The sequence below is a fragment of the Sphaerodactylus townsendi genome, linkage group LG03, assembly GCF_021028975.2.
Source record: "Sphaerodactylus townsendi isolate TG3544 linkage group LG03, MPM_Stown_v2.3, whole genome shotgun sequence".
In the NCBI taxonomy this organism is placed as follows: Eukaryota; Metazoa; Chordata; class Lepidosauria; order Squamata; family Sphaerodactylidae; genus Sphaerodactylus; species Sphaerodactylus townsendi.
The window spans coordinates 70,620,685-70,681,632 of record NC_059427.1 but is presented as its reverse complement, the minus strand read 5'-3'; the positions used below and the strand labels follow the sequence as shown (position 1 = coordinate 70,681,632).

Genomic DNA, 60,948 nt, shown 5'->3' with positions numbered 1-60,948 from the left:
TCCGGTTCGCCCCCTCCACTCCCCTTTCCTTCCAGCGCTGGGAGATGGAGGCACCGGGCAGGAAACCCTCTCTGCTCCATGGAGCAGGCAGTCGCCTGCTCGGTGGAGCAGAGGAGGGATGGCGGCTGCAGCCTGCCTGGTGCCGCTGCCTCTTGTGCTGCGGGAGGCAGCAGCGCCAGGTAGGGAAACCTCCTCTGCCCAATGGAGAAGGCACTCGCGGGGATAGCAGAGGGGGGATGGCGGCTGCTCTGGAGGGACACGCCCACGCTACCCTCCGACCTCCAGAGCAGTGCTGGAAGAAGAGGGGAGGGGAGGGGACGCGAAAAGCAGCGCCCTCACGCACGGAACCACCTCTGCTTCGGCCCCTCGACTCACCTTTCCTTCCAGCGCTGTTCTGGAGGGCTGGAGGGACACGCCCACACTACCCTCCAACCTCCAGGCCATGTGAAGCCACAGTATAAGGCTGAAAGCCGCTTGCAGCTCCGGAGCCACAGGTTGCAGACTCCTGCCATAGACTAAGTCTTCCCTGAAAAGTGCCACAGAAAACTTGCACTGCCACTCAGGACCTCCTGAGAATCTCTGGACCAGGGGTCTCCAACCTATGGCCTTCCAGATATTCATGGACTATTATTCCCATCAGCCCCTGTCAGTATGGCCAATTGGCAGAGCTGATGGGGATCATAGTCCATGAACATCTGGAGGGCCATAGGTTGGAGACCCCTGCTCTAGACTAGCCCACTGAGAAGGCACATTTGCAGTGCAGTATTAGAGCAGTAACTAACTTATAAGCAACCTGGTAGAACTCATGCAGTCCAGCACATGGGGAACAAATTAAGAGACATGTCGTCGTCGTCCCCATATATTGTACTGTGAAGCCACAAACAATGCCTTCATAAGAAGGTTTACTGTAAAAATGGGGGGGGGGGGAGGAGGAATGGGTGGTTAGATTTAAAAAAGGAGAGGGAAACCAAATAAACAAAAAAGCACACAGCAATAACAGCTATTCAAATGAAATTCTGGCTGCTGTTTGTAAAACTTCATTTAAACCTCACCTTTAAGTCCAGAGGAGACCCAAAGAAGCTTACATCATTCTCCCAACCCGCATTTTATCCTCACAACAGTCCTATGAGGTAGGTTAGTCTGAGTACGCGATTGGCTTGCCTTAAAGGTAATCCAGCAAACTTCCCTGTCGGACTGGGGAGTTTGTATCTGCGTCTCCCAGATCCAAGCCTGACGCTCTAGCTGTATTGTTGTTATAGGACGCTGCAAACGCGAGATCTCCCAAATCACAACACTTCCACTGGAAAAATCTGGTTTGCTTTACCTTGTATTAAGGATCTGTGGGCTGTCGAATTTGTTTTATACCAGAACAGATCCTATGTAATAGACCATTTTGTACAATTCTCTTGTTTAGTTGCTGACTTGTCACTGCTTCCCTGCGAGGTCGTACCACTTTGCTTTGCTGAATGTTCATCTGAAAGGCGCACGTTTCTTGCGATTAAGCAAGCATATATTCTGCCCCCCCCCCCATCCCACCCCCAACGAGGATTGCATTACAGTTCTATAGCTCTGAAATCCGTTTGTGTCTATGCCTGGTCGTGAGACTCAAAATGGGTCTGGAACTACGTGCTATACTGTTGAAAAAGATGTAGATTTCCACGAAGATTTTATAGCCGAGCCGTGTCATCAGACTTACGTTCAAGTATTATGTATATATTAAGGTATAATGTATACCTTATGCGAGCTTTATGAAATGGCCGTAGAGGCTAGCGACAGACCACCAGCAAGATGGTCGAACTCCCAGCGGGACATAGTGGACCTAGTGAATCTTCCATTGGACAGACTCCACAGTCCAGCGCAGAAAGAAATCGGAGTGTGAGTTTAGAAGTGTCACAATGGTTATATCGCCATGTTGGGGAGCAGGGCTTGGAAGACGGTGCAAAAATCCACCCCCAAACCCCTCACCCTAATCCCAACTAATTCCATGCAACAAAAGAGGGCGCCACTCAAACTAAGCACGCGACGGTACCCAGAAAGCAGTGCGAGAAGAGGAGCCCCATCCCCGTCGGCTGGTGCTGGAAGCTTCCAAACAGGTGGCGCTGCGCATTGTGGGTAGAAGACGGGGAGGTTTGCCTCGGCGCCATTTTGTGGTGCTGGAGAAAGGCTGCGGTGGCTGTTGCTGTGGCTGCTGCTGTGGCGGCGCGAATCTTTCCCGCTTTCCCCTATCCTGTAAGTTCTGATTCCTGGGAATTTAGAGGCGAAGTCATTTATTTCAGACGGAGAAGGTAAAAAGCCCTGACCGTGGCGTACGTCAACACTACGGTAATCGGTTACCTTTCAAGAGACCGTCGTAGAAGAGGGAAATCTCTACCTGTAACGACTCTAGGATTAGTGTAGAGGGTGTTGTGGTCGCGTTGTTCCCTTTTGGGGCCATAGAGGACCCAGTAATTAGCAGTTTTAGGTACCCTTAAGGATAAAGTGGATCGGGGTGGGTGGATGTTGTAGTTGGCATCTCCAGATAATCCTTGCTTGCTCCCCATTTCCTGTGGTTCTTTCCCTTCGATAAAAGTTAATGGGGCTGAAAATCGCAGTTGTTAATAAAACTGTCGATTGCAGACGTGCTACGTCTTCCCTGGACGCTACGGTGTATCAGACACCATTTTGTTGCCTTCCCAACAGCAGCTTCTCATACATAGCTATAGGAGGTGCTGCGTTTCACCTCCCTCCCCCCCCTTTTGTGGTACAGTGAATCGCCACTCCTTAGCGGGCTGTATTTTGGGGTGTTTTACTGTGAGCGTTTCGATATGCTCATTACGCAGCTTTCTGATCACAAAGGCGATTTCTTTTAGGTAACTGCGTTTAGACTAAGGCATTGGAGGTTGTTTTCAGGTTTAAGTATGGTGTTGGTGAGATTTCTTTAATGTGCACTCTAAAAAAAAGCGGAGGGTGGGGTTCAGTAGAGCCACGAATTTCTGTAGTCTGTATTTAAGAAAAATCATGCCTGCTTCATGGATTTTTCCCTTTTGTTGGTTTCTAGACTCTTCTCCTGATCTGTTCAAAGTGGTTTACCTAAGAGCAAAAGGCAAGCCATGGGTTCTGACAAACGGTATGCAGTGTTGATTTCTGTGTAGTTTTGTGTGTGGTTGTAATGCTTAATACAAGGTCACTTACTGTTATAAAGTGTAAATGTCTGGTTTGAGATGTAGGAATGTTGTGCCTTTTGTCTCTGTGGGAAGAAAATGAATTATTTGGTGAACTTGACAGATGCTTCTATTCAAAGGAAATGTTATGCATACTAAAACTGGTAACTAGTGTCAGGTTAACAGATACTGTTGTCGTTATCCTGTTTTGTAGATATAAATGTGGAACCTGGCTTACATCAGTGGAGCCACATTAGGTGAAGGGAGACTTCTCTGCCTGCCCTTCCCTCTGCAGTGCATTCCTTCTTAAACAGCATGGGCAGTGGGTTGTCTGCAGTGGGGGGGGGGAATAATGAAATATATTTCTCCCCCCCCCCCATTCCTCAGATGGAAAAGGAGGTCAAGAACAAGCCATGATTTGTATTGTAGTTAAGTAAAAAGCCAAATTAGATAAAAATATTCTTTATGTTCGGGGGAGGGGCGGTATATAAAATTGATTATAAATAAAAATAAATAAATAAATAAATGTTCCTTTATTTTTTTTTAAAGAGAGCAAATTGGTTACAGTGTACACCAACCAACAAGCCACCATACCCTGGCTGTTTCCAATATCCAAATGAGATCAATATACTAGTGCAAGTGATTTAATAAAGCCAAAAAGTACAGATAAGTGCAGTAAAGTGCTGATTACACAACATATATTATGTATTCTGCACAAAATGTATTATACACAATACTTTTGCACTATTTGTCCTTTACTGCACTTACTTGCTTCTTTATTAAGCCCTTAGACTGCACAGCACGCTTTTATGTTTGAAAATCCCTTTTATAAACTGGCGAGTTGCCCTTAAATGTATCACATTGTATATATTCAGCTGCCCTGACCTGGATCGTCCAGGCTAGCTTGATCTCAGAAGCTGGGCAGCACAGCCCTGGTTAATACTTTTGACAGGAGAACACCAAGGAATAGTAGAGTCATTGTGCAGAGGAAGGCAATGACAAGCCACCTCTGTTAATCTCTTGCCTTGGAAACTACTGGGTTGCCATAAGTCGGCTGTGACTTGACCGCACATTAAACACTTGTTCTGAGTCAGATTTGCACTAATAAGCCACCCTGAGAGGCACCATTGCAACCTTCAAGTTGTTTCTTTTTCCAATCTTTGTTTCTGCAGTGTGAGCAGGACTGAACGTAGTGGAAGATATGGTTCTATTTTAGATCGAGATGATCGTGATGATCGAGATTCCAGAAGCCGGCGACGTGATTCTGACTATAAAAGATCCAGCGAGGAGCGCAGAAGTGATAGATATGATGATTACAGAGACTATGATGGAAGAGATTATGATGGCCGAGATTATGATGGAAGAGATTATGACGGCAGAGATTATGATGGCAGAGATTATGATAGTCCTGAGGTAAGTAAGAGATGTGCATAATTTGGTAGGCTGTGAATAAACTATGGAGCTAACTTATCATATTGAGTGGATTTGTACTCATCCATATTTATCAGTGGGATGCTTTCTGGCTGAGATTAATCATATATTATGGCCAATAACCTTATTCTGTTGGATGTCTTTTACCTGGCATTGATAAAACCGTCCAATCTTAAAATCAACAAACACAATTAGCATTTGCAGAAAATAATAAAAATTGTTTGTGGAATGAACAAATACACTAGTGCACAGGGAAGCATTAAAGAGTAGTTTTTATTACTCTTAAAATGGTCTATTTAGTGGATAAATTTTTATACAATTGTCTTGTTATCTGGCACTGTATACACTTGCTGAAGTGCTTTTTTATTTGGCAGAGGGAGCGTGAACGACGTAATAGTGATAAATCTGAAGATGGATATCATTCTGATGGAGACTATGGAGAACATGACTATCGAAACGACATTAATGATGAGAAAGAAAGCAAGACCATCATGTTACGTGGGCTTCCTATCACTGTTACAGACTATGATGTAAGTAAATTCACTTTCTTAAGGAGTATGTAGTCTTAGCTTTTTAGTTCTAAATTTGTGTTAAGAATTTTTCCTCTTCTATTTAAGTGAATGTTTAGTGGTTTTGAATCTCAATTTCTCTGGCTTGGATACAGAGATCTCTCTGGACAAGTGAAAGGCACTATTCTTGTGGGCTCACTAACTTCCCTTCTGCCTACTTGGAGAGTCCTTTAACTTTCTGGTTCCAGTGTTTGGGGAACACGGGGATCAAGGGGAGGATGTCAGCTAGCCTGTGTGTGCATATGTTAGAAGTTCATTGTGAGGTCTTCGTATCCAAACTTTTAAATCGTGGAAATACTGTGCATATATCTTCTAAAAGTCTTATTATTTCTATGTCTTTATATTTAATGTGTCAAAGGCCCCTTCCGCACACGCAAAATAATGCGTTTTCAAACCACTTTCACAACTGTTTGCGAGTGGATTTTGCCATTCCGCACAGCTTCAAAGAGCACTGAAAGCAGTTTGAAAGTGCATTAATCTGCATGTGCGGAATGAGCCAAAGTGTATTAAAATTAACTCTAAAAATAGATTAGGTTCAAATATTAGAGATTTCTGGTTCAAACTGTATACCTGTTCATATGAATTACTAATAAATGCAGTCCTAACATAAAATGATGAGCTGCTAACAGATGCAGTCCAAAAGGAAGGTATAAATATGTTGTTAATGCTTGTACAGTGAATTGAACTCTCTTGCTTTGCTAGAAGTTGAGCATCTTGTTATGAATGTACTATTTTTCTTAAGTTATTCTGTATTTTAGAACAACTGAACTGAATCTGTGATAGTTAAAGTGTAATCATTAATAGTCTGTTGATGTTAGTGGGTGTTAATGACTGATTATAATTGTACAAAAGTCAGCCATTTACAAGGTGCATGTGATTAATTTGAAAATCTCTGGCATTTTTATTTGTTTTATTTATTATTGGATTTTTATACCACCCTCCCCTGAAGGGCTCAGGGCGGTGTACAAATAAACACAGACAGGCATCTTACCATAGCAAAAGTTTGTAATTATTATAATGCTCATCTCATTGAACTACTTCTGTTTCTGGAGAATAATCAGAAGGAAGAAATGATCTCAAGTAGGGTGGAGGAGACACCAACCCGCAGAGCTTATGGAATTGTATCCAGTGATATGAGACATCTTAGGTCAAAGAGTTTAGGATTTGAATGTCAATATCATGCAGCGTACATGACTAGAGGCTGGAGTTCTCATCCTTTTTAAACCCAGCTATCTTGTGATTTGTTTGGTTTTTTTTGGGGGGGGGGGAGTTCCTGTGATGTAGAAAGAAACTAATTTTTGTAGAATCTTAAGGTGGATCTTGTATTTTGTTTGCGTTGGGTCTGTTGTAGTAAAGTTAAGACCTAATTAAAGTTTGAAATTGGTTGAACATTATCTATGCAGCCCAGTATTTTTTTAATACTGACAATATTTTGTCAAACTTGGAAATAGATCCGAGAGATCATTGAATCCTGTGAAGGCCCTCGGCCTGCCGATGTGAGGCTGATGAAAAGAAAGACAGGTGAGAATTCTACTTTTTTTTCCTTTTTGGCTCCATCTTCCTCTTCCCCAGGCCTAAAACAGTTTTCAAAACTGTCCCACATCTGCAAGTACAAAGCAAAATGAAAGGTTTGCCATGGTTAAGGAATTTGGCCTTTTGAAAGGCTATAGGTAGTGGAAGAAGCCATCAGTTTTTATATATATATTAAAAGATATTGGTAAGTAAATCTACTGTAAATCAGTTTTTAAATTACTAGTCTGTTGCATGATCTTTAAACATGAACCCCATTCAGGTGGAATGTAGCCTACTGAGGCAGCTTCATTTCCTTGCCATGGCAAAACAAGAAGCAAATTCAGAGTTGACGTCACATTTATAAAACTGCTTTGTCATGAAGTAATGAAGCAGTTGGAGAGAGATTCACCTGTTTTTAAGGAACTGACTAACACAAGTATCCCGTCTATATCTGAATGCTGTCTCTAGGTGTAAGCCGTGGTTTCGCCTTCGTGGAGTTTTATCACTTTCAAGATGCTACCAGCTGGATGGAAGCCAATCAGGTTGCTCCACTCACCAAGTCTAGATATTCCTGAAATGGAACAAGTCTGTACAGTTTTTAAAAAGGAATAACTAAAAAGCTGAAGGAGTTGTTTGTTCCAAAACCGTGACTTCCGAAAGATACCAAGCTTTGTGTATATTAAATTTTTTAAAGTGAATAACATAGATTTTTTAAAAATTTGAATAATGTAGAAAACCTGGATTATCTGTTGGCAGTCTTATGAGACCAGCATAAATCTGTGTTTAACTGTTCACTAGTAACAGTGCTTTAACACATATACTAATAAGTTTTGAAACATTTAACCAGACTTTTAAATAATTATTTCTACAATAGTTCCTTGTTAAATTCCCACCAAAATTAATTCTTTAAATATCCAACCAATTCTGGCTATTCCAGATTTTGTAAGTATGCTTTATGGTAGTACAAATTGCAAAGATACAATATTTGAAACTTAAAAATGAAAACATTTGCAATTTTAGCAAAAGTTGCGACTTAAGTAAAAATATATTCAATTTGCGAAAGCAGTTAATATATAGAACGGGAAAGAATAAGAATACTCTTAAATGAAACTAATTATTTTGCTTCATAATTCCAGCACGTTGATATTTTATTGATTTTAATTACATCACTTCCTCTTAATGAAATTATTGGACTGATGAATTGTTATAAAGCTAGAACCACGTAGCTTTATATGGATGATACGAAAATACAAAGAGCAAAGATATAACTCATTGCTTTGAAAAAGCATGTTGTAATCTATAATCTTATTGTTTAATGACTGTTTGAACTTATTATTTTGGGCAGCTATATGTAATTAATAGTTAAAATCTTTGCATGCTTTATGTGGCCTATACAGTGGCCATAGAATGCAATGGGACCACAAAATCTGGTAAACACATTAACTTGCTAGTAAACTGGAATCACAGTTTTAATGTATACAAAGCTGTATCAATGTTCATGGATCAATTTCAAACTCCAAAATAATCACACATCCTTTAGTAATAGGGAAAAAGTAGCTGAGCCTCCCTAATGGCCCTGTTGCCATTGAACTGTCAGACAAACATGATACAATTGTAAATATGCCAGCATCTTTTGTTTGTGTGTGCATACTCCAGTTATTTCTGAGCCTTCAGCCTTACCCTCTTCTTTCATGGGGGTACTGAATTATCTACTCCAGCAATAGAGGACAAGGTCTGCACTCTATCTTTGCCAGATCCTTTAACACTCTTGGAGCCAATACTTCTAGAACTCAGTGTCTAAAGTTACTTTCAGATAAATTTTGAGCCACATTAACTCAACATTCACATCCCCTGGACATACTTAAAGGTGCATCTCTCTGAAAGAAAGATTATAACAGAACTTGCAAAAAGTTTGGGGGGATTACAGGATTTTATATAGAATTCGAGTTAGTTTGAGATTCAGAAACTTGGCATCTTTTTAAAGTAGCTAATCCTTTATAACATTCACTAATTTGAAGGGGCACTTGGGCACCAATTGGCGAAACTTCCGTATCAGTCTAGTTATTTGAAGAAAGCTGTTTTCTGAAGGACACAAACCTATTGTGCAAGCTTTCATGTGTAATGGTAAAATTATCTAGAGGAATTTATGCTGAACGTGTGTTCAGTATAAGCTTTGAAGTGTACTCAGGGTCCTTGCACAAAATACTGTACTTTCAAAGAGCCACATGAAGAAAGCAACTGAGAAGTCCATTTGTTTGAAGTTTTAAAGATCTAGGGCTGTTGGAGTTGGGGAAGAAGTGAAGCAGTCACTTAACAGTACTTTTAAAAGCTGTATGTTGCTATGCCATTACGATTCGGTCTCCTTTGAGACACTTCCTGGTTCCATGTCAGCGCTTAGTTTTGGCAGCTTGATCAACATTCCCTGATCCTGTTTACTTTTACTGCACATCCCATTTTCTTGCTGCCCATGTCCTCCTGCAGGACTGGATGGGCAAAGTGTAGGTGGCGGTGGTTGGTCCTGTACGTTCTCCCCATATGTTGGTCCATTTAATTCATGAGCACTGAATCCTCCGAAGTGTGCTCTGCCATGGGAAAATGGACACCTGCGCTGTGATTCTGAAATAACTAGATCTTCTTTTTTTGCAGAAAAAACTGGTGATTCAGGGGAAACAAATTGCCATGCACTACAGCAATCCCAGGCCTAAATTTGAAGACTGGCTTTGTAACAAGGTAAGGCATTTTCTGCAAAGAAGCAGACTTCTCAGTTGCTGTTTAGTTATATTTACATAACTATATTTTTTACGTGAATGTTATTTTTACAATCTCCTTTCTTGCTGCATTAGCTGCCAAAACAGTTTAAGTTCAAACAGTAGGCAGTACAAACAGTAGCACCAGTTAGCTTGTGGCAGGAGTATTGGAGTTCTGTTTTTGGTGAGAAAAGAAACCTTGTACTGGATGATCAGCTGATGTGTCAGACATGGAGAACAGATGACTACTGATGGTGCCTTGGCTCTTACTCTAAAATCTATTTCAATCTAATACTGTTACCCTACTTCCTTGTGATCTGGTTGCAATGCTTTCTCTTTTTTACTGTCCTAAGAAAAAATATATCACTCAAATTGACTGAGGTGGGGCTTCTTCCTTCTTCAGACCAAGCTGTTACAGGATTGAGTTGTAATGTGATGATACACAACCATTGTGATTTCAAATTCATGTGGAGTTGAGATAGTATATTCAGAAATACTGATCACCTGGCTAGGGCATCCTCTGATCATTTCCACTTTTGTCCATATTGAGAACCACCCAGATCTGTTATACTACATAAGACTCTAGACCCGTGGTGGTGAACCTTTGGCACTCCAGATGTTATGGACTACAATTCCCATCAGCCCCTGCCAGCATGGCCAATTGTAGGGGCTGATGGGAAGTGTAGTCCATAACATCTGGAGTGCCAAAGGTTCGCCACCACTGCTCTAGACACAAGTCAAAGCGCGCTTGGTCTCTAGGCCTCATAGTGGATATTCTTAATCTGTTGTCCCAAGATTGAATTGATTCTTCTTCGAAATTGAGTGGGCATTTCTAAGGGTGAAGTGTTTTAACAAAGTACTGTTACATCTGCATACTCCTAGATGCTACATCCTCTGTACATTGAAGCTGACTGATGTCTGGCATACCTTGGCCTTGACAGTTTACCATTTGCACCACTGTCTGCTGGATAATTTATTTATTTTATTTTTGTTTTTATACCCTACCTTCCCCATAAGGGCTCAGGGCAGCGAACAACCACAATTATACATAGTAAACCCCATAAAACATTTAAGTCAGTTAATTTAGATCAGATAAAAACAGTAACAATGAAAATGAATGTGTAGTTAGAGTTGATAATTGGTTTACTTAAAAATATTTTTTGTAGATGTAGTTTGTTCTTTAGTAATATGATTTTTAGCTGTCAAGTTGCAGCTGACACGGTAACCCCGTATAATAAATAAAACATACTACTTAAAATAGTGGTGTAATAAAATGTGATACATTGATTTTACATTTTAGTGCTGCCTTTACAACTTCAGGAGGCGATTAAAATGTTTTCGATGTGGAGCAGATAAGTTTGGTAAGTTCAAATAACAGTACAATTTAATATAAACTCTACCGAACTAGACTAGCGTAACTTAGGTGTCATTTTATAGAGGTCTGTGACATCAAGTAATTTATTCCTACTGTGTTACTAAATACAATTTTCTCTCTTTTACAATGGAGATTCAGAACAGGAGGTACCACCTGGAGGATCAGAGGCTGTTCAGTCTGTGGATTACTATTGTGACAGTGAGTCTTCTCGAAGTTTCTTTCACACTGGGGTGCAGAGGGTCCTGAGAGTATTGAAGGAGTAATCTGATATTTAGGCAACTGTAATTGGGTGTTTCTGTCTCACAAGCTATTATAAGGTAAAAACCAAAATCCCAAGCTGCTGAAGCACTCTAATGACACATAGGAGCTGGGTAAACCTTTTCTGGCTAAGGGCACTTGTGATCTAAGTCTTGAGCCTGCAACAGCTGTGAGGATGCACTCTCCATACTCACTTTCCCTATCCAATGTCAGTATCACTTTTGTTCCTCTTTTCTGACTGCTTCTGCTGCAGTCTTGCAACATACATACCCTGTTTTTTCCTCCTTTTAGGACTACTCTTCATCCTCCAGAGTGGCTCCTTGCCCTTCCAGTCAGACCCACTGATTTCCCTCATTGTCTCTTAGTGATTCCCCTCCTGTGACCATGCCCTTTCACATTTTTTCTCTTGATCTGGGTGATCCTTTAGTTACTCTCTGTTTCACTCACACATGCGAAGAAAGGGTTTAGTAGAAAAATAAAGTCACGAAATTGGTTTAGCTTTAAAACCAATCCATGAAAAGTATACTGAAATAGTCAACAAGGAGAATGTGAATATATCTTGGTTTGTCTCGTTCCTCCCAGGATGCAGTGAGAGGGTAAGTATTGGAGGCAACAGTTTGGCTACGCGGTCTCTGGATTGTGGGGTTCTGCAGAGTTCAATCTTGTTAGAGGGTGTTATTTAATATCTACACGTGTCCTCTGTCTAAGATTGTCATAACGTTTGTAATTGGGTGCCACCAATATACTGATGACATACACTTTTTTCTCTTGCTGAAAAAACAGCCTGTGGTTGGCCCTGAGCTAGTACCTTGATGCCATGGTTCAGGCAGAGCTGGATGAAGTTATATCTAGCTGAGTCTGAAATCCTGTTGGCTGTGAAAGGCTGGATCACAGGGGATTTGCAGGTCTCTGCTCTGGATAGGGTCCAGCATGCATCAGTGGACTCCATAAGGAGGCTAGCGGTCTGGCTAAACACTTCACTTACCTTGGACAAACTAGTGTCCTCTGGCGAAATTATAATTTTTCTGACTCCACCATGCTTCATTCTGTCCCCCTGTTTGTCCTGGTCAGACTTAACCCCAGTCATGGAACTTGTCACCTCCAGATTGGACTATTGCAGTTCACCCTATGCAGGGCTGTCCCTGAAGTTGCTTTGGAAACTTGTCAGTCTGTTGGCTGATACTTTGTGCTGTGCACATATTCGGCCTATTTTGAATCAGCTGCACTGGCTTCTAATTGGTTTTCTGGTAAAATTCAAGATGCTAGTTTAAAACTTTTAAAGCCCTAGATGGTCTGGGGCCATCATACCTTAAGAATCACCTCTCCTGTTATGACACCCCCCCCCCCCCAATTCCACTTTAAGGACTTCTGGTTGTGGTTCGCCCTTTGGTAGTTCAATACCCTCAGCAAGAACAAGGGCTTTTTCAGTTGTGGTCCTAGCCTTGTGCAATTCTTTGACTAAAAATATGTGTCTAGGTTCACAGGGCCAGTAAGACGGAATAATTCCTTCAGGTGTTCCATTGAGGCAGTCTTACTGGGTTACTTTCAACTCTGGAAGTCATGGCAGAGTACCAGGATGTTAAATTGTTTTATAGAATGTTTGCATTCTATTTATGTTTTGTATCTGTGTTGTTAACTGCCCTGAACCCTGATAGCTGGGGAGGGGGCAGGATAAAAATAAATATGGTTAAAGTTCTGGAGGGTGTTTAAATATTCATATTAACATCCAAGCGGTTTTGAGATAATCAGTAGTTAGTGGGATTAATGTAGTGGTTATAACAATAATTTTCTCTCTCTCCAGCTCTTATTCTCCGCAATATAGCTCCTCATACTGTAGTGGAATCTATCATGACTGCTCTGTCACCCTATGCTTCCCTGGCAGTAAATAATATCCGACTTATCAAAGATAAACAGACCCAGCAAAATAGAGGCTTTGCTTTTGTACAGTTATCTTCCGCAATGGTAAGGATGCATTTTATTTCACTTTGACATTAGATTTTGGGTTAAACCTGGAGAAAGATCTGTTTCTCCAGAATATTCCGGTTGATTTAGTTGTACAACACCTGGCTGTTTTGTTAGTTTCTCTAGAGAGGCAGTAGGATTGAAAGCCCTTGGAACTGGTTCTTTTGAGAAGCATCATGGGCATGGCTTACACTCTACTGAGTGATCACTTGGATATTAATGCCGAGTTTAGCACACCCTTGTAAATGTGACAGATTTACAGTCATCAGTCTGTCATTGTTAAGTGAGGCTGTGAATTTCTTTTATGAACTATGTTATGTTACTATAGTCAACAGATGGACACCATTTGTAAATCTTTGTGTTGATACTTTTAACATTTTGATAATTTGAGTGATAATAACAATAGTACTCTTTTTAGGATGCTTCTCAGCTGTTGCAGATTTTGCAGAGTCTTCAGCCTCCTCTGAAAATAGATGGCAAAACAATTGGTGTGGATTTTGCAAAGAGTGCCAGGAAGTGAGTTACAAATCGTTGGGTTTTTTCTAAAGGTTTCCTAAGAATCTGTCAGTGGTACAGAACTTAAAGCATTACAGTTTGTTGTGTGGTTTTTAGTCTTAAATAAAGTCTTAAGGAAGGAAATCTTACCACCCAGTGTCATCTTGGTAGCTGATGTCTAGGGGTGAAAACATATTTAGTTGCTTGTTCTTTGTTTCAGGGATTTACTTCTTCCAGATGGTAACCGAGTCAGTGCTTTCTCTGTGGCTAGTACAGCAATTGCAGCAGCCCAGTGGTCATCCACCCAGGTAGAGTATCTGTAAAATAGATTGCTAGTGGAAGGACTCTTAGTGATTTAAATAACCTAGTTGTTTTGAACAGTATGTGATGCTTACTCGTGGCTTTCAATTTGTAGCCTCAGAGTGGAGAAGGCAGCTCAGTTGACTTCAACTACCTCCAGCTAGGACAGGATGGTTACTCCCAATATGCTCAGGTAAGATAAATGTTGATATAACAAAGAGCGTGCATATATCTATTCCAAGGGTTCTTGACACCATATAACTTTATTGTGTACTTCTTTACATCATTTCACAGGATTATCAGCAGTTCTACCAGAATCAAGCAGGGGCATTGGATGCAGATGCAGCCACAATATCAGGTAACACCGCTTTCTCTTTGTAGTACAAGTAGTTGTATAAATGCCACGTAATTGAACCAGTCTGACTTTAGAGCCGTTGTCAACCCACCCCCAAATCAGTTCTCCTAATCTTGGCTGTGGCGACTATGAATAAAGTAGTGGTTTAAGTTGGGAGTATCTTTGGCTGATTCTGAATGGGCCAAAAACAGCGGTGTGAAAATGGTGTGAAAACAGTTTAAACCCTTTTACACCCTTTTAAACCCTTTTACACCATTTTCACACTGCTGTTTTTGGCCCATGCAGAATCAGCCAAAGTGAAGTGTAGTGGCAAATAATCAAGGACTTAGAAATAATAAACCATTTTAGTGCACAGGATGGTCTCCAAGACCATATTGATAGAGTTATCAGATGAGGTGGTAGAACTGGATTGTGTAACCAGAATGTCTGTGAGCATACTTTCTTCATGGGGGGTGGGTTTCAGATGCACTTTGGCAAATTGAGTTGTAGTTCAAATAATGAAGTACTATATTTCATGACTCTTCCTCCTTGAATTCTAAACATTCTATTTGTTGGTAGGTACTTCAGTTGCAGCAACAACTACAGCAGCTGTTGTTTCCCAGAGTCCTCAGTTGTATAATCAACAAACTAACTCACCTGAATCCCCGGTAAATACCAAATGTCTTCTGTTTCAGAATGATCCTCTTGCACACAGAGCTTGGCTTAGCTTGGAATTCTTACTCATTTCACATAAATTTACTTACATATGAATTCAGATTCCATAGCACTTTTATTTTTATTGTTTGTAATGATTCTGTATGATAGTATTAGGCAGATGTTTACCTCACAGCCCAAGACAGCCAGGGTCTGAGCCTGTTCCTTGCAACCTGCTATGAAGTATTGGGTAGTAGGCTCATGAGGATTGCTTTTTGTGCATACATCAAAGAAATACATCTCTATGTGTGAATGTATCTTGTAAGAAAAAATACACTACATTTAAGCTACTCTGCAGTAATGGATGTTCTCTTTCCCCCCAGGGGCAGGCACAGCCAAGCACTAGTTCCCAAGTGCCATCAACATCTCCAATTGGTATAGTTCCTGGGACCAAATATGGTAAGCAGAATTAATTGCTACTAATTTTTAAATAATATGTCTTATTTTACTCTGGAAGCTTGTATAATAGCTTTATTGGAGAAGTGGCCTTAGAGGGAGCAGAATGCAGAATATTTATTAGCATATTCTTATACGAGCAAGGCAATGCCTGCTCTCTCAACCTCTTAGAAAACAGCATTCTTAATTAGCTGCCACTTGACACCCAAACTCAAGGTATGTATTGGGCTGTGCTGGCTGCTTTTTCCCAGACTAGTATATTCATCCTGCAAGATGATGATGGACTGAGAACAACTGTTATAATGGTTTTCACTACTGTGATCCCAGATTTCTTAATTGTTACTAAATCTTTACATAATATGAGTACCTTGGTAATAGGACACAATGTCATTTTACAGCCATCCCAGACACTTCTACATATCAATATGATGAATCATCAGGTTTCTATTACGATCCTGTGACAGGGCTGTATTATGATCCAAACTCCCAGGTAAACAGAATTCTCTTGGCTACTGGAATTTTAAAAAATAAAAGGCAACTTGGGTCATCAAAGAGACTTTTGCAGTAGCGGGGTGGGGTGAGATATTTAAGAGACTAAATGAAAGAAAAAGCTGTGGCTGGAAGAGGAGGGAGGGAGGTGCATGGAAAAAGTAGCAGGGATTATTGTTAGCTCTTACATGAACAAGGTAGCTGTGACTGTTTTGCCTTACATGAAGCAACATTGTTCTGTTATAGCTCAAAATCTGAGGCAGACAGAAATTTTGTGGCTATCCTAAGTGGAAAATATTTTTGTCAGAGTCGACCTGGCAATTGGGAAAGCTTTCTTATCTAAAGTTTTGGACAACACCAAACAATGCTAGTAGACAGACCTGCAGTTTGTGATATATTAGTATTTGCATAGGTCCATGTGGTATGAGGCTACCATGCAAGTTTTTGATTTACATGCTTCTGGCATCTGTTTACCTTGTTAGATTTAGCATTCTTTGAGATGCCCTTTGCTGCACATTTTGAAACGGTGCAAGCAATGACATAAAATATTTTGAACCTATTGTAGTCTTGAGATATAGAGGCTGTAATTCCAAAAATCCTGTCTCAGTTTGCTAAAACAGTAGTAGTTTTATTTCTCGTAGGCTGTTTATGAATATCTAAGAGGTCTTTGTTCTTTTTAGTACTACTACAATGCAGTAACACAACAGTATCTGTACTGGGATGGTGAAAAAGAGACCTACCTACCTGCTGCAGAGGGAACATCCTACCAACAAAATGCACCTCCAGCCAAAGAAGGGAAAGAAAAGAAAGAGAAACCCAAGAGCAAAACAGCCCAGCAGGTGACATTAAAGTGGCATCTTTGAAGAATTACATTTTTTTTGTGACTGGAAAACTGGGTATTTTAAACTACCTAACAATGGGAAGGTGTCACGGGAAATGGGACACTGTAGAGAAGCAGGGACATCAGAACGCTATGACTTGCATGTTTAGAGCATAACTGGTTCTGGAGCTCTGTCCTAGAGCTAAGGAATATTCCAGGTCAGCCTTCAAATGGCCGAGCGTTGAGAGTTGGCTCTGCAGATTTCCAAAACAGATATTTTCTCACTAGAGTTCCATTTCATATGAAATAAGCAGTCACGGGTGAGTAACATTGAAAGAAAAGAAAATAGAAAAGGATTTGTGTATAGATGTGACAATTAATTACTATGTAATTGTAGTCCTAGAAGGTATCTGTGATACTATGCAGAAAAATAGCTGAACTCTTTTTTTTTCTTGCTCAGATTGCTAAAGATATGGAACGTTGGGCTAAAAGTCTAAACAAACAGAAGGAGAATTTCAAGAATAGTTTCCAGCCTCTAAATGTGAGGGAGGAAGAAAGACGGGAGTCTGCAGCTGCAGATGCTGGTTTTGCTCTCTTTGAGAAAAAGGTAATAGTGATTGACTAGTAGGGTTTGATATGAAAGAGAAGGTCCAGCATATACAGTGTTTGGGCTCATAATGTGTTTTCTTATTGCAGGGCACTTTATCTGAGAGACAACAGATAATGACAGAGGTGATAAAGAATGGGGAAGATGACAACCCACTCAATGTAAGTGTAAAGTGACCTGTATGGCAGAGACGCATCTAGGGGAAATGGAGCCAGAGGCAATGAGTTTTCCGCCCACCCACCCCCACTCCATTTTCCCTAGATATGCCCCAGCCCCCTGCCCAGCTCCCCACCCCTGCGCCCCACTTACCACAGCCAGTAAGGAACTGGGGAAGGCAGGAGCTGGCCCGCAGGAAGGGGGGGTGGGGCTCCGCAGCTTGGACGGGTGCTGTGGTGGCAGGATGGCTTCAGCCACCTGCGGCTGAGCCCCTCCCCCCCCCCTCTGTGCAGGCCACCTCCTGTTCTCCCTCGGGCAGCAGCATAGCCACACAGCACGCCCACCGGTTTCCGGGCTGTGTGGCCGTGGTCAGGTAGATCTTGTTCCTAACGTTTCGCCTGCATCTGTGGCTGGCATCTTCAGAGGTGTATCACAGAGAGAAGTCTGAGGAACAAGATCTACCAGACCACGGCCACACAGCCCGGAAAACCCACCACAACCAGTTTACTCCAGCTGTGAAAGCTTTCAGCAATACAATGAAATTTTTATCTTTTCTTGTAATAGTCTGACTTGAATGTTTGGGATAGGGCCATGCTTTGGTTCCTTATTGCTGGAACTGTAAAAAAACACATATCCCAGATATTCTGAAGAGTCTTTGTTGGTGAGGCTTCTGCCCTTTCCTCTTTATGGCTCCTACTTAGTAGTAGTTCTCTTTTTTTGACTGAATGTTGGAAAGGGTTGTAGTACTAGTATTAGAGGCAGAATACAGATAAACAGTTTATCCACACAAGTTTACTAGTGCATCAGCAGCTCTTTGAGGCAGTCTACATCCATCTGAAAAGTGTAACAAGCCCAGCAAGCTCTCCAAATTAACCCTCTAACTATGTACCACTCAGTCTTCTCTCCTTGAGTTTGTCACCAGTAGGTAATATATTTTGCAACTATGCTAATGCTTGGCATTACTTTTCTTCCAGCGTGGGTTGGTGGCTGCTTATAGCGGAGACAGTGACAATGAAGAGGATTTCCTGGAAAGACTGGAAAGTGAGGAAGAAAAATTAACTGATTGGAAAAAAATGGCCTGTTTATTATGTAGAAGACAATTTCCAAATAAAGATGCTCTACTAAGGCACCAGCAACTCTCCGATCTACACAAGGTAGTATACTTGTTCATTTTTTTTACAGTGCAGAATCTGGTGTGGCATAGAGCTGAAAATCAATTTATTCTGTTAGCTGTGAAGGCAAAGGGAGCATGGAGAATTTTTTAGAAAGATTTGGAATTAGTGGATATCTTCTCTTTATACAGTAGTACAGCTCAGCTGGAATGAATCTCATTGTCTTTGCAAATATAAAATAACTTCAGTTTTGTTTTTTAGTTACTCTAGATGTCTTGTAAATTTATATAATGTTATACCTTCATGTAACTCAAGGCAGCTTATGTAGGATCTACCATGAGGTCTCCTATTCAGACAATGCTTAGTTTTGTAGTTGTGAAGTCTCAGCCAGGATGTGGGGTCTAGCGATAGATAACATTGTAAATTGTGAAAATACTATATGCTAGTCATGTCTTAAACTAATAGGGCTATAAGTTAATTTCAAAGGGCAAGTGGGTTGGTCTGTAACAGAAGAGCTGAATTGGAGTCCAGGAGCACCTGGGACCAATAAGACTTTGGGGATATAACCTTTTGAGTCAACGCTTTCTTTTGAGATAAAGTTGCTAACTTTCAAAAATGGTATTTATTTGTTCAGTTTAATTATTAAATGATGCAATATAATATTTTTTCATGTAAAGCAAAACATGGACATGTACAGACGATCTAGACTGTCAGAGCAAGAACTTGAAGCCTTGGAAATGCGTGAGAGAGAGGTTAGTAGTAAAAGACCACAACATTAGAGGAGATATCCAGGCCCTAAGCAATATTGTGGTGTAAATTTGGTACCAGAAATTGTTTCTAGTTTTGAGGAGAAGGGGTGAAATTCACAAAGTGTGCCAATATATTGTTATCTGAAAAATCACAAAGAACTTCTGATAGCCTAACTAGATTGCATCCAGATACTGATAAGTGTCACACATGTATAGTAGCTGTTAGAATAAAATTTTTCTGTTGTGACTGTGTTTTGTTCAACCCTGTTATCATCTGAAAGTCTTGGCATAAAAGATCAATCCCAGTGTTGTCAGAGTGAGAATCTATAGACACACTGTTGTATTCTGCTTGACTGGTAGTTGCATACTTTTGCCTAGGTCATGTGTTGCAAAGTTGGATCAACAGTGACAAAAGGTTAATGGGCTTCATCTAATTTCAGATGAAATACAGAGACAGAGCAGCTGAACGCCGTGAGAAGTATGGCATTCCTGAGCCACCAGAGCCGAAGCGGAAGAAAGTGTTTGATGCTGGCACTGTGTATGTATTTGAAAGATATTGTAATTACTGTTAGAAAAAAGTGAGAAATTCTGTTCTTACCTTAACTGTGTTACTTTTCTGTAGGAATTACGAGCAGCCCACTAAAGATGGTATCGACCATAGCAATATTGGCAACAAAATGCTTCAGGCCATGGGATGGAGGGAAGGCTCAGGATTAGGAAGGAAATGTCAAGGCATCACAGCTCCTATTGAGGTAAGAATGGGCAGGGTTACTTATTAGAGAAAGATCTGAATGCTTTTCAGTCTTAACTATTTTCAGGTTTCCCCCCCTAATTTTGCTATCAAGAAGGAGGACGTTTACAAAATGTATGTCTCTCTGAGGCTGCTTTTTAAAAAGGACAGTCTGAATCTTCTGCAATAATTTATAGAACTGTTTTCCCTTTCATGTAATTTGGGATTTTTCTACATGTGGCTGTTTGCACTTGTACTGGGAGGCAGCGAGTGTACATTTCCACAGCAACAGAGCTTTTAATGGAAGGATATAAGTAAATAAGACATTAACTTGTTCTTCAACTCTGATATCTTGGCAGTATATGATGTATTATGACCAACAGTTTCAAATGCTTTTGTATAAAGACACTATTTGAGAGTATTGTTTAGGAAAAACATTCTGTCCATTTAGTAGTTAACTAATCCTAAACAGTCATACCTTCTTAGGCCATCAGTGAATTTAAAAGGGGGTAACAGCTTACAGTTTCACTATTAATATCGGGGTTAAATAATGTTCTTCCTTACTTAGGACATATGGCATGGGCAATAAACAATTTTAATCATACCATCTTTTACTTCTTTCAAGCTGCTAAAGATCTGTTTTCTTTTGCAGGCTCAAGTGAGAATGCGAGGGGCAGGGCTGGGAGCAAAGGGTAGTTCTTACAATGTGTCCACTGCTGACTCCTACAAAGATGCTGTACGGAAAGCTATGTTTGCCCGATTCACTGAAATGGAATAAGATCCGTCCATCTTTGACGCTCACAAGGAACAAAGCATTTCTCCATTCAACTTAATTGACTGTTAAAAACCTTATGGCCTCAGGCACTGCCATGTTTGAGTTATGACTTGGGGTTAACCATTTCCATTCCAGGGTTTTCCTTTACTTCCAGCACATTGCTGCTGTGGATCACAGAAAGCGAAGCAATCCAGCTTCCTGTTGGAAGAATGTTTCCAGATGAAGAGGGGGTGCTGTATCTATGCTTTTTTGTATATAGTGTAAATCAGTGTGTTGTGTTTAGAAGTTTGTGTAGTCTTAAAAACCACTCCTGTCCTCTGGAGCAGTGGAAGTGTTAATGTGACTTGACGCTCTCTCTCTGCCTACTTTATATTGTTTCCCATTTTGGCAAAGTTTTCCTGTACATTTTGTATATGTCTTTGTATAGACTTTTTGAAGATTTTTATTCTAGATGGTTCAGGCTTCTTTCAAACAGAAATAAAATCCGAAACCAAGCTTTTTTTTTAAATGTAAGGTATATTTTTCAGTTGATTCTCTGCAACAAGTCTGTGCAAAGTAGCTTACAGTCAAAATGAAGTGGAGCCAAATGGGGGCAGGTACTGCTGTTCCCCAAATGGCATGTCATATACCTGCAGAAGTAATGCCAGCTCAAGAAGAAGGGGGAGATGGATGTTGCCTGAATTTCCTTGGGACCACATACTACTATGTCAGTGATGGCGAACCTTTTCAAGACGGAGTGCCCAAATTGCAACCCAAAACCCACTTATTTATCGCAAAGTGCCAACACGGCAATTTAACCCGAATACTGAGGTTTAAGTTTAGAAAAAACAGTTGGCGCCAAGGCATGTGTTATTCAGGAGTAAGCTTGGTGGTAGTTGGTGGCTTTGCTTTGAAGCAACCATGCAACTCTTCCAACAGGTGAATCACAGCCCTAGGAGGGTTTACACAGAAGCAAGCCCCATTGCCAGCAACTGAGCTTACTCCCAGGTAAAGGATCGCACTTTAGTTCTTCGCATAAAAATCAGTGGGGTTTAATATCGCTTAACAGGGTTACCTACACTGCTTCCCCAAAACTAGGTCTTAGGTTTAATGCTAATAATCGAGGCCAGCCTAGATGGGGGGGGGGGGGCACTCTGTTTGCGCGTGCCCACAGAGAGGGCTCTGAGTGCCACCTCTGGCACCCGTGCCATAGGTTCGCCACCACTGTACTATGTCCTTGTCAATCCTGAAGCTTTAGTGTGTCTGTTTTGTATGTCTTAGCACCACTGGGGCAGAGTGGGAAAGAGTTATGCTGCTGAGCACCCTTATGATTCAGAGATAACCTAGTTTAAAAAAAAAACTCATGTGGAGTTAAGACTTCAGGGAAAAATCCCTTCACCTCAGAAAGTTTGTATCTTTTTGTCATCCCCATGTTGCAGATGGATGGTTGAAGATAAGAGAACTGTAAAGACACCTAGTCGAGTGTCCTGAGATACAGGGATTTCTTAAATCACAGGACATACCAGTTTGAAAACAGTTTTATGGGGGGAGGGTAGTACAGGGCAGGATAGATGGGAGAGGGAGAAGAACCCCCTGTACATTTGCTGACTACAGCCCCCCCCAAAAGCTCTTGGAGGCACAAGCTTTCTTCTGACTATATCCTGATTTGACTGCAATACTTGTAGAGAGGGACTTCATGCATTGGTCCAATTTTGAATGTTCAACATGATGTTTAAGGCTTTAGAGCCTTGCAGTTTGAGAACAAATTGCAATTCATACATGGGGTAGTTGAATATCCTTGCTCTTACTTGCTCATTCTTCTTGTTCATCTTACTGCCATCTTGTGGACAACTGGAAGTTATGATGGAGGTTCTTAAAGATTGCCGTTTTTTCATATCGTATGGGTTAAGTTTTCCGAAAGTCCTCATAGATCTCAGAAGGTAAAGGACTGGTTGGGCCACATTACATGTAGCAGTCATTCCTCCTGGTGTAGCCCTTTCTGGAAAAAAAAAGATTATGTAGAACAATGTTATGCTTCCAGTAGGATGACTCAACTAAAAAAAATATGATTAGCAGAAAGCCCATTGTACGAACAAATACTATGGGCTTTAGAAAACTTGGTGGGTTAACAGTGCCCACAAGAGGGACTGAACACACCCACCCCCGCCTTTCCTCCTCGCTTGGCCCCACATCTTACCACAGATAACAAAAACCTAGCCTAATAATTAATAAAAAGAAAATGTTACAGATTTCCTTCCCCACACACAGACAGGCTTTTCTAACTTTGCAAATGGGCAGTATTTGCTCAGACTCCCTCCTCTCATTCGTTTGTCATTGGGAACCAGGTGCTCAATTATATAGTAAGATTCCTACTACATAGTATACAAGCAGCCAATAGCTTATTATGGAAAGGAGTGCTTTCCTCACTGAACATTTAACAACCCAATCCAGAACCCCTGGCAGCCACACCACTACAGCACTGCCCCCTCTCCCCCTTCCTCCAAAGGGCTTTCCGGCAGTGTGGGGAGAAAAAGGGAAAAAGCACAGCAGCAAAGCCAGTCCAGGACCCAGGCCATAGTGTAACCAGTCATAAGCCTGGGATGAAAGCTGACTAATGATGGCTCCACCACCAGAAACACATACACCCCGATCGGGATGCTACTGCAGCTCCACAGCAACCTGGACTTCTGGCTTTCGCTATCATGGAGCTGAGGGGTGACTGGCTGCCAGCACCTTTGCCCCCACCACCAGTGCTGGTACCCCTTACACCAGCAGAGGAGGCGAATGCATCAGTGCAGCCCTTCGCCTCAAGTGGATTTGGGGGCTCCCATCTGGATGGGGCTGTAAGTGTTGAGTTGCCTTTGGAGAAGTTGCCTTTCTGAGGAAAAGTCTCTTGCACTAGACCAGAGGGAAGCTCAACATTTAGCTGAGTGGCATAGTAGAAGTCGAAGTACTTGTGACATCACCTTCCCACATGGTAACTGTTGACTGAGGGCATTGGGCATTCCATGTCTGGGGCTATGTGCTTGCTTCACTGGTCAGATTTGAGTAAAAACATAGAACACTAAACAATAGGAAATAAAAGCATGGAAAACATTTTCAATGGAAATTAAGGATACCAGCTGAAGCAACAGGGAGGCCAACTAGTCGCCTTTGTCTTCACAAGGAGGGACACAGATATCCCTAACTTACCTACTGACCTGGAGAGCAAAGGAACAAAACTGGTTTCCTATTGATCATATCTCCGGATTTTTCCTTTCCTGGAATGGGCGAGATGTTCCATTTAAAACATTGTTTTAAATGAACAGATCGAAAGATTACAGGGCATTTTCCTGTAACTATCTGTTCTTGTGTATTGTCTGACCACCTGTCTAAGACATTTTTTTTTCATATGTACCTGTGAAACAAAAAACTTAAGACTGGGTAATTTCTGAGTAATCCTATTTCCTGTCTTGGGCCTGCTGCTTCTAGCAGCAGCAGTTTATAATTAATTCTTTGTGTAAACTGTTTGTCCATTTTCCAGACATTCATGCAGAGGGATCCCCAGGAATGAACTGCTGAACTCTTTCCTTTTTAACTACAAATTACATGATATATATCTTGCTTCTCACCAGAGACTCTTCTGGTAACTGGCTGTGTCCATTTTAACCACAATTTAGCATATTTTACCATAATTTAGCATATATATTTAACCACAATTTAGCCTGAGCCCTTAGGGGGAGGGCGGTTTAGAAATCAAATAAATAAATAAATACAATATTTTCTCAGCCCGTGAGCCACTTTTACAGCTGAAAATCTTCCTTTTTTCTTTGCTTTAGCCTTTGTTTTTTTCAATTCATTAACCAAATTTTAACTTGGTGATAGGGTGGGTTGGACTCTAAATTCTCTTGCACTAGACCAGAGGGAACTTGGTGATAGGGTGGGTTGGACTCTAAATTCAGGGGTTCCCATATTACAACTGCTTTAGCATTATATTCTCTGACATGCATAAATGTGGTTGCAGCCTACAGATCCATTCTGTTAACAATGGTGCTTTGCTGTGGCATAAGAACCCTAAAGGCACAAGGCCCTCTTGCACAGGAGTAAGGCTCCTCAAGATGCAGGGTGGCACTGCCCTTTGCAGAATGAGATAATCTGACCCAGGTTCTTCTGGCACCTTCTGGGGCTACAATGCATGATTGGCATAACATGGACAGCTTTACTTCATATTTGACAAACCTACTGAAACACTGTTAGTGTGATACTGTGAGTACAAAAGCAGGTCACAGGACAAAGCCGAACAGGACTGTGCATGGTATGGAAATATCTGTAGCTCGACATCTTCCCCACTAGATGACAGCATATCTCCAAAAAAGCCAGCTTTGTGACAAGCTTTCCCATTGGTTCCCCATCTGGTGCTGATGATGAAAATGTTCTTTTACCTCTGAGGGTTGCTTCAGGTCAACTCACACAATTTACTGGAGGTTATTGTTACTAAGTGATAAGCTTGCCCCCAATTACAAATACTGTGTCTGTGTTGTTAAAGCTCTGTACAACATGGCTGATCCATAGTAAACATTTCACTTTACCCAGCCAGTCCCCAATGACTGCATTTATGAGATAAACCTGATTACTGTATGACTTGGCCTTTTAATCCATACATTTGCAGTTTCATTTGTGTTCTTTCTTACCTTCACTTAAGAGCTATTTTACAATAAGACCCTCCTTGAAATCAGTTTGCTGCTCAAACTTGCTCCATCTCGTACATGTGCAAGAACTATAAGATTTCTCAATTCTTCTTAAAAATATTTCCCATTTCTACAACATCAGACAACTTATCTGAATTTGGAGTTTCCATTGAATTGCTTACATGATGGTTGTTTTTAAAGCAACTCCATCAATTTTCTCTTCTCTCCCCTTGTGCCTGCAACTTTGTCTCCGAAAGGGTTGTCTCTCTTTCCTCTAAAGGCATGTGCAAATCTCAACATTTCACCAAGCCTTTGGTTAACTTCCTCCATATCTCCATTCCAGCACCATTGAATTCCAAATCCATGAAACTGTATTTACTCATAAGTTGTAACTCTTAATTCTCCTACCCTCCCTGCTTTCAGATAGGAAGCTCATTGGGGCTGGAACAATCTTTCCTTTTCTTATTTTCTCCTCTCAAGCACCATTTATACATTTTTTAATGTTTGCACTTATATGCTGCTACGCAGCCAAAATTGGAATTATGACTGTATTGTGGTTATACATAATAATAAATACCCCTGTCTTTGGCATAATTTAACAGAACCAGCAGTGGGTTAAGTCTTGATCCGTATTTGTCTTTATGTCTGATACAGGATATAGTTCCTGTATCAGTTTGAATTAAGTCTTAATTCTTTGTACGTCAAAGACTTGGCAGGGAGTCAAATATTTGACCCAATACTAGTTAAGTCTGTACGGGGCACACTCCTTTTGTAAACATCCTAATGTTATGTAGCTTCTGGATCACTCCTTCGAGACAAAGAGTTTCTTGGTTTGTTATGCCCAAAGTAAGATAACTGATTTTGTGAAGCTTTCCTTTAGTGCTCTAATATATGGGCTAGATCACTAAACAAATGTTCGCTAGAAGCAAGTGTATCCCTTTTCACAAAACTGAAGGAGGAAGAAAACTGCAGCTTCTGACACCAAGACCTGAATTCTACCACGGATGCTTCAGGCAATCTCTGCACCTAGGGCTGTTTCAAGATATTATTTCTTAATTTTCCAATTCTCTAGGTCTTAGGCTTGACAGCCAATGTGGTATAATAGATAGACTGGGGAAACCTGGGATGAAATCTGCTAAGTTAGGAAGCTTAGTAACTATATGGATGTCTAACTTGCTTTTCAGGATTGTTGCAAGGATAAATGAGCCTCGTGAGTAAACCTGAACTCTTTGGAGAAACCCAGCAGGCATGTGAAGGTGAAGAAGTGTATCATTTTTTTAATTTATACCCCACCACCATAAAGGGGATCCAAAGTGGCTTACATCATTATCCTCTCCCCCACTGTATCTGCCCAATAATCCTGTGGACATATGTAATTGGCCCAAGGTCACCTGACCAACTGCATGATGCAGTGGAGATTCAAACTTAGGCATCCCAGAACCGTCCTAGTCCACCATTCTAAACAGTGCATCACACTAGCTCTGTGGCCTGAGAATAAAGATTCTGGCAGGCCTCAGTCAGGTTTTGGTCTTTGCTACCATGAGGAAGCTCTGTCCATATTTCTCAGAAAAAAAAACATTTCCTTACATAGAGAGTCACATCCTGCAGTTGCCTCTTCTGGTGTTTCAGTAAGACAGGAAGAAAGTGAGTTCCAGGCAGTGGTGGGATTCAGCAGGTTCACACCACTTTGGCAGAACCGGTTGTTAAAATGGTGCTTGTATACAACCAGTTGTTAAATTATTTGAATCTCACCACCGGAACTGGTTGTTAAATTATTTGAATCACACCTCTGATTCCAGGCCACATATACCTATAAAACAACAACAACAACTGGGAAAAACCAGCTGATGACCCCATACCTGGTGCTCTTCAAGTGGGTCTGTGAAAGTGTCCTTTGAACAGTCAACTTATAAACCTTCTGGGGTGTGAATCAGGGTTTTGGTAGTTTTGGCCTTTCCCTTGATATAATTTTTTAAACTGTATGCTTCAAAGGATGAGGCAAGTGTCCGTCGGCTCAATTCGTTTTGCTACTGTTCCATAAAAGTATTGCTGCTAATGAAGCATAAGAGAAATCAGCAGCAGAGGAGGATTACAGATTTTGTGACAACAGATCTTTTGCTGTTTGATTCTCTGACAGGAAAGCCCAGGTTAGTTTACATTGTATCAGGAAGGTGTTGGGATCTTTCGGAAAATGGGGGGTGAATGATTCCTTTGCCAAAGGCTGCATTAACTCTTGCTCGAATGTCCAAGTCATAATGTTTCATAGAACAAGTAATTATTTACACATGTAAATTAAAGAAACACCTTTGGAGAAAATGGCTGAAAGACCATTTTTCTGGTAGAATGGTTTTTATACCAGTTGGCAGAAGTTGCTTTGCCATTTCATACTATATGGCTACAGTGGAGATTTATCAACAAGAAAATCTCTGAAATATGCTTTCTTGGGCTAGAGGAGCAACTGAAGAGACTGATGCCCTTTGTGATGTTCTTGTCTAGAACATTTAGTACACTTCTTTCTGTCTGATATAGTTTCCCTCTGCCCTTTCTCCAAGGAACCCAGGGCAACATACCATCTCTTCCCTATTTCACCTCTGCAACCGCAACTCTTTGCAGTTATTAAGCTGTATAACTAGACTAATATCATTTGGCAAACTTTAGGGAAAGAGAGAGGATTTGAACACAAGTCTCCCAGGGCCTACTCTGACATTCCAACTGCATAAACTTTCAGACAGAAGGCTGTTGTCCTATGAATAACCTATGTGTGCAGTGCATTTAATCTTCATGGTCTTATGTGCAATCCCACATGGGACTGCACATGCACAGGCCTGCTGCAGAGAAGAGTAGCAAACTTTTCTTCAAGCATTCCTGTAGCAACAGAGTGCTGCCTCCCTGTCGCAGCCATAGGTGGGAAGATTTCCTTCTGAAATGGTCACAAGATTGGAGGGGGAGAGAGCAATCCCTTCAGTTCTCTTTGCATCACCGCACTGAGAGGACAAGGGCTTTTGCGTTCCTGTGGTGTCAGCCTGAAGTAATTTCAGGAACAGAGAGCTCAGCTCTTTTCAAGAAGAGCTCCAAATGTTGGGCAAAGATGGCAAAGAATGATGGCTATTGAGATTGAATTCTGTGCCTCAGTGAGGGCTACATTCTGGGCACACATAAGGCCTTTGCCCTACTTACCCCGGTGGCTCATCACATTTGGGCATCAAGACTGAAGGCAATCATGACAGGTCTTTGGTGGTTGATCGAGTTGTCTAATCAGGGATAAGTCTTCGAAAACCCTTTTGGTAGCCTTGACAGTTACCCCTCAACTTTCTGCCTCTGGTTAGTCAGACAGGGCCCTGTCCACACCACTTCCTGCAAAGGCCCAGAAGTGTTCCAAGCCAGCTGGGACTTTTCCCCTTGTTGCCTCAGCCTGCATCTATTCACTGAGGTACTATGGACATACTTGTCACCTAGGAAGTTCCCAGTACTCCTGCAGAGGGTTTGGTTAATTTTTCAGCATCTATTTCTTTCAGGAGACCCTGATCTCAGCACCCTACTAGCTCACCTGTCTCTGCCATGTACTAGCAGCGCCTAGAACTTTGCAGAACTACTCCCTACAATATATATATATATTTAAAAAGGTACCTTTGTGAGAAAACCTGAAATAGGTGAATAATATTAGCAAATGTTTTAGGCACTAAAATACTAGTCCTTGAGAATTCTGAAGCTTTTGAATGGTGTATCTGGACATTTTAGAACTGATGGGGAAAATAGCTTTGTAAATTAAAAAGTTAATAGATTCTCAAACTATATGGAGATTTCAATACATTTAATTCAAAGGGCATAGTTTATGTATTGCAGTTCCATTCACTTATGTTGTAAGCATTAAGAATGCTCTTAAATCTATTCCACTGCAATCCATAATACAGGACTTTGGTAATATTTACATCTCCTTGGATCCTACCCAAAGTTTGGTGCTCCTTCTCTTTGAAAGATTTCATCATTCAGAGGCAGAGTATTGAAAAAGACTACCAGCGCAATCCACAAGGGGCCCCTTGAATGTGCTGTGGAGGCAGCATAACTCCAGTGCCAGCACAAATGTCACTTGCGCCAGCATGTGGCATTTATACTGGTAATAGAGCACAGGGTCATCAGTGCAGGGGTAGAACACTGGTGCAAAGCCCCACACTGGTGTGAAAGAGGGCAGACATGGGGCAGGATGCCAACGTTAGTCAACTTCTAGATGCCTTTGGACATGGGACTGCCCATTCCTGAGGTGCAAAGTTCGGAGCCCTTCGGGGATCGGGCGGTATATAAATTTAAGAAATAAATAAATAAAATAAAGTTACACCTGCCATAAAGGAGACACACAAAAAGGGCCCCATATGAAGGATTCAACACACACCCCAATGGTGCAGGCTGCCCACAAGGTCCTGAAGTGCTTAGGATGCCAACTAGGCTCCTGGCAAATGGAGAGTCTCAAAGCCCCTCCTCAGAAACCAACGGACTTAAAGAGAGAGATTTAACGGCTTCTCCTGGTTTTATATCTCCAGATAACTCAAGATTCACCATAGCTCTGGCAGCCTGTTTATATTTCCTGGAATCCAATAATGCAAGAAGGGTGTTTATGTTGGCCAGAAGCAAGACCTTGCCCTCTGAAGTATTGGAGGAGAAATTCAAGAAAATCCCATATGAACGGAAGTTATGTGCTCGCTCATTAAGAGAAATTGATTCAATTGAGCATATGTTTTTCAACTGCACCTTTTATAACAAGATGCAGAAAGAACACTTTGGTGGACAGGCTGCTCTTCAGGTCACGTGGGGGTAGCCCCTTCCTCAGCCCTGCTTTGTGTGATCCCACCTGCTCCCTGCCCTTGGGCTGGCTTCAATAACTCCTTCCTCCCCACTTCCTCTACCCCATGCTGGCTGTGGGCCAAATTGACAGTAATGGCCCAGTCTTGCCCCCGCCACTCTGGTGCTCCTGCTTTGACACCCCTTTCCCCTAGCGGTGCTTTTTTTTCTGTGCCACCCTGGGACTGGCCTCAGCACAGCACACCTCTTAGAATGTGACTCAGCTGTGCCTTTGCTGCACCATCCCCAGACCTTGCACAACTCTCCTCCTGCCCCCCCGCACACATCTGGATTGCGCTGTTCATGTTGCCAAGGTGGCAGTTGCCTTAACTTGGAATAATTTTGCATAGGATTGCACTTCCTTCATCCTGAGCAAACATTTTGGATCTAACAACATCCCATGCCATAACCTATGACAACTGATATTGCTGAAATAACCATGGAATAACCCATATTGGTAGAAACAATAATTCAGGGAAGTCACACTGGTTTCTTCCCTGGAAAAAGGATCACTGACCACATCTTTGCAATGAGGAATCAATCAACAAACATGTAAAATATGAAAGAAAGGAAAATATTTGCCTGCCTCATTGACTAAGAAAACGTTTGAGTTCATCTGGTATACAGGGTTGATTCTTAAATTGCTATAAAACAGTCAGAGGAAAAACATATGACTTCACTAAATCTGCAAATAAATCCATCAAATGCAGGATATGAAGTGAAAACAAACAAATTAGAGCCATCGAGCAAGAAAGTTGTAAACCAGAACTGCATTCTCAGCTCAAGTCTTTTTAACAAACGTATCAACAACTTTCCAGCCATCTTGGACCATTCATCATGCCTAGGACTCTTGGGAACCTTTACAGTGCGTTCTCTAGCAGAGTTATACTTTTCTAAACCCACTGACTTCAATGGGTTTAGGAGAATGTAATTGTTTCTGCTTCGGATTGTGGCTAAGACTTTAGGAACAGTTGCCATTTTTACTAACTGAGGGCTTGAAATATATGGTTAAAACTAGTTATGATTTTCTTAAGCTCCAGATCCAAACCAAAAGGAAAGCAAAGCAAAGCTTGACTACAAAGAAATGGAGATTGAACGTATCTTGAATTATACATACCTGGGCCTCATAATTAATGTATTAGGGAGCTATCAGAGCCCTGGAGAAGCACATTCTCTTGTGGGAAGGGGAGTTAACACAAGAATAAATAATCATTCCATCCATTCTCCCTGATGGCAGTGAAAAGCAGAGAAGAGTACACAACTAGTATAAAAATCCAATAGAATCCCAACATCTGCAGATTTACAAACTGGCTACTAGGAATTCCAGTAAACTGATGCAAAGCAAATTGTGGATATTTCCCTCACCTACTCAACCATTGACAATCCAATCCTTCCCATTTCTGGCACTGCCTCATTCGAAACAGTTCTCATTCCCTTGGAAAGCCTAGTTGTTCTATTCAAGTGCAGAGGTCACATCTAGAAATAATTCAAAAAATATTCACATGGCTAGGGGAAAAAGTTTATTGTCTGTCTCGCAATGCAATGATAATCTTATTGGTGTCCTGGACTTCTAATCAAATGCAGAAGTATGGTGCTTACCATTTTGTAAGGCAATAGAGGCAACAGGCTCAGCAAGTACACTATGGTAAGCTACGAATTGGGGATTATGTTTTCACCCAATGCTATAAAATTGCTTCAAAACACAGATATGATTTAATACAAGCCTGGAAGAGGCCAGTGCTAGTGGCAAAGGAGCCACTTTTCCACACGGTCAGCTCAGGCTGCTCCAGTAGTTGCAGGCCTTGCCCAGTGCGTAAGGCCCAAGACATAAAGTAATTGTCTGGCCCATGAATTGCCAGGATTCCTAGATCAGTAGTAGCAGCGTATTCCCCCCAGTACAAAGTCAGCGCTGGATTCTTTGCTATGGAAGCAGCATGGGCCATTCCCCCTCCGCACAAAATTGAAATGTGTGATCCTTCGGTTTGTCTTTTATTTATTATTTATTGATTAGAAGGATTTATATCAAGACTTATATTAAAGGCAATCATCACTTCAACAATTCTAAAATCCAGTAAAAACACAGCAACTTTTGAGGGTTGGATCCTATGAACTCTTACTTGACTAAGAACCATGTAGCTTTGTGGGAGGGTCACAGTGCAGAGGTGGAACTGGGCAAAATCACCTCCCCTTATGCCAGCAGAAAGCTTGTTCTATCAGTGGAAGATGATTTCCTCACAGCTCTTTGAGGCTCACAGGACTTTGATCACACGGTCAAAGCACTTTGATCCTAAACTCTGGCTTTTGGGTTCTTAAGGAGCTGCTGGGGGGAAAGAATGCAGAGGAAGATAAGATACAGCCAAAAGTAAACAGTACACCCAATTAAAAACTTCCACTGAAGATAACATACCCATTAATATATATCACCCATGCCTAGAGACCAAAACAGGAACGTTTAATAACTCCTCTAAAAATGTAATGGGGTCGGTGCTCACCTTACCTTAGTAGGGAGTGACCTCCCCAAAGAAGTTCTGAACTGGTGGCAATTTTAAAAAATTTTTTGGAAAATTCTGTCAATTGGTCCTCAACTGATGTGGAGTCTCACATGGAGAGAGATAGTTCTTGAAATATATGGGTCTCAGGCCATGAAGAGTTTTAAAAATTTACACTAGCCCTTGGATTTGGCCCTGGTAGCAAATTAGAAGCAGAACAATCAGGGTTACACGGGATGAATTTGATTATGACTAACATGCTCTGACAATGAATGGGCCACTCAATCAATGCCAGCTGAAGCTTCCAATATGGCTTCAAGAGCAGCCTCATATAGCAAGCATTGCAATAATAATGTCTTGTATGTGCCTTTCTTTGGTCACTGTTTGTCAACTCCCTGGATCAGAACCCAATAAATGCTCTGGTTGATCAAAGGATTTTATTGGCAGACTTCAGGGTACAATGAAGAAGACGACTCTGAGCAATCAATAATATGACCCAAGCTCCCCACTTCCACATGAGAACACAAAAGGACAGCCAGATCCAGACATGAGGCCCATCCCAGCAGCAAGAAATTCAAGGCTGGACTGTTAGATAGTAGCACACCTGCAAAAATTGAAAGTAACACCAGGGATCTCCCCCTCCCAGCCAAGCAGCCCGATGTGTCAGGCCTTGGCTTGACACCGTCCCGCTCTAAGTAAAAGTTCCAAAGAAGAGCAAGGTTCCCCACTCCCATAGCAAGACTATGGCTCCAGCAAGGACCTCTTGCCCATCTATAACACAGGGTTGAAATTTTATTGCCTGGGGCGTATTAGTCAAAGTATTAACGAGGACATGCTTTTTTATGCTGCTGATAATCTAAGAGATTTTTTTAATTTCAAATTTACAAATATGTGGAAATGCAAAACATTTCCAAATTACAAGAATCCAAATATAATTTTCCAACAGAAAATTACACTAAAAGACTATCATCCCGAGAAGGGAGATTTCAGAGAGACCAACTGGACCACAATGTGCAACTACTTTTTAGGTGAGTGGTTTTCTTCACTCCCTGGCAGATAGCCAATATGACCAGACTATATTTGCTTAGATTTGCATATGATGGCCAGGATCCAAAGAGCGGCTTCGGCTTGTACATTGAAACTTGCAGAAGGTCAGTGGAATGTTTGCCCTTTCTTAATTTGCATAGGTGACTTCTACCATGCTGTCTCACAGAAATTTTTTGAAATTCCTCTCATTCAAAAACAATTTCCCATATAAAATGAAGGAGAGGTGACTGCTTGATTTAAAAAATCTAAACCCTCCAGTCAGGGCCATGGAATTCATGTATGCATTTTTGTATCCTGTCCATTTCCTTTGACATTAAACACAGTTGACTTTGGAGTATAGTAACCAGACCACTTTTTAAATCTTTTCAAGGACCTGTGGATTATACACTGCAGTGTAATGGTGGCCACTCAAATAAAGGAGACTTGTGGAAATAGCACAAGCATGTCTTGAAGCAGGGACGTATCTACAGTAAATAGATACGGGGCAGGCAGTGGAATTGCGCCCCCCATGACAAAAGGAAGTGAATTAGCAAAGAATTAGCAAAGACATGCCCAGGGGCGTATTATGGGAACTCGTCCCTGGGGCAAGCTCTCAAATTTTGCCCTCCCCAGCTGCCCCCAAGCAGACTCTCCTGTGGCGCCTCTGCTGCCCCCACCACTCCTGCTAAAAAAACCATTTTGGTAGGGTACCTTTGAAATTTGCAGTTGCTGGGTTGCGGCAGCAACCAACTGTATTCCCACCTCCTCTGGCCCACAGGAGAGGTGGCAAGCCAGGCAAAGCAGCAAGTGAGCGAAGTGAGTTTGAGTGCAGGACAATCCCTAGACGGCCACTCAACCGGGCCCTCTCTGGCAGGGTGATAGGTGCTGCTCTTTCGGCATTGGACTTCCATGTGGTCGTTTCTTTGCCCAGCTTTTCTTCATTTTCCCCAGGGTAGAGAAGCAGGGGAAAGGGAACGAGAGCGAGCAAGTCAGATGAAGCTGCCACATGGAAGTCCAGCACTGACAGACCAGCACCCACTGCCCTGCCAAGGAAAGCCTGGTCAAATAGCTGGCCAGGGATTGTCCTGCACCCACATTCACCTCGCTCACTTGCTGCTTTGCCCAGTTCACTGCCTCTCCTGTGGGTCAGAGGGGGTGGGAATGCAGTCAGCTGCTGCTATAACCCAGCGACTCTGCATATTTCAAAGGTACCCTACCAAAATGGGTTTTTTTGGCAGGGGTGGTGGGGACAGCGGAGGCGCCAAGGGAGAGTTTGCTTGGGGGAAGGCAAAATTTGAGAACTTGCTCCAGGCATGATTTACCATAGATACGCCCCTAAGGAGAAGCCTGCAGGAGGCAGGAAACGAGCATGAGGAGAAGAGGCAGGAGGTCCTCAGGCGGTCAAGGGGTGGGAAAGGTGCCTGGTTTCCCCCTGTTGGGCTGAAGAAAAAGGGCAAGCCACAGACAGGGAAACAGGAGACCCATAGCAGAGTGTATGGACCCAGGGGGAAGAAGGAGAGGTATGGGGGTGATTTTTCACCCCCCACATGACTAAATGGCCTCCACCCTGGAACCCCATATGCTCCCCTGGGTGTAAGCCACTGGCTTGAAGAGAAGGCAGTAAAATATCCTCTATGGTTTCTTGATTCTATCTCTAGTTCTAAAAAAGTGGACTGGGTGTCTTCAAGGGTCATAACATTTTATGGCTCCAGAGCTGTCCCCTCTCCATTGAAACTTGCATGATGAAAGTGTAAAGGATGTGTTTCAGACATGATATTGTAGGGGATCCTGATCTTACATACCCTGCATTGATGCAGCAAGGTAACATTCAAGGTATATGGAGAGGTGTAGTATAATCTGCTGCTGGCGCAATAGAGGAAGATGCTGTCCTTTCTGCTCAGACAGCACCTCTTCTGGAAGCCTCTAGGCCAGCAGCACCTGCACTGTCTCTGCTGGCAGAGAGCCAGACACACAGTAAGTGCTTTGATTCTCTGGGTGATTGTTTCTAACTGGAGGGAAATAATTTCCCGGAGAGAGTTTCCCAGCATGGAGATTTAGTCGGTCGATAAAATGCATTTCCTCATCTCACTCTCTCTTTGGGTCTATTGATCTTGCTCAAAAATATCTTCCTCCTGGCAAGGGGAGTTGAGCCAGACCTTGAACTTTTCTTCTTTAAAGTGAAGGAAGAAGAAAGGGGAAATGAAGGGAGATGCCTGAAGTCGGCAGCTCTCCCTAAACAGGCAGCCCCAACCAAAATGGGATTAATTACTTATTTCTAAGAGTCACAGCAGGAAATAAACATGAGATGAAAACTGGTACCTAGGCTTCCATAAAGAGCCTACTGGTGATGATCTGCAGCCCAGGAGTTCTCAACCTTGTTACACTATGAACACTTCCATGAAGAGATAGAAGGCACAACCACAAAATGGCTGCCAAATCACTAAATGACTACAAGGTGGGACCAGGCTCAGCTCTTTGCCTTGCTGAATAAATGCTGTTTGGGTTTAGCTTCCAGAAAAGTAGACATTTTGTTCCCCATACAGCCAAAAGGAGAACTTCCTAAGTTCAGAAACATAAGACAGTCTCTGCTTATTTATTATATATGCTTAATTTATACTCTACCTTTCTCCCCAGTGGGAACCCAAAGCAGCTTACATAATTCTCCTCTCTCCGTTTTTATCATCACAACAACTTTGTGAGGTAAGTTAGGCTGAGAGTGTATGGCTGGTCCAAAATCACCCAGAATCTTGTGTGGCAAAGTGAGGATTTGAACCTCCCAGATCCTAATCTGATACTCTATCCATAATAACACACTGACATGTCTGCTGAATACTTTGCCAGTCAGTCAGCAGGTAGGGAGCTACTCAAAAACCCCTGTTTTTTCCTGTCCCACTCAAGACTCTTTGGATTTTATCCACAAGAAACTACCAGGTGCCAGAAAACACAACAATGCCTTAGCACCCATAGGCACCATATTGAGGATTATTAAACATTTGCAAATTAGGTCTGAAGGAAGATGTGATTTGTTGACGGGTCTTTTTCATGTATAGAGTTGCTATTGTTCTGTTGGGTGTGATCGCACGAGGGACTTTTTTCCTTCTTCTTTTGCTCCTCTCAGTGAGCTTGATGGGCTGGTGTATTGCCATGGTGCTGACTCTAGCAAGTAAGGAATGTGAAAGCTTTAGTGGCATCCAGAGGTAATATTTTGTATGTTGGCATTGGATGAGGACTAACAGTGCAATCCTAAGAAGAGTACCAGTGTTACCCCCTTCAAGGATCATTGACTTCTGTGTATTCAGAAGGGTGTAACTCTGCGTGGGGTGCCACTGTAATTATATACTGGGAACTCTTCATTTATTGCAAAAATAGTTCTCAGGAGGCAAGAAAAACCCTGAGGAGTAAATATTGCCAGAAGAGAATTGAGTAAAAGCATCAGGCTTCCTTCTAAAGATTTACACAGCTGCTGAATTACCAGCTCAGTACAGAAAATGAACCATGTAATTTAGAAGAGGAAAGGGATAAGACTAGTCTTCACTTTCAAACCAAAGGGATAAATTGGATTGCTCAGTCAGAGACTCTGGCATACCCAAGTTACGGTTTTATCTACATTGAGGGAAAGGGCCAATAAGACCTGGTTATGCCTGAGTTGAGAAGATTGAATGCTTTATGCTTTTTATGCTTGATTACACTTGAATATGCCTATTTTATTATTTATGTTCCATTTTTTGCCTTTCAAAACTCTTTGAAATATTTTGTATAAATTCAATGGAAGTTTTAAATTTATTAATTCTCAGCCAAATCTTCTAGGAGTGGAAAAGAAAGACAAACTCTCAGAACCTTGGGGTGTTATGGGATTTCTGGGCTGTATGGCCGTGATTCAGTAGCATTTTCTCCTGATGTTTCGCCCATATCTGTGGCTGGCATTTTCAGAGGATCTGATGGTAGAAAAGCAAGTGGAGAATATATATCTGTGGGATGTCCAGGATGGGAGCAAGAACCATTTGCAAGTGTAAAGGGTGCAATTAGCAAGTGTGATTTGCATATGTTGAGTGGAATCCACCCATTTTAGCATATGTAAGTAACAATGAAGTTGCATAATCAAATAATCTCAAACATTGGCTTCAAAATCATTTCATTCATTGTGAAAATGTATTGTTTTATGGAAGTTTTTTTTCAAGTGTTCCAAAAAAATTCCATTTTTCCCCCCACTGGAAAAATATTTGGGGGAGGTGGTGGAAGGAAGCCCCCTCCCCATTTTTCCCTCCACCCAGGAGTTTACATTTGTGCTGGTGGGAGCATCAGAGAAAGTATTTGAGTGTGATGTAGTCTTCTATTGACCAGCAGTTGGTACTTGGGGACAGTTGCCTGTTAACCACTTCACGTGGAACACTGGAAGGTGGAGGGAAGGACCCTGACAAGCTGTGAGGTTTGCTGGCAGCCCCTGGAAGCTTTGGGGAGGGGGGGAGGGCAGGGTGTCAGCATTGATTCTGTGAGATCTCTTTCCCTTTCATTTTGCTACATTTACTTCATTGAGCAGCAGCAGGAACCCATAGGTGAGAAGCCTCCCACTCTGGCAGGAGACCTGACCACCCTCGCTCAAGATGCTGTCTTGCATCCTTGGCTTTTTTCTCCAACCCCTTCAGTTTCTAGATCTGGAATGCCCCCTCTCTAAGTCCATTCCTGAGTTAGTGTGTGAAACATGGGAACTTAGATTGACCAAGAGACAATACAGGGATCTGAGTGTTACAGGTGACAACACAGGAAAAAATTCCTCAAAGTTATGAGACTGGAAACAAGAGATTAGATAGATAGATAATTGTACTTTATTGAAAATACAAACTACTTAATACTAACTGCAAAACTTTCAGGTCAATCCAGAGGTGGTAGGATGCAGTGCCACCCTGGTCCTCGCCATCTCCAAGAGGGCTTCTCGGTGGCATGGGGAGGCAAAAAACAAAAAAGCCTTCCCAAGATTATGAACCCCCCCCCCCATTGGACTCTATGGACTTATGCCACCCAAAAGAGTGGCACCAGTCCAGGTGTGGGTGCCAGCATTCCAGCAGGCAATGGCCAGGTGGAAGCCAACTAATGTTGGCTCCACCCCTGGCTATGCCTCTGGAACACCCCTGCTACACTGGTGAAGGCACAGGAGCGCTGACACAGCACTCTGCGCCACATCTGGTCACTGTGGAGGGCAATGGCCACTACCCACCAGTGGATTTGCTCCTCTGCTGGGGTAAATGCCCTGGAGAGGGCAAATCTGCTGGTGTGGCCTGTGCTGCCTCCATAGCCAGATTCACCCCCTCCCTTTGGATTGGACCATAAGAGTTATGAAAGAGTACAATTAAAACAGAAAATAAAGTGGGAGGGAAATGTAAGAAGCAAACACAGTATGAAATCTGAACCTGTGGTTGCTATGAAAACTTTTAAAAAAGCAATGACACTTTCATACAGATTGCCCCATTTTTCCTTTGCAAGAAGACTGGGAACTTTTACTCATCTGCTTCACGTTGAGCATACATTTCCTTTGTGTTTGATTCTTGTTTACACACATGTTTTGCCCTCTTTGGCCATCACCCCGCCCTCAGATCAGAAAATCCCTTTGGTTTCCCAAACTGATTTAAGTGCAACTTTTTGGATTTGCTTCTACATTAAAGTTCCTGTTTTGTACAGTTAAGTGTTAGTGTAGTTGCTGGAACCCACCAGGGCTGGGAAGAGGTCGCCAGTCCTGAAGAGCCTTCAGCAGTTGCCTCAGGCGCATTACGGACTTGTACAATTATTGCACTGGCGACTGTAACTCAGATGCCATTAGAATGTGAGGCCATTATCTCAGAAGCCTTACAGAAATCTCTCCATCAGAATTTCATCATGGTTTTGAAGTACCAATTTCTGGTTATAGAACAGCTCCAGTGTTAATAATATGCCATTATTTTAAAGTTATTAAAAATTCTGAGAATGGTCAGTTTATTCAAATTACTGCTGTCATTTCTTCTACATTTTTTATTCCCTGTAAACGGTGCATTTCTGCAAATATTGCATATTGAAATAATGTGCACAATATTTTAAGAATGTGCTTATGTACATGAGCACTCTGAATTTTATATTTCCATATTGTTCCTCATTAGCCTATATGTTTTCACATACCTTATGTCCCTTCCCAATCTTTTGCAACACAAATGAGAGCCAGTATGAGCTTGACGTTGTTGGGGTTGGGTGGGATATACAGCAAATAAATAAAGTATGGTGCAGTGGTCCAAGAGACTTAGGTGCAAGTACATGCACTGCCATGAAGTTTTCAGTCTGACCTTGGGCTAGTCACATGCTTTTAGCATAACCTACTTCATAGGATTGTTGTGCTGATGAACTGGAAAAAGGATAGTACCCTGAGCTCCTGGGAGGAGGGGAGGATAAAAATGTGCTAAACCAAGGGTCCCGACAAGGTTATTGCAACCCCCCCCCTTATTTTTCAGGCTGTGGGCACTTTTGTAATTCTGTTATATGGTATACACAGTTACAAAATGGCTGCCTTGGGAGGTGGAGCCAGCCTCAATATGCACAGTCGATCAAATCTCAAAAGCCAGTCAGAAACCTTGCTAGGCAAAAGCCCCACCCCACATCCACTGCCAGTCGCTGGGTAGAACCTGGCAATCCTAGCCCCACCTGGCCCTGCCACTTTCTAGAAACACTTGTTGGACATCAGAAAGGGTGGGGACCCCTGCACTAAACAGAAGGTGGCTCTACAGGTGTTCTGAATGGTTTTCCATGCAACTTTCTTCCAGCTGTCCCCCAATCCATAAGTTTCAAATGGCATTTAAGAGGAAGGATTTTTGTTTGTAGTTAACACCAGCTATGGCTGTGAGTGGCTAGGAATGTGAATCTGAATGCAGCCTTGAAGGTGTGCTCCAGTGTGAATAGCTGAAGACCTCTATAACTGATGTTACAAGAAGATCTAAATGCTTCTGCCTGGTGTGCAGAATCACACTTTCCATACAACTAATATTTAGGAAGGCAGCGGTCATTCCAGGTACAGGTACTTATAGGACTGCATTGCCTCACCCCATCTGGACCCAGGTGCACACCGATATGTATGGAAACATGAATGGTTTCAACATGTGCCTGTGAATTGATTGTGGAACAAAAAGTTAGTATTAGTGAACTGAAGCCCTTTGAGAATTCTCTGTATAAAAATCAGTAGACAGAAAAGCAGTACATGGGGCAAAGCCAAACCAAGGAAAAATAAATAAACCAAGCTAAGAAAATTCATTAATCCTCACTAGAATTGATTTATACATTCGTCAGTTATTACAACTTGGCAGGGGGGTGGGGAGAGCAAAAAGGACAACCTGGCATTTTATAAGCCTGTTTCAATGTACTTGTTACTATTTTATCTGACTGGGCAAAGTAGACTTAATACAGGTTATGGACTCTGATGTAGCAGAAGATAGGCACGACAAAATCCCACCACAATTAAACAAATTAATCACAACCAAATTAATCACAAATTAATCTCCTTGCTTTCGGTTGGACATAGCAATGAATCTTAAGAACAACTATGCGTATGAGTTTACCTATGAAGAATGTAGAGGTAGCAGACCTATTGGCTCCTTTCCATGCTAATAATATTCATGCACTTTAGTAGCACCAAGGGCACTTTCGCACATGCAGAATAATGCATTTCAATTCACTTTCACAATTGTTTGCAAGTGGATTTTGCTATTTCGCACAGTAAAATCCAGTTGCAAAGAACATTGGAAGTGGATTGAAAGTGCATTATTCTGCATGTGTGAAAGTACCCTAAGTGGCCCTAAAAAGCAGCCAGATTGCTCTCTTCAGCAGTATAATGGAGCAGTATAGGCACAATATGAATACCTATGTTTCCCTTTTTGGAGCTAAATGCTTCCAGGTGGTATTTCTGACTTCAAGAATGAACCAAAGCACTTTCCAAAGCACTATGACCATCGTCCATATCCCCATCATGTGACTGCATTTTCAGGAAAAGTTTTAAAATGCCATGAATGTTGTGGCAAACATAAATAGCTGAACATGTTCAGATGTGAGCCAGTTATGAAGTCTGTTTGTTCAGTACGGAACAACATAAACACCTGTTGGATGGGTTTGTACTGCACTTTTGCAAAAATGCACTGGTGCAAAAATGCAGCCAACCCAAACAGATCAGTAGCCATCAACATCACTGAGGACTACTAAATGGTTGGATTTGTTTATAAAAAATATACAGCCTTTATCTACTTGTCCAGCAAGCAGAGTAGTAACTCAAGAAAGGGCAGGCTGGGGAGTGGAGTAGAACTCCATTGAGGTATATGAGAACATGAATAAATGAAAAGCTGATTGTGCTGCGCTGTATGGTGAAGAAGGAATATAGTGAAGCAACCTGCTGAACAGCTATGAACAGCCCAGTAAAAAAAAAATGAGCTCCTTTTCTGTGACTGCTGATCAGAGTTTCAGCTAAACCAGCAGGTTTCAAGCATCCCTAGTAAAATTCCATGGGTTGGATCCAGATTAAATTTTTCCATGGCACAACGGAATTTTCCTGTGTGTTCTGACTCCGCGTCACCCACAGATCTCCATGAAATGCTGCCCCTGGATGCGTGAAGGGGGCGGGAGCTGGAGAAATGGCTTGACAAGGGTCTGGAGTAGGAAGAAGGAATCAGTGCAATTAGCTGGGATCCAAACAGACGTCTGGAGCTCTAAATGCAGATCTCCTGCACCACATGGTGATTTAACCCTGAGAATCTGCCAGTTAATCCTACTTTGTGCAAATGACTTCTCCTCTCCTGTAGAAAGGAAGCAAATACAAACACATGCATCTCATTTTTGTCATCATTGAAACACATAGCTAGCATCTTTGAAGGTGGAATATCTTCTCCCCTTCTTAGACATTTCAGAATTTATTTATTAATGCATACCCCTCTTTTCTACTTAATAAGGATCTGTAGAGGCTTGCAACATTCTCCTCTTCTCCATTTTATCCTCACAACAACTCTGTCAGGCTAAAAGTGGATAACCGGCCCAAGGTCACCCAACAAGCTTCTACTGCCAATTGGGGGTGTACCAGACCCGAGTACAACCCCCTAGAATTTGAGTTCAAACGAGAGGGTCTCACTCTGCTTGGTAAGTGACACAGGCTTCTTCTGACCTTGGTCAAGTCATTACTACTCCCATCTCACCCGCAGAAGGAAAAGCACTCAGAGTCCTTCCTTTGTTGCAAGAGCTTGGCTCTCATTCCTTCCCCTGCACCCCCCTCTCATAACTATAATTTCTGCCTTTGAGTAAAAAAAGTCAAACAGAATTACAAAGTGCTGGCACAGTCCTTGCTCACGCCATCTGGATCAATAGGTTCTTTGAAGCTTTAGTAACACATTGCTCCAGTTCAGTGCAGTGTTGTTGCTTGAGTAGAAAAGAGCCCTGGGCCCTGGTTTCTCAAAGAGAATTACAAAAGGCAATCACAGCACTTGTTTGGAGCCTGCTAGAATGTCACAAACCATGATAATGACAGCAGAGAGCCTAGAAATTAGGGTGCTGCAAAGTTTTCAGTCCCTAAACGTCATCATCCATGTTTGGGGTAACCAGACGAAAGAACCATTTTTTTTTAAAAAAAAAACTTCTCTCTTTCCACAAGGACAAGGGTTTAAGACATCTGTTTTGAATGAAAGTGGAGGCTGTTACAAGTCACATGACTCCTCAAGTCAGAGCTTTAAAACACACACACACCCCCCATCAAACATTGTTAGTGCTGAAATGAGTGTGCTTCTAAAATGTATTCCTCTGTGAATTCAGAGAGCTAGCACAAAGTAGCGATTAGCCTGTTGGACTAGGATCAGGGAAACCTGATTTCAAATCCCTACTCTGCCAGGAAGCTCATAGGATGACCTTGGGCCAGTCAGCTTCTCTCAGACTAACCTTCCTCACTTGGCTGTTGTGAGGTTAAAATAAGGTAGGGAAAACCAGTGTATACTGCCCTGAACTCCTTGGAGGAAGGATAAACATTAATAGACATTTCTTAATGTTTATCAAATATTCATCGAATATTTGATATTTGACACAATATATTTGGATGGGTACAGCAGCCTGACAAAGTTTTGTTCCTAAACATTCTTCAATCATCAGTGTTGCTGTGACAGTGACCCTTCCTTGCATGGGAATAAATATTTACATTGAGGAATGGGACTGAAGCAGTTGCATAAGGAAGGGAGGAACTAGCAAAGGGCTAGGAGCAGGCAAGGAAATGATGATAGACCAAATTTTCCAGTCTCTCCAGAAGTTGGTGAAGGCAGGGAGTCCCTGCTGGTTCTAGCAGCAACAAATAACAGCAATTACCAGGGAGCATTAAAAGTATCTTCAGGGATTATTGTGTATGACCCTGAAACAAAGGGGCTCTGGATTGGTCTATATACTTCTTTTGGTGAATATGATTCCACTGCCAAAAGTAATAACAAAATGGGGCCTGCTTCTGAATAGATTGGTTTAGGAATTCACCCAGTGGATGACAAGCACTTGGCATGAGCATAACTGTGACTAAAATCTATAAAAACACACATTGTCAATCACAATTTCTATAGAGTTTGTACACTCTAGAAGTTGTTTGCTTGTTAAAAGGAAGAGTCACTTTCAGTTGGGAAACCAAAAGAATTCCCTCAGCTGTGTCATGCAGCTGTAAAAATGACACTTGCTGATTAATTATGATGAAAATTTTAAAATGGCTGTCATGATTAACAGGGCATGAGGTGCTGAAAGCTCTTTATCTGAATGTCTGTGTTATGGCAGAACTTAGAAATTAGGCACATTCAGTTTTTAAAATAAAAGTCACAATAGCTTGATTAGGGGGAATGGGGGATGGAACATATTTGCTCAGCTAGTAGTAATTTGTGAGTTCCCTTGAAGCCTCGACCTTTATAATACCATGGGCAGAGTGAGAGGGAGAGCTTTGATCTGAAGTTGAAGACTGCTATTATACCAAAGATCTTTGTGCTTAATATGTCATCCTGTTAATAGGAGCAGGTGGGTGAAGTTGCTGAACAAGTGCCCCAATCGATGTGTATTTTGCCATCACTATAATGTGCCTCGCACTTTGAACTCTGTCAGGAAAGGTCAACATCACATCAGCCTTTTCTGTTGCCAGCTCTGTTTTCATCTGTGCAACCTCCCCCCTCCCAGCCTGAATGTATGTGCTGCAACGCCAAGAGCAAGTCCCAGCTCCCGGAAAGCAAGCACAGAGCATGGACAGCAACTGCCATGCTTTTTTTTTGTTTCAAGATGGATCTTGCAGCAAATGACAACTTTTGAAGGAGTGTTTTGGTGGGAATGTTTGAGGAAGGTAAGTGGTACAAACATCAAATTTACTGTCCTAACTTCATACTAGATTAAAACACATATAATTGGGGTTATCAACATGACACTCTTAATTTTGTCAGAATTCTATGGTAAAACCATAGTACTTTGTCCAAATCTTAGAGTGTCACATTGGTAATATGATTTCCAGGTATTTGTCAGAAGTGACCTTGTGTCATTGGCACAACACTGCTTTTCCAGCCATTTTTTCATCCCACTGAAGTGGAAGATCTGGTGCCCCTAATGTAAATACATGTAAAATGACTAAAAATGATTACAACAAAATTCATACACATGAATGGGAACAAGGGTCAATGAGAATCAGTCAGGGAATGTCAGACAAAACAGGAAAGTCTTCACCTGCTGGCAGAAGAGAATGATAGAAGGAGACAGATGCATTTCTGTGAGGATGGAATTCCATAATTTTGTTCCCATGACTAAGAAGGCCCTTTCCTGGGTTGCCAGCCATCAAACTTCAAATGGTAAGGAGGCCCTAAGTAGGACCTTCAAAGAGGACAGTATGGGTTGAGTAGGTTCATGTGGGAGTCAGTTGTCATATTGAAATTCAGGGTGCCATTTAGGGTGGGTGGGAGGAACAGTTGCCCTAGCTGTTTATTTTTCTGCAGGAGTATCTGTATCTAGTTATAAACAATATAATGAATTGGAGTGCTGTGTGGTTTCCGGGCTGTATGGCTGTGTTCTAGCAGCATTCTCTCTTGACGTTTCACCTGCATCTGTGGCTGGCATCTTCAGAGGATCTGATGTAGGAAAGGAAAGCCAGTGGAGTATATATACTGTGAGGTCAATAGGTAAGGCCATCTGAATAGAAGTAGCTTGGCATGTGAGTAACAATGATGTCAATCAATCAATCAATCAATCAATCAATCAATCAATCAATCAATCAATCAATCAATCAATCAATCAATCAATCAATCAATAAGCCTTTATTGGCATGCAGAACATACAGTATAAATACAGTTAAAATTATAAGGTAAAAACTTTGCATTTGATCATAAGTTCAGTTTGCAAACTTCAGCCAGGAACTTTGCCACTGTGAGACAACAGTTAAAATCATTACAGTTTAAAAGCATATTTACTTTATCTAGCTCTGTATTGGTTTTCATAGAGTCAATAACCTGTGATAATAAGCTGGATCTTAGATTCTGGTAAAATGGGCAGTGGAGGAGAATGTGCGGAATGGAATCCAGCTGCCCTGGACTGCAGGGGCAAAGCCTCTTATTGCTCGGTAGACCCTTGAGTCTTCCTCTATGGAGCGGGGATGGCATAATGTTAAATCTAGCCAACATGTAGGCTCTCCTATATATAGGGTTGGTAAGCGCTGCAATATAGTAGGCTGGGTTTCCCTGCACAAATGGAATTGCCACGTTCGTTGGCGAACCAGTATATATACTCCACTTGCTTTCCTTTCCTACTTCAGATCCTCTGAAGACGCCAGCCACAGATGCAGGTGAAACGTCAGGAGAGAATGCTGCTAGAACACGGCCATACAGCCTGGAAACCACACAGCACTCCAGTGATTCTTCAACAATATAATGAATTTCTGAATTAGGCACACACCAAAGGCACAAAACTCTATCAAGTGAGATCAATTGCATTTTCTGTTGCAAAGTTTGGAAAATGGTAGAAGAGGCTACTGCAATCTTACTGCCCCTCTGGCTATGAGCCTTCTGACCATGTATTTATGCATCCTAAGGCAAACTTGGAGGGATTCATTGCATTCTTTGCTGGCACTTACAGCTGCATTTTACCAAGATTATAGCTCTGTGACCAGCCAGAGCTCTTGCCCAGTTCACTATATCATCCTTCCTGAATGAGAAAATAAAAGAAATATTTGTAGGGCTTACAAATGCCATAGTAAGCTAGGAGATCATACTCTGGATTAAACTGCATTAAGGAGGGGGGAAAGACAGAGAGAAATCCTTGCCTCTAAAATTTCTTTTTGCAAAATCTGTGCCCTGGAGAGGTGAAAGTGCGGCTGAAGTCTAACAACCTGATTAATCCTGATTTCTGAGTCAAGCGGCTGCTGGGGAAGGGGAGGGGGGCATTCAGGGGTTTTGACAAGCTCAGGGGTGGAATGCTGCAGACACCCTGTAGGGAGAATAGTGCACACATGCTTCGCGGCAGCTCTCTTTATTTTACATTCCCAGTTTTCTAACTTGATGACTTTGACAGACAGGACGTGCTTGCTTTTGTGCAAGCTTGAGCACTGTGTAGCCACTTCAAAGCAAAAACAGTGAGGTGATTTGCAAAGAAACCCAGGAAATACAATATACTGGCATGGCAGAACCAAGCTGGGCTCCATCCCCTCCTGCTCCCCAGCAATCTCAGCCAAGACCTTATATCATTGGGGCAAAGCCAGTGCGGTGCAGAGTAACCATGGCCACAGAAATTAATCCAAAATGTTACTCTTAGAAATTTTGTTTTTACAAGTGACCTCATAGCATTTTTCTTCTGGCAAAAAAGACCAGTCTGTAACTGCGTATGACAAGTAAAGCTAGCCAGATTTCCCCTTTCTAGCTCTTTTTGTAATTCAGGGTGTAACTGCTGCAAATTATTATTAATTATTGTTATTGCTATAGCGGCAGAAGGGGATTTAATAATGCTGCCATACTTCCAGAAATGAAAGAAGGAGCCCTAAACTGTGGCAAACATTGGATAAGAGAGTCTGACAGCACACCTTTCAGGATGGATGCAGATCTGCTTCTATTATATGTTCCCTTCCGCACATGCAGAATAATGCACATTCAATCCACTTTCACAATTGTTTGAAAGTGGATTTTGCTATTCGGCACAGTGAAATCCAGCTTCAAAGTGGACTGAAAGTGCATTATTCTGCATGTGCGGAAGGGGCCAGACACAGTTACAATTGAGGCCTTTTCTGCTTACCCTAGATTTTCCCACTGATCAAACATTGTGTCTTAGAAACATTTTCTGTGAAATCATTTGAAAAACTCTCCTTTCCCCTTGTAATTTTTGGGGTTTTTTTCTCCCTTGTCTCTTCAGTTGCATTTATTGCACATGCTGCTGCTGAAAACATGTTATTCCTGATGGTGGTGAGCTGTCATCTGTGATGCAGAAGCATGTGCAATTTTTTAAAAGGGAAACAATGGAGGAAAAATTAAGAGAAAATATTTCTGGAACCAAACATTGGAAAAAATTTGCAGAATTAAAAGAGGGAAAAAGCATTTGGCAGCAACTTATGTAGTAAACAACCTATGTGGAAAAACCTGAGTCTTTCACTTGAACTGACATTATTATGGCGCTGTAAGACCCATTATCTGCAATGCTGCTAATCCGCTTTGTCCTAGCAAATTCACACCTTCTGATCTACTCAGATTGCTGTGCATTAATTGGTTGTAAGTAATTGCTGGGGTGGATTCTTCTTCGGTTAGCCTAAAGTTAACCAATTACAGGGTTTGACCTGAAGTTGCAGAACTTTGCCATTTTTCTCAGGATCTCCAGAGAATGAAGTAGAATTTTGCAGTCAAAATCAAGCTGCCAGGCTATTTTCTGCACACACGTGTCCATCAGACTTCACTCTGAAGCACCAGGTACAACTAGGCTTTTCCCTGGATTAGTCAAATGAAAACATCTACCCCTACCATTTATCACTAGGTCCTATCCCATGAACTTCTAATCTACTGCCCTGGTTGCCTGTAGAGAAACATGAGGATTAATAATAGATAACAGTTGCAACAGACATTGCTCTTGACTTCAATTAGGCATTATGAGTTTGTGCTTCATAAAAGGTGATTTTTCTGGGACACTCTTCAGTTTCATACTGCCCTGCCACTCTCCCCACCTTCCTCTCTTTCCCACTTTCCCAATGTCAACATTGAGTAGAGGGTTGGATCCCATGATCTACCAGCCGAAGGTGCTGGCAATCACATCTTTTTCAAGCTTTCAGCTCTCCCCAGCATCCCTTTCCAAGTCCAGGAAAGTTGGTTTCTGGGATCATGGGTCTGTGAAATATCTCTGTGGGTCAGTAGATGGTAGTGGGGAAGGAGAAAGAAACAGAACTGCTGTTCTCCCTACTCACTGCAGTCCGTCAACCTTCATGGCTGTTATTCCATGTGAATCATCTTCTCCAGGGTTGGAAATGGCCTCTGGGGAAAGGGAAATCAGAAATCTTTGCATGAAGCTTTGAAATTGTTGCATAAGAGGATCAAAGGATCCAACCCACCAACCTGTTGAGAAACCTTTTCTAGTAATTGAGCAAGGAATTTTGTTGGAACACTGTATTTCCCGTTTGACTGTTCCATCAAGTCTGCACTTCATCTTACAAGAAATAATGAATGAACAGCAGTGACGATCAATTGTGGGTTCATTAATAAAAATGGTTATACTCACCACAATCTGCTCACATAACCCTCTGAATTTGTAGCAACATAGATGAAAATCTTCATGGAGTAGGTGAAAATATGGCTTGTGCATGTGGATAGTATGTGCCGAATGTGGAGTAGCATCTAAATGCAACTTTACCTATTTGAATAATTGTGACAAGGTGCGAAAGGTGATCTGTACTCAGTTCAACCATGTATTCTCACGCACACAGCTCATGGCAGCACAGTTGGAAGTCACATGTGTTGTCCGTGCATACATGGCAGCTTTCATGGTGTCGTAGGACTTTGTGAACAAACCAGCAGTGGCCAGTCTTTTTGGCAAGTATGGCACAGATCAAATTCCTAAGTATATGGGAAAGTGACACTCCAGTGCATACCGCTGTTCTTGTATATTTTCATATACAAGCTATGATGCTGGTTAGGCTTCAGACTGCTGAGCTGCTGAACAGGCAACACAGCACAAGAAGTCAGCAGCAGTGTAGCCCTGATATGATGCCATAGCCAGGTCCATCAGCTTTCTTTTCCATCAGTGATGTAACCAGTCCTGAGACAAAACATATAGGTCGATTCCCCACTAGGAAAATAAACCGTGTTTCCTCCAGTTCCATTAGAAACGGCACCTTTTCATCTTGGGCTCTGTTTCCTCACCCCAGCGTGTGTCCGTTGAGGGGGTCAAGGTTAATCCCGGGATCAAACAAATCAACTCTTCCCATGGACCAACGATCTGCTATGTGCCTGTTTCATTCAGCGTTCTGATTGGCTGTTGTGTTGGGGTGGGAATGAAATCCCACAGCCCCTCCCCTCTGCCTCAGGAAGTCTTTTCTATTTTTTAAAAACTTTCTTCCTGTGCAGCTTTGTAGAAACATAGGAAAGCTATTTTAAACTTTTAAACTGCGCAGCTTCATTGGTGCACACACGCTGCACCAGCACTCTGAGCCCAGTCCAGTTCGCTCTGATTGGTATGTTCCTCCTAGGGCGGAAAAAATGATGTGATTCATTTCCTGCAGTCTCCTCACCGATGCGATTTCATCCTGGGATTTTCAAAAAGCTGCACTTCCCTACCGATTTTTGAAAAACCTGGGATAAGGGGGAAAGTACGTGCCAGGGCTGAGGCAGAGCTGAGTTAGAAGCTGTGGGGAGTCCTTGACAAAACCAGTTTTTTTCGGGCGAGTATCCCAGGTTATCTTGACTGTGGCCGAATTCCCACTGAAAATTTAATCTACCGTAGATACAACCAAGTTTCAAAAGAATTGGCACCTTTTCATCCAGGTTCCAACATCCTCACTGAAACATGTTTCTAGTGAAGATGTCTAGGCCTGCCCCTTGGGGGGGGGGGGTGCCTGCTGTCAGGGGTGCAATTGTTAAGCGAGCTGCACCAAAATATCAGAGTATCAGTAGAAGACCCTCCTGATGATACTACCCAAGTTTGGTGAAGTTTGGTTCATGGGGGCCAAAGTTATGGACCCTCAAATATGTAGCCCCTATCTCCCATTAGCTCCCATATGATTGGAGTGTATTTTTTAAAAGGTGCATATATAAGCAGGTCCAGAAAAATCCGTGACAAGGGGCGGGGGGGGGAGTGCCAGAAACGGGACTGATCTGTGTTCTGCGGTTCGGCAGTGGGGAGATCGTGAGGAAACCTGGATATTTTGGGTGACTATCTCAGGATTAACTGTAGTTAGAACCTTGGACTTATTACAGGCAACACTACAAAGAGCTGCCCAAATCAGCCCATTAGCCTAACTGCTGTTGCTCTGAGTCCCACCTTTGCTTTCTGAGGGATCAGCCAGGGCTGGACTCAGAGCAGCCCCAGTAGGGTAGCACAGTACTGGATAAAGGAGACACACTACCATGCTGATTGTCCAGGTGCAAGCCCCAGTGCGGAGCTTGGACTTGTTCCGGAGCCACGCAAGACCGCGGCCCTGCCCGTGGCCGGAGAGGGGACGACGTGCTGCCTGGCTAATCCACCGCCTCCCCGCCCTGACGGGACGCCGCTGCCCCGACACGGCGATTCACCGGCACCCGGACCGGATGCCATGTCAATACATTGACCTACCGATCTTTCGGTCGGGCAATCAGCTGATCCGCAGACACAAACGCGCCAGGTTGAGGGACTGCAGGGGCAGCGCTCTGAGCCTGGCCGGGCTTGCCCAGTCTCAGCTGAGCCTGATCAGAGGGGACGGCAGCTGGGACGAGGCAGGGAGATGAGGCGGGGAAAGGGATATAAGGGGATGGGAAAGGAAGCTCTGGGGCGTTGGCTGTGGGAAGAGGGAGGAAGGGAGTCCTGTAAGGAGGCAGGGAAAGAGAGCTGTGTGGAAGGGAAAGAGAGCTGTTCCCCAGCTGTGCAGGGGAACAAGCTGGGGGATCGGTGCGGAGCCCCCACCCTGTGAGGGTACAACAGGGGAGGGGGAGTGGTGGGAGCCTGTTAGGCGGACCAACCCTCACTAGGTGGAGTAACAGAGCGAGGGGAGGTGAGCAGGAAGGGTGCAGGAGGGGAGTCAGGGCATGCCAGAGCTGAGGCGCCCTGTGGGTGAGGTTATTTAGAACAGCGTCTGGGGAGGACAACCCCCAGGTAAAGGGAGTTGGGATGGCACACTTGCCCCAGGGGGACGGGTGGTCAGGAGAGGCACCACACTGATGATGCTTCAGTTATGGAGGGGTCTGCACTTATAAACAGGTATCCCAAATCCTGGGATTCATAGGGTTAGGGTTAGGTGATTTTGTATTGCAGTATTAATGTTAGTACTTCCACTTACCATTAAAAATTGTTCCACATGAATTATGTGGATGTGTATATTCACAAAGCCATGACTGATAAGTGGCCTACTGACCTTGCAAAACCATTTCAAGAATGAAAATTAATTGAAAAAATGTTGCTAAATTATCAGCCCCAGACAGTTGCCTGTTATCTCCAGTTACATGTATAGCAGTTATCACAAGAACTACTACTGTAGTGTAAATAACTGTATGGGTTAGATTATTTCAATCTGCTGTACTGATAATAAGCCCCAAAGCCTGAGTTTTCAGCATGAAACCTGCGACCTTGCAACGTCTCTAATAAGCCTAGTACAACAGTAGTGACCAGCAAAAAGTCTGTTGGCAGAGAATTCTGAGGCAACCATCTCACCTTTTTGTAGGGATGCTACATTATTGATTTCAATCCAGTTGTAGGCTTACAACTAAGCCTTTGGGTCTATGCTGCAGCTTGGTCACCATCTATGTGTCTGTCTTCCAGGCCTGATAGTCATAGAAGCAGATAGGACTCTGTGCTGGGTTCACCTAATTGTAAGTTACAGAGAGCATTTCTTCTGTCAGGGAAAGCACAGCTGGACAGCCCTGGGCCTTGGCTCCCTTGATTGTGACAGACTACGGCAGTATTCATGGCCCAAACCTCATTCATGGCTACCCTCAAAGAAGTACGTCATCCTTCAACCAAGTGAGTTTTTCATAGGACTTGAAGAACAACTGCTCTACGGAAATAAATTTCAGATTGTACAGTCAAGTTGTAGTGTATGGAATTTGTGTTGTGTTTAGATTGCTCCAGCCAAGATGTGTGTAACCGGATATGTGTGTAACTGAAGCAGCATGCACTTCAGGCATTCACAATGAACTCTCGGGGGGATAGCTGCATAAAGAAATTTGCCAGTGATTTTTGGAATAATGAGTAAATTTGAGAACTTTGGATCTGCTCACAAAGAAAGCCAGCTGCACAATCCAGCAGATCAATTATTCTATACAGGTTATTTGTTCAGCTGCTACCCTTCACTCTGCTCAGACAATTCTTTCATTTTAATATGAACCCCCCAAACCCAATAACAACCACAATTCAGTACTGCATGTCCGTCTTATTCCACCAAAGCACTGACCCAAAGGATTCCTTCCACTGAAGTCAATGAGAACCTCTCCTATCACTTTTCTGGCCTTTGGATCAAGTCCCAAATCCCAGTAAAGCAGACTGAGGAACTGCCTGTGTGGTGTACATTAAAGAAGTTATGCAAAATAAATGCATCATGTCAAAATAAAGAGCCTCCTGGACTCATGGAGTCTGTTCCACAGAGTGCTGTAGGAAAACCAAATGCTGAGCCAAGGGATCTACACTCAAAATAAATAACATTCATGGGTAAATGTTTATTTTTTTTAATACATTTGCCTGCTTTATTCTTAACCCAATATGTACATTTTTTTTTACAAAGTAGGGTCATTTTACCCCCCTGGAAAAATGATGGTGGTTGGAAGAGGGGTATCAGTACGAAATTGGGTGACCTGGGCTCAGTCAGTGTACATACCTGAGTGACCCTGGGTTGGTCTTTACCTCTCAGTACAGGGTTCTTATGGGAAAAATTTAGAGTGAGTAAAACTTCATGTATGCCACCCTGACCTTTTTGAAGAAAGGATAGCAATAAATATACACATAGTGTTAGTGTTGTGTTCTATGACTCTCTACAGCTAAGAGAGGAATGCTGCTCTGGAGGAAAAAGTCTTTTTCTTCCTCAGGAACAAGACTTCTCACTTAGCAGAAGGAAGTCATAGATCCAGTCTTGAGTGTCTATTCCTGTAATTGTCTGAACCAGTTGAGTCCAATCATTCTCTACTTGAGAACCCCAGTTCACCCACTGCAGAGTCGAGCTGAGCAAGCCTTATTTCCTCTGATGGGTCTTGACTCCAGAAATACAGATATGAGAATTATCCACAGGCTCCCTGTCTGGTATCACCTAATGTTGCCCTCTGCTCACCAGTCTGAAACCCCTGGAATGTTGCCCTTCTCTGTTCTGGCTCCCCGTTTGGCTCTGCCTGGCTGCATTCTCTGTGGTCACCTTCCTCTGTGCCAGGCCAGTGTCCTCAGCCCTTCCACAACACACACCAGTTTCTCAGACATATAGCCAGTGGAGGGATTCAGCAGGTTCGCAGAACCGGTTGTTAAAATGGTGTTAAATTATTTGAATCTCATCTGCATATAACTACTGCAATTATGACATAGATACACTTGCAAGAGAAATTCTGGCAGCATAAATGATACGCTGAGCGAGCTTACAGTGTCACAAGTTGTGATATTGCAAAGATGTGAACATGGCCTATGTTCTGTGTGCTAGATTCCTGGTTTAGTGGGTCACATGAGAGTTGGTTGTTGTTGGTTTGCAAACGCTGCCTATATTGCTGATATGGTGCAGGGGAGATATTTCACACTCACACCAGAGAGGAAATGTTGATGTAAGACTTTCATTGAGAACTGTACATAAAATGAGACAATCTGACTTCCTTTAGAGAGCTGCTGAAGACCCTTGAAACCAACAGGTAACAATAAACTCATTCTATATTTATGTATTATCAATCATTCTCAAAGTTCTCAAAATAAAATGCAAAACAGGACAAATCAGAAACCATAACTAGTAGAAATAGTTTGGGGCATTACAGTCAACAACAGTAATATAACAGTTCCTTCTTTTGGCCACCAGACCATTTGTCATTTTGTATAAAGCAGGTTTGGCCACCTAGTCAGGTGCTGGCTGCTTTCAGTCCCAGCGACAGCATTCATACCCATATTTTCTCCTGTAGTCACCATTCTGAACAGGAAAGGAAATGCAAATTCTCAGTTCTGTTCAGAATGAGCGGTAGGTGAGAGGTATCTCCTTTCATACTGTTTTTAATCTAACCGACATCGCCTCCAAAGAAAGCCGTACCTTCCGTATCAGAACCAGGAAAGTGGAGCTGGAGGGACAAAAGGGAGGATGAAAGTGTCTTATTTTCCCCATCCTGAGATCTCTGTCATTTTACAGGGGGCTCTGGAGTAACCTTCACCAATTTCCTAATGAAAAAGGAATCCATGCACATGGAAGGAAGAGATATTTCAAAATTTCCAGTTTAAGAGCTCTGGGCTCTTCCCAGCAGAGCTGTGGGAAAGTCTGGCTGGTGATGATGTCATTGCTGGGGAGGGGGGCATCTGGCCTTTTATGCACTTGTGGTCTCCTTCACATTGAGCGTACATTCCCTTTGGGGATCAAAATTCTTGGTTATGCACATTTTTCCCTGGTTGGACAGTCACCCCATTTTCAAATCAGATAATACCAGCCATTTCCAAAAGCTCTGAAAGTGCAACTTTTTCCTCTGACTTCACAAGGAAAGAGAAGGAGATCAGCATGCATTCTTCTTTCTTTGGGCTTTTGCACTCCTTCCCACCTTTCCCTGCCCACACCACAACAGTTCCTCCTGCTCTTCATGCCACCATTCCAAAAGGATCAGAAGGGCTTTAATGTACGATATTGACTTTGTAATGTACGATATTGTGACTTGTTATTTTGTTGACTTTATTGCCCATGTCTATGACTTTTTCTTGTATATTGTGATGCTTATTGATGTTTGCTAGTATTGATATTGCTGATATTGATATTGTTACTTATACTATTGTTGTGCGCCTCCTCGAGCCCTTTGGGGGAGGGCGGGATATGAATTGAATAAACTAAACTTAAAAAAATCATGCTGAAAGTCTATAGCTCCAGTGATAGACCAAGTGAAACTGCCAAGAAATTGCCATGATTTAGCAAACTAATGGTACAAAAAAAAAGGTGGCAGACAACCTCCTCAAATGGAAATTGAAAGGAAGCAATGAGGAAGCACAGGAGTGGGGAGGCAAAATGGTGGATTGGTTTGGCTAGGGACACTTTGCAGGAGGAAAATCCCTATGCAAACAAAAAACTGTGGGAAAACCCCACTGTGAAGCAAACACTACGGGGTAAGTAGTACATGCATAAATGGCTATAGTGAGCCTAAAGGACTAAGACTTTGGCCATTCCTAACATGAAATATGACTTAAGCCAGCATGGTGTAGTGGTTAGAATGCCACACTAGAGTCATAGAGACTCAGGTTCAAATTGTTCTTTGCCATGGAAGCTGGCTGGGAAATCTTGAGACAATCTGTCTCTCTGGGCCTAACATTCCTCAAAGGGTTGTTGTTGTGAAGATAAAATGGGGTAGAGGAAACTGATGTGGTTAGCTGTTTGGGATGAAAGTTGTGGCTTACATATTTAAGTAAATTAAATATCTGAACAGTGTGAGGTAATCCAACATATTATTATTATTTATTATTATTTATTTAATTTGTATACCGCCCAATCCCCGAAGGGCTCCAACTGTAAACAAAAGCTGAAGTTACTGAAGTTGTGTAAGCCATTAAACTGCGTAATAAGAAACATTTTCCCCTTCCTCTGCATTACATACCTTGCATGCCTGCTTTCTAATCACCTTATCCTCTCTTTTTATTTGCTTTACCCTGGTTATTCTCATACATAGGGACCAGTTATGACCCCAATACTGTGGCAATTATAGTGGTTACCATTGTGCTCCTGAGCCCAACTGATGGTGTTGGTTTTGTCCTTTAAAACTCTGCATGGCCTGGGACTGAGGTATTTGAAGGACTGTCTTCTCATCTGCATTCTGGCCAAGAAATTAAGACTGAAGGGAGAGGCCCTCCTGGCTGACCTACCAATTAAAGAAGCACACAAGGAGATTTGAAGAGTTTGGATTTATACCCCATCTTTCTCTCCTATAAGGAATTTCAATGTAGCTTACAAACTCCTTCCCTTCTTCTCTCTGCAACAAATACCTTGTAAGGTAGGTGAGGGCCACCATGAGGCTGAAAGAGTTCTGAGAGAACAGTGACTGGCCTAAAGTTACCCAGCAGACTTTATGTGCAGGAGAGGGGAACCAGTTCTTCAGATTAGAGTCTACTGCTCTTAACTACAACACCATGCTGGCTCTCACTGTGAGTGCCTTTTGTGGCAGCCTCAGGATTATGGAACAATCTCACCAAAGAGGGGCACCTCACGGTTGTTCTTCAGAAGGTAGTTAAATACAGTTTTATTTAGAACTGCATTTGACTGATTTGATTTTTGTTTATCGGCAGCCCTAACGGGAGTTTTTAAATTGTGAGCTTTGATGTGTTTTTATAATTGTTGTTTTATTCATATTGTTTTTATAGTGTTTTTATTGTGTGGGCACAGACATACAAAAACAACTCTCAACTAGTCCATTCATATATTGCTTGGCAAGTTTACTACTGTGTTAAAAGTTTACTGCTCTGTTATAAAATAAGGAAAAGGCAGATTCAGACAAAAAAGTCATCCAAGCAATCCTTAGCAGGTCTACTCAAAATCCTACTCAGGCCTATTTAATGGGGCTTACTCCCAGGAAAGTGTTCTTAGGATTGTGCTATTGGCTATCTCATCTCTTTTTTATTTATATATTTATTAAAAGCTTTTAATACATTTAAGTAAGACAATCCAACAGATACCATTATGAAGCAATACAATAATCTCAAACAACATGTTGAGAAATCGTTTAGTACAAATCTTATACTTTGTTAATTTCGCTAGCTTTTAATTATTCAATACATATTATACCCTCACTATACCCTCTCACCAACTAAACTATAATAAGGAAATGAAAGATTGCTATATATTAAAAAATTGGATACAATGAAGATAAGGCAATACAAACAACTGCTCTCTGTCCCTCCTATCTCCCCTGCTCCCTAAAATTCCCCCTCCCTCTCTTGACTTACCCTACAGCGCATGCTGTAGGGATGCACTGCTGACCCAGCAGCACCGTAAGTAGAGCGCTGGCACACCGGCGCTCCTACGGCCTTCTGGTCGCACCGCTCCCCCACCCCTCATCCCCCGATGAGTCACAGGTCATGAACTACCTGGCTCACAACCACCGGGTGTCCCGGACAAAGGGACAATGGTCTTGCCCCCAGGTGAGGATTAGGCCCAGACGCTGATGCTCCTCTCCGCACGTAGCAGCCAGATGAGATCATGCATCACATGATGATCTCTCAGTCTCCCGCTCTCCCGCTCTCCCGGAATTCCCCCCGTTCCGCCCTTCTACACGCCCCCGTTAGAATCATAATAAAAGGTGCCAGGAACCAGCACGCGGCAGAGTCGCTAGGAACACGGACACCCGCGCTCCCGCTGCTGGCACTCTCCACCAGATGTTATCACCGCGTCTCGTCTCGTTCTTGCGCTGACTTCGCGGTCACGACTACAGCATGCTAATATGTATTATTCATGTCATTATTCTAAATTGTCTTATGTAAATTATAAAAAATAAAAAGGAGAGCAAACAAAGAGTCATATGTATCTATATGTGTTCTTATCCACTAATCCTCTATTTGTTTTCTTGTCTCATCTCTGACCTCTCTAATCTATAGTTAATTTCAAAATGGTGGCTCTTGGATCTTCAAAATAGTTGTAAAGGGGGACAAGGTATCCCCACCAATCTTTGTCACAGTATCTGTAACACTAGACTTGGGTATGAGTTGACCACAAGGCATTTGTAGCTGGATAAGCTTGTCTCCTCCTCAATGCAGGGTAAGTGCGTCGAAATGTTAGACCTGGTGATGACAGCCAGAGCTTTCCTGACAAATGTCTGGACAGCATCAGCATGGGAACAGTGTTTGACAGCTCTTAATGTGCTGCTTGTGTTAATTAAATCAGTCTCTTAACCAGTCTCTGGGGAACTAGTTTACATGCAGCTTGCTTGGATCTGGCATCTCACAGGCCCCATTTCCCCTTTGCTCTGTTTTGTGCAGCAAAACCATAAAGTCATTAGAGAAGACTGGAATAAAAGATCTCCATCTTTGATATGTATACTGTGGTGGTGGGGGAAGACTTTGTTCGATGGCAACCATGCGGGTGTTTGAGCCAGGAAAGACCACTCATTAAAATGATGGCTTGGATCCTTCCCACTTGTGCAACAGCTCTGTCCTCCATTGCAGAAGAAGCCCCCTGCTGTGGAATATGTTCCTCTGCCCCCAGGAGCTTTCTGCAGAAATTGCCTAGCACCAGAGCAATAAAGAGTCAATTGGGTCCAAGCAAGGTTGATTCTGCATAGCAAATGTATCATGGGTTGCAGTTGGTATAAAATAACCCGTTTTCCTATTTCCCATTCAAATGTGCGCATGCAGGCAGCAATTGAGGACCACAGAAACAATCCAGATTGCTCTCATGCCTTCACACAGAGACGCTTCTCTCTCTTTTTAAAATTTCCTGCAACACATACATAGCTACACAGGCATGCAGAAATGAATCCCCACAGCCATGTGGATTGTCCCATAATAGGATCAACTGCATAGTTATGCAGATGCAACCCACAAACTTTTAAAAAGAAGAAGGGGCCTCCTGGCAATAGCAGGGCAATGGCAGGTGAATTTTCCCTGACTCTGGACAGCACAGTAGAAATAAAGCACCTCTGGCCTGGCTGTGCAAGAGCGGCTGCAACCTGGGATTTTTCAAAACAGGGCAGGCTCGTTTGGGGGGGGGGCAGGACCTGTGTGAAGACCCCCCCAAAACAGGTTACATAGTGTCATACACCCATTAAATGTGCCCTGTGCGGAATCGACCCCAGTGAGCTTGTGTTTAAATTACTGCAACATGTACATATAAGAGCCAGTGTGATGCAATGATCACAGAGCTGAGTGATGGAAGAGACCTGGGCGTTGATGCCCACTCTGTCATGAAGCTGCAGGGATGACCTTGAGCCAGTTCCTGACTGTCAGTCTAACGTACCCTGTTGGGTTGTTGTGAGAATGCCAAGGGGGACAGGGTAGCCATCAGTGGTGGGATTCAAACATTTTAACAACAGGTTCCGATGGTGGTGGGATTCAAATAATGACTGTTAAAAAGTATTTAAAATATTTTTAATATCATTTTTTATTTTAAGTATTAAAATATTAATACTTAATAAAAATATTTTAAGTATTAAAAAAGTGATATTTTAAATTTTAACAACAAGTTCTACAGAACCTTTGGAACCCCCCGAATCCCACTTCTGGTAGCCATGTATGCTAGCACAAGCTCCTTGGAGGAAAGCTGGAGTAAAGATGTGATAGGGGAGTAAAACGCTGAAATAAGTTCTGCCATGAGGAATTGTACTCATTGGCCACTGTTGTGTTATGGCTCATCTGGGAGATCTTCAAGAAAAAAGTTCTATGCATCCAGTCCAGTTCTACTAACCATGGCTTCAGCTTTTGTAAGCAGAGGCCAAGTGAACCAAAGGATGTTTATCTTAGCTGACACCTCAAAGATTCAATAGGCAGTGGTGACAACAAACAGAAACAAACAGAATATGTATTTTGTTAGTAACTGCTAAATGTCAGCATGGGAAACAAATGTAGAAATCAAGCCATTTCAGGAAATGTGGTTCTCACAACTGTTTCTGCTTATCAGGACCATGCGTTACAGTCTGATCATGTTCCGTACACATGAAGACTATTGTTTGAACACTGATGACATATACAAAAGTTAATTTGTCAGATACTACTCCAGTGGTCATTTTTTAAGCAGCAATAGTGATTCCTCTGATCAAAGGTTATTTCTGTACATGGAATCAGCATTCACATGGCTGGCTCTGCATACAGCAGCATAATGCAAATCATTTCTACATGTTCTAATGGAAGTCTACACATGCCATGCACAGTAAAAATGGTATGAACCAATCCTTATTTTCCCCATGAACTATAGATTGCTGAGAACAATGGTAAAGGTTACTGGGAGAATGGAGTCCATAATCAAATGTTAAGC

At 42.3% G+C, this 60,948-nt stretch overlaps 1 protein-coding gene across 2 annotated transcripts; it reads left to right on the top strand.

Moving 5' to 3' along the window:
- Positions 1-2,093: 2,093 nt before the first annotated feature.
- RBM5 (RNA binding motif protein 5) lies at positions 2,094-21,179 on the top strand. 2 transcript variants are annotated; one of them, XM_048487913.1, is made up of 25 exons: positions 2,094-2,229; positions 3,038-3,106; positions 4,313-4,553; positions 4,946-5,101; positions 6,592-6,661; positions 7,121-7,194; positions 9,299-9,382; positions 10,700-10,760; positions 10,907-10,972; positions 12,834-12,994; positions 13,413-13,510; positions 13,710-13,797; positions 13,905-13,982; positions 14,084-14,147; positions 14,703-14,791; positions 15,161-15,236; positions 15,632-15,723; positions 16,403-16,561; positions 17,003-17,149; positions 17,239-17,310; positions 18,280-18,459; positions 19,095-19,169; positions 19,607-19,704; positions 19,789-19,918; positions 20,549-21,179. In XM_048487913.1, exons 2-25 carry the CDS (start codon positions 3,090-3,092, stop codon positions 20,672-20,674), a joined length of 2,502 nt encoding a protein of 833 aa, XP_048343870.1. In that variant the 5' UTR covers positions 2,094-2,229; positions 3,038-3,089; the 3' UTR covers positions 20,675-21,179. The 2 variants fall into 2 exon arrangements, with proteins under 2 accessions (XP_048343870.1, XP_048343871.1); XM_048487914.1 differs by having other exon boundaries at positions 2,126-2,285.
- Positions 21,180-60,948: the final 39,769 nt, after the last annotated feature.

What these genes read in the sequence shown, in the direction of transcription:
- RBM5 (XM_048487913.1), top strand. An exon ending in ATTATGATCCAAACTCCCAG is followed by an intron (nt 15,724 to 16,402) that starts GTAAACAGAATT and finishes TGTTCTTTTTAG; the next exon opens with TACTACTACAATGCAGTAAC. An exon ending in AACTCTCCGATCTACACAAG is followed by an intron (nt 18,460 to 19,094) that starts GTAGTATACTTG and finishes TTTCATGTAAAG; the next exon opens with CAAAACATGGACATGTACAG.